The 65,587-nt window shown below is 47.5% G+C and overlaps 1 protein-coding gene across 1 annotated transcript; it reads left to right on the top strand.

Moving 5' to 3' along the window:
* Positions 1–23,072: 23,072 nt before the first annotated feature.
* MEP1B (meprin A subunit beta) lies at positions 23,073–62,826 on the top strand. The gene is made up of 15 exons (XM_074985811.1): positions 23,073–23,135; positions 26,960–26,978; positions 27,153–27,203; positions 27,303–27,346; positions 28,836–28,908; positions 30,122–30,239; positions 36,409–36,587; positions 42,638–42,856; positions 44,762–44,914; positions 45,833–46,048; positions 50,428–50,895; positions 52,594–52,773; positions 54,709–54,856; positions 61,680–61,884; positions 62,733–62,826. Exons 1-15 carry the CDS (start codon positions 23,073–23,075, stop codon positions 62,766–62,768), a joined length of 2,172 nt encoding a protein of 723 aa, XP_074841912.1. The 3' UTR covers positions 62,769–62,826.
* The last annotated feature ends 2,761 nt before the right edge of the window (positions 62,827–65,587 follow it).

The following is a 65,587-nucleotide window of genomic DNA, read 5'->3' as shown; positions in this document are numbered from 1 at the left end:
ACTCTCACCCACTTGCATGCTACCAGCATGATCAGGAATTAACTAGCTAAATTTAGATGTATAATATCATCATTAGCCATGAGACTCATCACCATAACTACAGTATTGTGGATTAAGGGAGTGTACGTCCAGGGTCCTCTGCATGCTGGTGCTGTATGCAACCCAGCAGTGGTACCTCCCCACCCCTTTGGAGGGAGGGGGTTGGGCTGAAGCTGTGGGGAAAAGGGTTCACCAACTCTCCAGGACTGGATGCTGTTCACTGTAGTAACATGCAGTCTGGGAGAGGTGGGAACCTGGAGGAGGGCCAGAAGTGAGGTGCCAGCTGGTGGAGCAGCAAGCAGCTGCTGGGGAGGAGCCTGGTGGGGAGAAGTGCTTTTAAGGGGAAAGTGCTGCTTTTCTGCAGTTGCCCACTGTAAGGCTCCCCTTGCTCAGTCCTCCATGCTGTAAGGGCCATTCATTTCCTGGTGGGTGGGGGCTGGGTGCTGAGGCCTTGTGGGTGCTCTGAGACTGGAGCAGAGTGTGGCCAGACTGGCACTGAGCCAAGGGCAAGTAGCCAGTGGCTGGGATGGGGAGTGGCTGAACCAGCCAGGGAAATGGGCAGGAGGTGGCTGGAGCCCATAGGCATCGCGCACCTGCATAAGGCACCATGAAATTTGGGGTAGTAGGATGCTGCAAATTTCATGGGGCCCTATGTGGCTGCTTGTTTTGCCTATTGGTAGGGATGGCCCTGTTTACATCTCTCACTTCTTGCTTGAGACTACAAAACAAACCAGCAAGCATGTAGTGCTTTAAAGACTGACAAAATAATTCATTAGGTTATGAGCTTTCGTGGGGCAGACTGCAGATTTATGAAGTGAACACTGTGTTAATAACTAGCTTATGTTAGGAAAGTTTTCTTTGTAATGGTAGCTAGAATTTTTTATGAGTGCTAAATTTCAGCAGAATTTGAATATGCCATAGAGGCCACATAAATATATCAAGGAAGGCCATGAGTCTGACCAGGGTTTTTATTTCTAAAGGTGCAGATAATTTTAAATGCGTAGGAAGATGAATTAGATGAGTCTTTTCAACACTAACTTTGATTCTGTTCTGGCACTAGTAGCATCTAGGAGGTATCTGCACATTGTGGGTGCGTCTACACTAGCAAGTACTTCCGAAATCCAGATCGAAAGACCGAGTTCGTTCGAAAGAACCCGCGGAGCATCTACACACACGGTGCTCTTTCGAAACTAATTTTAAAAGAACTCCTCCCATTCTTTCTAAGTCGGTCCTCCCTTCCTGGGATGGCAAAAGCACCCTCCTTTGCAAGATTATTTCGAAAGAGCACATGTGTAGAGGCTCCGCGGTCCACTCTTTCGAAAGAAAGGGTCCTCCATGGCTGTGATCAGGTGGCAGGCGGCAGCGCTGCTCCCAGCACAAGTGGAGCTCTATGGCTCCAGCGTCTGGCTGCGTTTCAGGACGCAGGCTCCCAGAAGCCCTCAGGCAGGAACCTGAGCACATGCAGGCAGCAGGGAGTCCATGCAGCTGCGCAATACACTCCCTGCAACAATGCTCCAGCCAGCCCAGAGCCCTCCTTGGAACCATGGCCAGCACCCCCGACCCCCACCCACCCTAGAGGCCCCCCAAACAAACTGGGGAGCCCTCCCAGGGCGGGAGCCAGAACCCAAGCGCAGGGCCCCCTCCTGGACAGATGCTGCAGTGTGGGACCTTCTTGCCCTCTGGGCAGATGAGGAGGTCCTGCACCAGGCAGGGGGCTGGCGCAGGAATGCAGCGGCGTTCCAGCACCTTGCCACAGGCCCCGCCGGCTGGGGTCACCCCACCTGGACCCCGGACCAGGTGAGATCCAAGGTGAAGGAGCTGCGCCAGGGATACGGTAGGGCTCAGGACACGGCCAGGCGGTCGGGGCAGCACCCACCAGCTACCCCTACTATAAAGACCTGGACTGCCTGCTTGGGCCCAAGGAGGCAGGACTCCCGGCCTTGCTGCTGGACACAACATTCCTGGTGTTGAAGCAGGAGCCCGAGATGGGGACAGAGGAGGACCGTCTTGGACCCACACCCAGCACCAGGTGCCACGGAGGCTGGACACCACCAGTGACGACAGGGGATCAAGCAAGGGGGCTCTTGTCATTGACATCCCAGCCAGGCCAGCCAGCCAGGCCCCATCCACCTGTACCTCACCTGACTTCCTGGAGGGACCCACAAGTAGGTGGCCTGCACACCAGCCACCCTGGGACTGAGGAGGGGGCATCCAGTCTCGCCCAGGGTTGCTACAGCCCCACCACATGCCCGCCACCCCAGGGCCTGTAGACTCCAGACAGCCACGTTTCCCGAGCCCAGATGCGGGGGGGGGGGGGCTGACATGTGGCCCTCAGGACCACAAACTGGCTGGCTGTGGAGGGATGGGGGCGGGGTGCAGCATGGGGCAGCCTGTGCCTTTGGCACCCACGCAGGGAACCTCAGGACATGGGCATCACAGGGCACCTTGTGGGGGGGGCACAAGGTTCAGTGCTCTCCCCTTTTGTCTCCACAGCTCCTGCAGCCAGTGCCCGGACCAGCCCCACCATCAAGGGTGAGGGGGAGCTACCTGGACTGTGTGCTGTCCCTGTGCGGGCCCGCTGCTGGGCCATCCACCAGCTCCACCTGGGTGGGGCTGAAGACACAGGAGAGGCTGCCCACACCACAGCACTACGGGACCTTTCCAGTGTGCTGTGGGAGTGGCTGGACATGGAGCGTCAGGCCTGGGACCGGGTGGCAGCTTGGTTATTATTTATATAAAATGTTTATTTTTGTGTTCTACCCAATGTCCCCTGTGCATGTGTGGTGGGGCGGGTGTGTGTGTGTGCGTGCGTGTGTGTGTGTGTGCGTGTGTGTGTGCAGGATGGTGGTGTGTGTGTGTGTGTGCAGGGTGGAGGGGACCACCATGCGCCCCACTCAAAGGCCTGGCGCAGGGCCTCCCGGATCTGCACCCTGTCCTGCTGGGCCAGGCGGCAGGGGGCTGCTCGTACCTGTGCCCCAGCTGGGCGGCCCACGCCCACATGTAGGGCTCGTTCTTGGCCTCAGCGAGGTTATGCAGGGTACAGCAGTTCCTGACCACTGCCGGGACGTTGGCCAGGCCCACTTCCAGCCTCGTGTGGAGGCACCTGAAGCGCCCTTTGAGGTGGCTGAATGCCTGCTCCATGGTATTGTGGGCCCAGTTCAGCCGCCCATTAAAACAGTCCTGGCTCAGCCGGATGTGCCCCATGAGCCAGGCCTGCAAGGGGTAGGCCGCATCCACCACGATACACGGTGGCATTGTCGTGTCCCCGACAGGCAGCTCCCGCTGGGGGAGAAAGGTCCCCTCAGCCATGCGGTGTCCCAGTCCCGAGTTCCTGAAAACCCTGGCATCATGGGTGCGGCTGGACCAGCCCATGCAGATGTCCTGGAACCGGCCATTGGCATCGACGAGCACCTGCAGGACCACAGAGTGGTAACTCTTCCGATTCACAGAGGCCCTGCGACTGTGCTCCGGGGCCCTGATAGTGATGTGGGTGTTGTCCAGGGCCCTGAAGCAGTTGGGGAAACCCAGCTCCTGGAAGCCCCACAGGGCGTCATCCAGGTCCCCAACACTGATCAGCTGCCGCAGGAGCAACTTGTTGATGGCACGGATGACCTGCGGGGTGGTGAGGGTGTGCGCTCATGAGTGTGGCCTGGGCTGCAAGCTGCACACCCACCCCCCACCACTTCCAACCCCTGTCTGTGGCAGGGGAATGCCCCACCACTCCCCACCACTGTCCCCGGCAGGGGATGCCCAACCACTCCTCAATAGGGCTCCTTGCTGGAGCACCCCCTGCACCCTGGTCCCCGCATGCAGTGTGTGTGTGACCCAGCCATGGCTTACCTCCATGAGGACGGCCCCGACGGTGGCCTTGCCCACCCCGAACTGGTGCCCAGCAGATCGGTAACTGTCCAGGGTGGCCAGCTTCCATAGGGTGATGGCCATCCTTTTCTGTAGGGGGAGCGCCGGCCTCATGCGGGTGTCCCAGTGCTGGAGAGCTGGCGTGAGCCAGTGGCAGAGATCCAGGAATTTCCCCTCGGTCATCCGGAAATTCTGTAGCCATCAGTCATTGCCCCAGTCCTCCAGCACCAGCCGGTCCCATCAGTCGCTGCTTGTAGGGAAGCTCCACAGGCAGCGGGTGACCCGGGGGACCAGCTGGGGACATCGTGCCCTGAGGACAGCCTCCAGGAGGGCGACTAGCAGAGTGGCCACCCAGAGCTGCTGGAGCATAGCGGCCAGGACCGTGGCCAGTGTGCTGGCCACAGCCTCAATGCTGGGTTGCTGCTGCTCATGGTCCATGGGGGCCTAAGATGCCTGCTCCATGTTCTCTCTCTCTCTCTCTCTCTCTCTCTCTCTCTCTCTCTCTCTCTCTCTCTTCTCTGTCTGGAGACAGCCCTGTGGAGGGTGGAGGGGGGGCTTTCAGGGAACAGCAAGCGGCGGGCAGTGGCCCTGGAAGGGCTCATCCACCATGCGACCCTTCCTGTGGCAGTTCCTGCCCCTGGTCTTTCGAAAGAGCACCCTGGTGTGTGTGGACATTCTCTTTCAAAATTGCACTGGGGGCCTTTCGAAAGGCAGGACCAAACCTTCGGTCCCTGCTGGCATGTGTGGACATTCTGTTTTGAAAGAGCATCTTTTGATGTTCTCATTTGAAAGATGTTCTTTCGAAACAGAGCTGTAGTGTAGACGCACCCTGTGTGTGTTTAATGTTAGAAAATCTTGGGTGAAGACTTTTTATCCAGCAGTTTTATGAGGGTGTTTTTTCCCCTGAAAAAAACATTTGTATTCTACCATTAAACCACAGCAAGGCACTAAATATTTGTAGTTGTCTAAAGCCAAAATCAAAACAAAAGCAAAAGAAATAAAAAAAAAAAAAAATCAAAGTGCATGGAATGGTTTCACCTTTGAATTAAAGGTTTGTTTCATTTAGAAATGTTATCCTGTTCCTGGATGTGACATCTCTATTGAAATACTTGACTTCTAAACATGTATTTGCAGTAATAAATTTGTTGTAAATGTTCCAAGTCTACATTGATCGTGTTACTGGTTTTCTATTAGTTAAAGGCTGACACGTCTGTATTTATTTATTTTATTGTGTTTAGCAAAAAGATTAACAGCTTTGTATTCACTACAAGATCCAACCAGGAGAGGTAGTGTTCAACTCCTATTAAATGAAACAGAAAAGAAATTTAAAAAATGCCAGGCCAACTTTAAACATTAAGGAATTTAAAAAGGACGTACAACTCTAGCTTCTTCCCGCCCGTTGGAGGTCACGCTTGAAACTGCAATGGCGATGCACAAATAAGAACCACAAGGAGACGTCTGAGGGTAATGACATATTAGATTATGCAGTTCTGAAGAGAACTGGGCATAAATGAATTTTGTTCAATATAGCATTTGCCTCATAAACTGCAGACTTCAGCCACACACAGCTTATTTGTTAAGGGGAAATCCTCCAGGCAGCCCACAGCCTGAGTGGAGAGGTCAGTGGTCAGACGCTGCCTGTGACCTGCAAGACATTTTGCTTCCTTTGCCTATGCTAGGCCTGCTAGATTCCACGGGTTTCCAAGTGCACAGTTTGTTCCCTGCCAGTATTACTAAAGTGAGGTGTGTGCTTGTCGCACACAAAATTGACTTTAAGAGCCATGCACTTCCTCTGCATCCAATCTCATTACTGCTCTGGTTCAATTGATACTACCTGCAAATTCTAGGTGTGCAAGCACAATTAGCAAAACTACCTTATTCTAAAAGACAGTCTTTGTTATGTCAATCTTGCAGCCCCCTGAGATGAAGGAAGGCCAGCCATGTGGCCCACTCACTAGCCTGGGTTGCCTACTGCTTAACATGGGCATTGCAGGGAGCAATTCTGCAATCGGAATGGGAATGCTTGGGTAGCCCCCAAATTACAATACCTGCTCACACTGACACTCTCCTGAAGCAGGATTGACTGTGCCTTGCCTGCTAACAGCATCAAGGCATTGATAGCACAACCAGGGATTTCTGGGGCATTGAGAAGTCCAAGCTTTTCTCAAGTCATGTCTCCTGCTCTGGCAGCTGGGACAAAAGTGGCAGAACAGCTAATGCTGGCTCTGTTCTGTTGGGAGATGCCCTTTATTGCAATAGTGCTTGGTAGCCAGCATTCACTGTAGGGCTACGCTTGAAACAACTGAAATAAATACAAAGCATTTTTACAGAAAGAGAAAGAGAGAGTCTGGGGGCAGGGAGAATGATGGGGGATAAAATGCTGCACGTCCAAGCTTGTGCCCTGTGCCTATATGTTGAACTTTCATTTAACTATGATTGAGCAGTGGAAGAAAACTGAAAGCTGGTCGCATTAGCACTAGGTAGCCCCAATCATAACTCAGTTCTATGTTTGCTCTAAGCACACCTACCAAAATGCAACCTGCCGGCGAGTTAGGCACAGGAATGCTTATCCTCCCCTAGTTCATAGATTGTGCAAGGCTTAGCTGGGAGGTAGTCATCAGGATGCCTTGAGGCCAGCAGTGATGTGGGTGCTTAAGAGGCAGAAATGTAGAGGCTTAGGGAACTGACTGGTGTTAGGTGACACAAAAGGGTAGGTAGCAGTCAAATGGTGCTTGTTGTGGCTCACAATAGTGCCTATAACCTTTGAGGATCTGGGCCTAAGCAAATAAATTCTTCCAAAAGCCCGAGGTAGAGCAGGACATTGAACCCTGCCCTCTCATATCTCAAGTGGGAACCCTAATCGTTTGGCCATCTTCTCCTGCCAAAATATTGTATAAACATTAATTACTTATTCTTCACCATAATGCCTGCTTTGCCTTGTCCTCTTTGCTGGGGGTGGTGGTGCAGACCCTTACACCGTGTGTGATTAGCACCACTTTCATGAACCAGCTGACCAGGCTTCACATTTTTGGTTTTTTGGAAATAAGCCGTCATCTTTCTGAATGGACCCCATGCCAGACCTGAGCCTAAACATTAATTAATCTGTGTACACTGTTCATGGGGGAAAGAATTCTGTTTGCCATAAGAGCTTTCACTCAAGCTGTGTCTACACTTGCATTCCTCTCGCAAACAAGGCATGCAAATGAAGGAAATCAAAATGCAAATGAGGCACTGATTTACATATCTGGCACCTCATCTGCATAGTATCCTTTTGAAAGAGCTTCTTTCTAAAGAAAAAAAGCAGTGTAAATGGTCTCTTTTGAATATAAACCCCATCTTTGAAAGAATCCTTCTTCCTGAAACAAAATGGGAAGGTTTCTTTCGAAGATGGGGTTTATTTTTGAAAGAGCTGTGTATACACTGCTTTTTTTCTTTCGAAAGGAGAATATGCAAATGGAGTGCCAGATATGTAGATCTGTGCCTCACTTATTATTTCAATTTCCTTCATTTGCATGCCTCTTTCAAAAGAGGAATGCAAGTGTAGCCACAGCTTCGATGTCCTCACATTTTGTGAGTAACATATTGCTTTTGTACATAGTCCCTTATGATGTGACTGGTTTTAGGAAGATAATTTAGATATGTGTGTAAGTGCTCACGTGCTTCTATGTTTATTTTCTCTTGCATGGTCACATTCACCAGTTCCTTGAGTACAGTGGGTTAATTCAATTAAAGTGGGAGTGACTGGCTGAGAATTATTGGCTGCCCTGGCTATTTCTCTGCCAAAATATCAATCCTGTTCCGTAAGCAGGGCGTACCAGGTAGGGGAAGGTTGGTTGTTTACTTTCAAGGATCTGTGCTGATAGAGAGTAATAAAAAGCAGAGCACTTTGCTTTTGGAGAAAGAGATGTTAATGCAGCAAATTATTATAAGCAATAATAGAACTCTTGACATCTGGTAGGTAATTGTGTATAACCACTTAACTGTTTCTTAGTTAGTGATTTGTTTAATTAGCTGGTATATAGGTTTAGTCATGTTTAGTTTTGTCACCTAGGTTGGCAGTCTGCCCATGAGGCACACCAAGAAGCTGCTTGTACTAGGGAAATGATATGTTATTGTGCTGACAGTGACAAAATACATACTGCTGAGAAGATGGAAGTCTGAAGCAAGCCTTACACATACAGACAGGTTGGATTCTGTGTCAAACCCAGCATTCATTAACTTGCTTTGGGTAAATAATTGGAGAAAACCAATTATATGGGACACATGGAAATGCTACAAACTCTACTAAATATGATTCCTTTATTCCACGTGACTTAGTACCCCTTTTCCCACTTCTCAGTGCATTGTGGACTCTTTTTTAGGTTGTTCACCTACCTCGGGGTTGCTCCTTACAGCAACTGCAGTAATGCCAAGTGTGCCATCATGCCATGTCTGTCTGTAGCAGTGGTGGCATGCAAGTCAACCTTCTTTGTGTAGTGGTAGAATGGTTTTGGATGGGTCCTTTTTGCTGGTAAGGCGGCTGGGGAATGGATCCCCTTTGTTTCTTGAGGTAAGCTGGTCTTCCCTGATTGCCAGGTGTGTGTGTGTGTGCGTGTGAAAGAGAGTGAGAGAGATAGAGAGAGAAGGTGTATGTGTATATAGAAAGGGGTTGTCTGAGACAGGTGTATGTATGGGAAGTTTGAGTAGGACAGGAAATAGGTCTCACAAATCACTCCCAATGCCACCTATTTAGACTGGGGACCTGACATCACAAAGGCCTGGTCAACAGTACAGTTAGTCGATATAGGGCACCTTACTTTGACCTAATTGTGTAAACATCTACACTATAATATTTCTCCTGTCATTTTAGCTCACCCACTATGCTGACCTAATAAATCCATCTCGGCAAGAGGCATAGTACTTAGGTCAACATAGTTAGGGCAATGTAATGTCAGTGTGGACTCCGCTGCTTACATTAACTGTAGTGGCTTCCACGAGGTGTCCCACCATAACTGCTCTGGTCACCTTTTGAACTCTGCTGCCTAGCACCCAGGTCCAGGTACACAATTCTCCACTTTTAAAGTCCAGGGATTTTTTAAAAATTCTATTTCCTGTTTGCTCGTCATGAAGAGGAACATAGGAAATGCCCAGTTGACCATTCCTGCTGCATGCAGCAAAGGTATTCCTGCCCGGATTACATTGGAGGCGGTAGATCTCCTGGGTCCAATCCATGTGTAGGAACTTTGACATATATGGCCAGATCACTCTGGACGTGGGGGAGATGGGGCTACAACTAGTATCACCACCTTTGAAATGCAAAAAAACCCCAACCCTTCACATCTCACACAGCAAACCTGCAGCAGCCTTAACCCCCATATGCACGGCAACTTTGCAAACCTCTCTATCCCCTTCTTAACAACTACTTATGGTATCTAGAGAAATACCGTATATAGATACAATAGGTAACATCACACATCTCACTCTTGACCCAAACTCTCGCACACATGCACAGTGTTGCTTACATGTTGGTGAGCAACCAGCTCATATATTTTCAACAGTTTTCATCTGTTATGACTTAAACTGTGGAAGTGGGAACTCTGGAACATCTTTAGCAGGATGCAGAAACTTTTAACATTAGATATCCCAATATACTGTGATAATACTACAGCTCTTTAGACCCTTGTAGAAACGTAGGAGATTAAATTATTTTTCTGACAACTGGCACATCCTGCAAATTCCCAACCAGGCCAGTCAAATACTATTTAGGTAATAATCCTAGCTACAACAAGGACACACAGCAGTGCTGCGTAAAAATTGAGTAATTATACCAGGTGTACCAGAATTCAAGAGGTGCAAAGAGTTGCTGTGGTGTGGAACCAGATATGTCACTTCTAGAAAGAGCTATAAGCTATCCTCAGCAGTGAATGCACATGTACCAATGCTAAGCATCCCATGGATACTTTGGGGGAGCTGAAGTCATAGGCCAACACCTAAGGACAAGGACACGGAACAAGGAAGAGGAGGAGGTGTATGGGAGACAGGAGACCTGGTGTTCCAGCATTATTGCGAGCCAGGACTTATTTTTGACTCTTGAAAAGTTGAACCACTCCCAGCAATCCAGCACTGATGCAGGGGAGGGGACCTCTGGAAAGTACTCCCTTTGCTTCAATATTTCACGGACACTTCTGTTCATATACTTTTGTTTTAATCAGTCTAGAAGAGATAGTGAAATACCAGGTAGAGGTACTGTTTTTATCTGCTCTTCATTCCCCCCATGGAGATAAGCATAAGGTGCCCTGTGAAATAATTTATTTATGTGCATTGGGATATCCCATGAATTTTCCATAGAGACCTCTAGGAAACTTTCCTGGAGATTGTCTGCAATCCTCTGCTGAAGTTTTCTTGGGAGGGGCTGCCTTATTTCTTCTACCATGGTAGGACACTTTCCTTTGCCTGTTAGCAATTACTTCATTAGGCATCATTGCAGCACACAGGCTAGCAGCACATGGCTTTGGTCTGCAGTCAGGTAAGTGCAGGAGCTGTTCGCTTTCAGCCTCAGTTACTCTCACAAGTGAGATATCAGTTGAGTGACCATAAAATCCCTGATTGAACTTCATGGTGAACTCATCTGTGCTCACCTCCCCATGAAGCTCATAGAAAACTGCACTGTGGGACCTCCCTACAGTCTCTCTCCTTGCACACACATTCTTAGTATTTTCCAGAGCACAGCAGTGCCTGAGGCACTGTGCCCCACAGAAGTGTACACACAGGTACAACTACTGCATATACACCATTCTTGTCTCTCACAGCTGGGTATATCCATTTTTGAATTCCCTGTTCCTCTCCCTTTAAAGATACCTTTACCTGTGTGCATAAAGCTTATTTAAGCTCTAAGTCGGTATGTTTGCACGAGTGCAGAATAACAGTTTTATTTATGGCCACTTAATTAATCTTTATTAGTCTCCACCATATGGTGGTTGTAGCTAATGTCCAATTATAAGAGCAATAGTTGCCTTTGCACTGTCGTATTAGCATGCATATAGCACTCATTACAAAGTTCATAGCATGGTTCAAAACAAAAGTGCCAGGCACAGCATACTACAGCAATATATGTGACTCATTCTTAAAATACCCCTTCAAAACCTACCTGAGTTGAATAATTCCCCACTGAGCTCTTCTTATAGCCCTGGCATCTGGATGCTCATAATCAGCCAGCCAGCCAATCCACCTCCACCCTCCAGTCTTGCAGAAACTTCTCTCTCACCCTTTGCTTCACAGATATCATGAAGTGCGCAACAGGCATTGGTGACCATGGGATATTTTCTTCACTGAGGTCTAATCTCACGGGTAGATCATGCCAGCAGCCCTCCAAATGGCCAAAGGCATATTCAGTAGTGACTCTGTACCTGCTGAGACTGTTGTTGCAGCACTTCTTGAAGCTATTGAGGTGACTGATGTATGACTTCGTGAGCCATGGGAGTAAAAGGTAGCAAGGGATAACTGTTGGCATTTCACCATCCCCTGTGGTAATCCTCTGATCTGAAAAAAAAAGTCCCTTTGTGCAATTATCTGCATGGGCCTGTGTTCCTAAAGATGCATGTGTCATACACCTTCTCTGATGTCAGTGACACAACTCCAGCGGCAGCACCATAGAAAATTAACACTTTCTATTGATATACTCCATTGCAAAGTGGTCTGGTGCAAAACCAGGGATGTGTTCACCATCTCTCATGCCCCCCTGCCCCCACAGTACAGAAATCTCTTTTGTTGCAAAACCTTCCACTATTGCCAACAACACATTGCCACATCTGTCCTTCTTAGCAGAATGCAATTAATGGCCTCTCACACTTCTATCAAAGCAACCCACCCCCACACACACACATGGGAGTTACCATCTGTATATAGGTTCCTGACTGGTTGGTCAGCTTCCAGCGCTGCCAGCTTCCAAACAGCAATCACTGCAAACTTCTCCACTGAGAGTTCTGGTCTCATTTTGGGGTTGCTGCTCTAGCAGGCTGGGGCGAGCACCACACACAGTTCCAGGAATGTGATCTTGCACCTCTGAAAGTTTTGCAGCCATTACTCATCATCCCAGTATAATGATGTGATTTCACTAGTGTATTCTTGTTTCTTGGGCCCAGAACCAACAGCCGACTATGTGCAGCTGCTTAGTGAATGCAAACAGCAAATATGAAATGTTTCCTCCCACAGCACACTGCAAGACAGCCACCAAGTCGTTATCATTAGCCTTGCAGCTCAGGAAGTACTGCAGGATCAGGTGTATCGTGCTCCTAATTCTCCATGCAATACTGAAAAGCAGTACATGATCCAGGCTTCTCACAGTGATGGCAGATATGCAGGTTAGCAGGCCTTCTGAAAAACACCATATAATAGGATTGACATGGACTGTTGGGATAGAGAAAACTGTGTGCAGAACTCATGTTGTCAGCCACCTCTGCACAACTTGTTTGCACCAGGGCTTACATATTCTGAGACAATTTACAAGAGTCTCCCCAAGTCTCCCCGCATTTGAGGCTCTTGGCTTCAACTGTTGGGCAAGGTGGCTCTCTGGGGTCTTAAGTCCCATGGTGGGGGCACAGGCCAACATGAATCAAGGCTTCTGTCCCACAGGGACAGTACCAAGACACTTGGAGCTTTGAAGCTACTTACCGGAGCTCCATTAGAGATGGCTCCAGTTGAATTTAAGTCCTGGTTTGTGCCCACTAGATGTCACAAACTCTTCCCAAAACACCTTTCACTATATGGTGTTGAATTGCAAACAGAATGCTCTGCTCTCGGTGTCAATCCAAGTGCTGCTAATGTGGATGCTCATTGGCAATGCAAGTAGCACAGTGTGGACAAGCAACAGCCTTCCAAAGAGCATCGACTTGGTGACTCCTGACAAGATCTTTCTTTGTAGATAGAGGATGACAATCCTCAGGGCTGTCAATTTGGTACCTATACAGGAAACAATAAAGACCTACATCTATAATTATGTGTCAGGATTCTGCCCCTCACTGGATTATGAGAAAAGCATCATGTACCTGAACAGCTAGAAAATATTCCATTATACCTATTATCTACTGCCATCCAGTTTGTCCTCAGCACTGTTGACACTAAGATTTATGGAACATTTTGTTCATTCATGTTCGTTCAGTTTTGAGATCCCATTACACAAAATTGGAACAGTAAATATATAACTCTTATGTCTAATACAGAAAAATTGTAATCATACTTTTGAGGACTCTTGGTCAAACTCGTGGTTACATACTTAGATCCCATCTATTGTAAGCATATGGAACATTTGTTGTAATCTTCAGTCTCTGTGGGATGTGTAATGGCAAATGGTGACCACAGCATATACAAAGTAGTAGAAAGCTTAACTAAAGCTTGCAAGTTACTAAACAGAATCTAGACAGAAGCAGGACTTTGTTCAACGATAACAAAAAGGTAAGGCCAAAATGAATAAATTCAATCCGAGGAAATTTGCAAATGATCCAGCAGGTTAGCATGAGTCAGTTTTCTGACAAATGTAGTTCTCTATGGCTACAGAAAGTCTAGAGAACATTGTTCTCAAAAGCTTGTATTGGCTGTTACACAGATTTCCTATGTGGCTTTAGGAAATTCACCAACATCTCCCTCAGTTTCTCTTTCAGTGAAAGAGTTATGTTAACAAAAATTTCTCTGTGAGAGCCTTGTGAAGTTTCCAAAATTAAGTGCTTAGTATTATTACCCTTATTTTTCATGAGGAAGGGTTGCTTGTAGAATATCCATTAATGAGCTCAATGAACACACAAATGATTTGTAGCAAAGGGGCGTGGCCTCCTCCCAAGACTCTCGGTGGAAGAATCAGGAGGAACCTGGAAGGATTCAAGTGTCTTCCAGGAAGCAAAAAGGTGAGGCCAAAAGAGGAACAGGAAGTATAAGAGGCGAGCCCTGCCGCTAGATTGAGCAATAGTTGCTGGATGAGCCAGACACCTTCCATCTGCTCCTAACCTGGAAAACGGCTGTAGCCCCCTGTGGAGCTGAAGACTGGCCACAAGCTTTTATGGTGGACTTCAGATATTACCAGGAAACTGCTCTGGTATCAGGGCTGTAAGAAGTGCCTGATGGAGAGGAGTTGCTGAGATTGCCACTCAGTGGCTACGTCTACACTACGAGATAAATTCAAATTCATTAATATCAATTTTGTAATGTTGGATTTTATACATTCAAATTTGACTATCCTCACCTCCCCTCATGCTCCTCACCTAGTTGACTTATTGCTGCCACACTCAATCAGCAAACAGCCTGTTGCAGCAGTGAATTGCGGGAACCTATCCCACAGTTTCTTCATCCCTGTTGCATTCTGGGTATGTTCTCTAGTATTTGACATCATCTTCCCACATTGCATATTCCTCATTCCCCTCCCATGTTAAAGCAAATGTCCATTTTTCCAGTTGGAAGGAAGGAAAAGTAGGGCAGGTATCTAAAAGGGTGTCATAAGGCAGAGGGAGGGAACTTGTTCTTCCTTGCCTCTGAGGATAGAACAAGAGGCAATGGACTTAAATTGCAGCAGGGGAGGTTCAAGTTGGACATTAGGAAAAAGTTCCTAACTGTCAGGGTGATCAAACACTGGAACGAATTGCCAAGGGAGGTGGTAGAATCTCCATCACTGGAGATATTTAAGAAGAGGTTAGATAGATGGCTTTCAGGGGTGGTCTAGAAAGTTCTTGGTCCTGCCATGAGAGCAGGGGGCTGTACTTGATGGCCTCTCGAGGTCCCTTCCAGTCCTACTCTTCTATGATTCTATGATTCTATGAAAATGTAAAGGTGTGCATATGTAATGCCTTGTAAACAAAGCCTGATGGGAGCAGGGGAAGCAAGGAGATTTTGTCTATGGTAAACAAGTTGTTGTTGTGAAGTCACAATTTCTGCTATCACCCATTGTAAGAATTGTGGAGTCTCACCAATGCCTGAAATTGTTGTGGGGGTACAGGGCAGTCATCACCGCTGTATAAGATATGGATTGCAGAAGGCTCCCTCCATCTAAACATTGTGAGGTGAAAAGAGAAGGAGAAGTAATAGTAGTAGTAATAGTGTTTGAGCCAGCTGGCTGGAAGCATTTTGGCTATACAGCTGTAAGACTGGTTTGATTAGTTCTCCCCTCACAGTTCAAAGATAGGTCTAAAGATAGGTCTATAATTATTCTGTGAGAATCTACCCTGCTGAATACAGAAGTGCTGTAGCTAGGGTTAGAGCTTAATGCCACTATGTGTGCCTACACTAGCTGGCTAGTTTGAAGTAGCTGGCACAAGGTCAAAATAGCATGTGTTGCATCTACACATCCTGTGCCCTACTTTGATGTTGAAATTGACATTAGGCAGTGAGACGTCGAAACCGCTATTCCTATCCGAAGATGGGAATAGTGCCCTACATTAACGCTCAACGTCAAAGTAGGGCATGTGTAGATGATTCGCATCCTGATACTTCGAAATAGCAGGGTCCTCCATGGCAGCAATCAGCTGAGATGTTGAGATGTGCTGTCCAGCCCCTGCGCACAATAGCCCTTAAAGCACCACAGCCCCGGATTTCCTGTGGCAGGAAGCTGAGAGCGTGCAGGCAACAGCACATGCATGTGCTAGCTCTGCATGCTTTCCAAAGGTCCCAAATATCCCAAATCAGCCATGACATCCAGCCAACCCCCTGAGCGCCCCCAGGGCTCCCTCTCTGAGGGGACCCAGGGCCCCCCAGCAGCCAAATAGGAGGCTAAAAAGTGGCAGGGCCCCTCCTGGTCGGAGGGTGAGCTCTGAGACCTGCTGGGGCTCTGGGATGAAGAGGAGGTGCTCCATATGATGAGGAGCAACTGGCGGAATGCGGATGCTTTTGACTGACTGGCCAAGGGCCTGGCCGCCCTGGGTCACCCTGCCCGCACTCTGGATCATGTCCACAGCAAGGTGAAGGAGGTGTGGCAGTGTTACGCCCAGGCCCAGGACTCGGACAACAAGTCTGGGGCTGCCCCTGCCTCTTGCCCCTATTACAGGGAGCTCAGGGCCATCCTGGGCCCCCAGGACACCTCCTCCCCCCCGGCCATCCTTGACACCATGGCCGACAAGCCCCAGCAGGCCTCAGAGCCGGAGTCCAGCCCAGAGGCCAGCCCTGCACACCGGGGCCCACCCGAGTAGCCAGCCCTCGGGACAGCGGAGGAGGGGTCCAGCAGCGAGGACGGGGGGGGGCTTCTCATAGACCTCCCCTCCTGGAGCACCAGCTGGGTATCTACCCACCAGGGTTCCTCCAACCGTGGCAGTGGATGGTCAGGTATATCCCCCAGAGGGCACACACCCCGGGCCACAGGGCAGTGGCATCAGACATGATTGGGAGCCCCACATACCCCCAGTGGACCCCAACCCCCAACTGCCCAGTCACAGCACGATCCCAAGATGACAGCATGGCCATCAGTGCCTGTCAGCACCAACACCCCTGGACAGCACTGTGCCCTAACCGTGGGGGCTGAGGGACCACACAGTGGGGCTACCCAACAGGGACACCACATCCACCAACAGGGAATGGAGACCCAGCACCGAAGCGGGGATGGGGGCCATGGGTCAAGGGCCAGGGCATAGTACTAACAGCCTTCCCCTCCCATGCTCCCTCTCTGCAGCTGCATTTTCTGAGGCCCCAGGCAGCCAGGCACCCTCCATGGTCCCTGAGAGCCAGCCAGAGATCAGGCACCACCATCGCCAAGGGACACCACCGAGGCCGGGACGGGCACGCTGCTGCTGGACCCAGGGAATGGCCTCCATGGACCCCCAGCTCCTGGCGGCTTTCCAGCAGCTTTCCAGTGGCAGGCGGAGGTGGCCAAGGAGAGGTTGTGATTTGACAGGAAAGAGTCCACCTGGCACTGGGTGGCATGGCAGGAGTTCATGGGAGTCTTCTGGGACATAGCTGGGTCACTCCGGAAGGCCGTTGCCTGGTTCCCACTCCCCATTGCCTCCCCACTGCCCCCCCTGCTTCACCTGCCACCCCGCCTGCCCTGCTTGCCTCCCCACCTGCCCCACCAGCAGCTCTGCCTGCCACCCTGACTGCCAGCCCCCCAAGGCCGGAGTCCACTGTGGCTGAAGACTGGCTGGTGGAGGCATCCCAGCTGAACCTGCCAGTACTCCCAGGCCCCAGCCTGCCACATGGAGCACCATGGACAAGGGGAGGGCCTGCAACCTGTACCTGCCGGTGGTTGCAGCCCTCTACCCCCACCCCAGATTGATGGGACGATGACCAAGCCATCTGCTGCCCCCCCCACCATTTGTATATAGTTGTTCCCCCCCGTTTGTATATTGGTTCCAGTTTTTGTTGTGCACATACCACACAGTTTTACCAGTATTCAATAATTGACTGTTCTATTTTCCAAAGAACATGAGACATGTGCTTGTTGGGGGGATAGTGTGCGGGTGGAGGGGGCGGTGTGTGGGAAGCCTGCCAGGGATGGCCAGGGAGGAGCTCAGGGGTCCCCTGATCAAAATGTGGCCACAGGGCCTCACGGACCCATACCCCCTCATGGTGGGCCTGGTGACTGGGTGCGGCGGCAGGCTGGCTGGGGGAATCCCGTGTTGGCATTGACTGCCCACCCCTGGACTAAGGCCTCCCCCTTACACTCCACAACACTGTGGAGCATGCAGCACGTGCCCACAACCTGGGGGATGTTCTGGAGGCCGATGTCCAGGCAGGCAAGGAGGCACCGCTAGCGGCCCTTCAGGCAGCCAAAGGTCCTCTCCACCACCTGGCGGGTGTGGTTCAGGTGGGCATTGAACTGCTTCTGGCTGGCATTGAGGTGGCCAGCACCCTTACCCCCTCGTGGTGGGCCTGGTGACTGGGTGAGGCAGCTGGCTGGGGGAAGCCCGTGCTGGCGTCAACTGCCCACCCCTGGACGAAGGCCTCCCCCTTGCTCTTGACAATGTTATGGAGCATGCAGCATGCACCCACAACCTGGGGGGATGTTCTGGAGGCTCACATCCAGGCAGCCAAGGACGTACTGCCACTGGCCCTTCAGGAGGCTGAAGGTCCTCTCCACCACCTGGCAGGCGTGGTTCAAGTGACCTTTGAACTGTTCCTGGCTGGCAGTGTGGTGGCCAGTGTACGGGCGCATAAGCCAGGGCTGGAGGGGGTAGGCCACGTCCGCCATGAGGCAGAGGGGCACAGTGGTGTCCCCCAGAGGGATCTCCCTCTGGGGGATGTAAGTCCCCACCTCCAGCTGGTGGCACAGACCCAAGTTCTGGAAGACACGGGCATCAAGTGTATAGCCGGGACAGCCCACGTAGACACCCTGGAAGTGGCCCTGGCTGTCCACCATGGCCTGAAGGACCACGGAGTGGTAGCCCCTCCCATTTATGTATCTTTCCCCGCTGTGGTCCGAGGCATGGATGGGGATGTGGGTCTCATCTAGGGCCCCAAAGCAGTTTGGGAACCCCATGGCAGCAAATCTGGTGACAGCTGTGTCCCCATCTCAGGCAACCCTCTGGAGCAGCAAGGCATTGAGCTCATGGACCGTCTGTGGGAAGGGGACACAAGCGCCCATGAGGGTGTGTAGGGTGCCCCAGGCCCCTCCCCCCACGTCCCCCTTCCAGGCGCCCCCCCCAAGCACCCCCCCACCCATCCCCTCCCTCCCAGGGCATGCCTTTCTCCCCAGCCCCACACCCAGGCCCCCCCTCTGACCCCTCACCCCCCCAGTGGGTGCGTGCTGAGGCCTCCTTACCTCCATGATGAGGGCCCCCACCATGGCCTTTCCCACTCCATACTGGTGTCCCATGGAGTGGTAGCTGTCTGGAGTGGCCAGCTTCCAGACAGCTATTGTGACCCTCTTCTCCATGGGGAGGGTGCGCCATATCCGGGTGTCCTGGTGCTTCAGTGCAGGGGTGATTCACTGGCAGAGCTCCAGGAAGGTCCGCTGGCTTATGCGGAAGTTCCGCAGCCACATGTTGTCATCCAACTCCCACATGAGCTGGTGGGGTAGCTCCAGAGTCGGCAGAGCACCCGGAGGGGGAGGGACAGGGGTGCCTAGTGGTCAGGGGCTTTCCCATCTGCCCCCGGGGAGGGACCCCCTGCCAGGAGCTGCTGGGCAGCCTCCCGTGCAGCACCTAGCAGGGCGCTTGCTCCCTGGGTGACAACCTGGAAGGCTTCCAGGTGCTGCTGCTGCTGTTGCTGAGGGGCCGTGGCTGCTGTGCGTTGGTCTGCGAGAGTATGGTTAGTGCTCTGCAGTCCTCATGCTGTGCAGGCTGGGTGTTTCTGGGAGGGGCCCTTTAAAGGAGTGGCTTGCTGTTGCCCTGGAAGGGCTAGTCCAGCCTGTGACCCCATCCACGGGCTTTCCTGGTCCCTTATTTCGACAGGGAGCGCTTGTGTGTGTGGACGCTCTGCATTTCCTTCTGGGGCGGCTCCTTTCAACGTTCCCTGTCACTACTTTGATATTGAACATCAACGGCACCAGCCCTGGAGGACGTGTAGACGATCCATGTTGAAGTAGCCTATCTCGTTGTTGTTACTTCGAAATAGGCTACTTCGACACAGTGTCCTAGTGTAGACGTAGCCTATGAGCTGAAATCACTGGTAACTGAAACTACAGAGAGCTATAATCACAGGTTTTTGCCTACAGCAAAACCCACAAGACAGCAGTGGGTGACCAGTGGACAGCTTGCAGGAGCGACCAGTGGCCGGCTGGTAGGAGTGACTGGCAGATGGCTGGTAGGAGGAGCAGCAGCTGGCTGGCAGGTGCAATGCGTGGACGGCTGGTAGAAGAAGTAGTGGGTGGCTGGCAGGCATGACCGGCGAATGGTCAGTATGAGGAGCAGCAGGTGGCTGGCAGGAGCGACTGGCGGGTGCCCAGTGGAGCAGCTGGCAGGGGACAAGTAGAATGCTGGACGAGTGCAAAGGTGGCATTGCCTCAGGCTCAGTGAGTGTAGCCAGACAGAGCCCCACCCCCACCTTTGCTATACTCCATCTTGCTTCCCTTAGGTGCTTCAGGCACAAAAGGGTTAAAAGGAACAGCCCAGTCTTGGAATGCCTGAGAGTGCAGATGGGCTTATCTCCTAGCACAAGTCTTTTGATGCTCCGGAGCAAGAGCCAGACTGACCCTGAATCGCCCAAAACCAGACAACAAAGGACAACGGACCAATAGACCGCCAGGGCCTCGGGCTGCCCTTGACTGGTACTGGTGATTAATACGCCCACACTTGGTCCCAGATGGAGGAATCTCCGGCCCATTAAGAAGAAATGCCCCAAATTGTCTCCACTTCACAGGTGTTAACTATGCCCTTGAACTCCCTGTGAGAACCAGCATCACGGGACAATTTAATTCAATTGGCACCCTTTAGATAAGGAAGAAGTGTACATGACACAAGAGGTATAAGAGGAGAGTCTCGCAGACCCCTTTTTGAGCTCCAATTACCTTTGCCTGCCGGACAGGAGGGTCTTTGTCTCCCGAGGTCCCAGGGGATGCCCGTTTCCTTGTAAAAAGACTTCTTCCCAAAGGACTGAGAGACTCTGGCCATGCCACGTTGGTAACGCAGGGGTGAGAATAAGACCTGCTAGGTATTTTATGTTTTGCTTTTGCACACATTTAACAAGCACAGATCTGTGAATTAAAGTGTGTGCTAGCCATTTGTAATCAAAGTATAAACCTTGTAACCATAAGAGCTTAACTCTTTAGTTAAATAAACAAGTAATTGATTAAGTGGTAACCTGACTCCTCCTATTACTGTGCAAACCAAACACAAAACAAAGAGCCCAGCTGCTTTTCAGCTGTAACAGACTGGTCACTGGTGGGAAGTATTGAGAGCCAAGCACTGAGTCATGCTGCCTCCACGGAGCAGACTCTTGGGGCACCCGTCAGCCTTCCTGGCCGCCCACAGTGAAGGGACCTTGTCCTAGCAGTTAAAGACACGGGTGTAGGAGGCTGTCAGTACAACCTGTGGGGCACCCGTCAGCCTTTCTGGCTGCCCACTGTGAAGGGACTCTGTCCTAGCAGTTAAAGACTCGGGTGTTAGGATCCTGTGGCATCCAGCAGCCTGTCCAGGCTGCCTGCTGCGAAGGGACTCTGTCCCTGCAGTTGAAGACTCGGATGAAAACAAGGGCATAGGTGGTATCCCACCCAACCATCAGTTAGCAGTGAGGGAATGCATCAGGGTGATGTGTCAGGGGCTGCCCTGACTGGACAGAGTTGTAAGTGGGGCTGGTGTATGAAGGAAGTTTGTGTGCACACATTGGCTGTTTACAGTATTGGACTGGTATTTGCCTGAGAGGTAGAGGACACGGCTCAATCCATTTGAGGTGGGACAGTTACTTGAGGGTTGGTTATGAACTCTGGGTGTGGTATTTTCCCAAGCTAATGCCATATGACTTTTGTGCCTCTTTCATTAAAAGTTTCTTTTCTACACTCAGACTCCACACTTGCGAGTGGGGAAGCGTTGCTTCTCCGAGGCGCCCAGGGGTGTGTGAATTTCCCAGGCTCCTGGGTGGGGGCTTGAGCGGGTTCTATGTGAGATGGATGAAAAGGAACCCCTAGATCAGGCGTGTCCAACCTGCGGCCCGCGGGCCACATGCAGTCCTGGACAGTTAGTAATGCGGCCCCACAAGATCGTAAACTTTTAACATTATTATGTGATTTATACACATTAACTATATTATATATTTTGTACGCGGCCCAAGACGATCTTCACTCAATGCGGCCCAGGCAAGCCAAAAGGTTGGACACCCATGCCCTAGATGTTGAACCCGGGCCTGGCTGCTGCTGACTCCTTCTGGCAGAAGGGTTGCACAAATATGACCCCACAGCCACAGGCTTCCTGGTCCCGATTTGAGATTCATGGTCTTCATGTTACCTAACTCTGCACACCTGGAGAGCAGCAGCCAGAGCGGAGCACTGAGGGGCGTTGTGGGTTACATACAGGACACCTCTCAAGGCTAATAAATTCTATTTTATGATGTGGCACTTTCACACTGGCCTTTAATTGAACTTTCAAATTTGAACTTGATGCTACACCCAGCAGGTATTGACGATATGATGATAGCGATACCAGTGCTCCCTAAGTCAAGCTAATAGTAGTTACAGCGAAGACAGTCACAGGGTAATATCAAGCTAACTGCCTTAAATTCACATTTATCTCATAGGCTACGTCTACACTAGCCCCAAACTTCGAAATGGCCACGCAAATGGCCATTTCGAAGTTTACTAATGAAACGCTGAAATGCATATTCAGCGCTTCATTAGCACGCGGGCGGCCGCGGCGCTTCGAAATTGAAGCGGCTCGCCGCCACGCGGCTCATCCCGACAGGGCTCCTTTTTGAAAGGACCCCGCCTACTTTGAAGTCCCCTTATTCCATCTGCTCATAAGAATAAGGGGACTTCAAAGCAGGCAGGGTCCTTTCGAAAAGGAGCCCCATTGGGACGAGCCGCACGGCGGTGAGCCACGTCAATTTCGAAGCGCCGTGGCTGCCCACATGCTAATGAAGCGCTGAATATGCATTTCAGCGCTTCATTAGTAAACTTCGAAATGGCCATTTGAGTGGCCATTTCAAAGTTTGGGGCTAGTGTAGACATAGACATAGTGTAGATGTAGCCAGTGTGTAGCCCAAGGAGACAGAAGATGGCCTGTGGATGCAGATATGAACAAAGGGAAATTTTGGAATCAGCCCAGGGGAACCAGACTACCAGCATGTTGCAGCGGGACCCCTGCTAACTCAGAGGTAGGCCACACTGCCAACTGTTAGGGCTTGGACTGGGACATAGTGTAGCTGGGTAAGTCTGTGTTCCCCCTGCCACCCTAACCTTGGGTGGGCAGTACTCCCACTCCACACATTTGAGGGGCTGCCTGCTGAATACCCAATTCTTGTGCCCAATCACCCATAGACTTCTGGTGTGTACTCAGTCAGGTACCAGCTTACCCTAAACTGCTGATTTTCCCTTTGTTTGTCTAGATGGTTTAATAAAAAGTGGCTGTAGCAAAGAGGTGTGGCTTCCCTCGGAGATACACACCCCGGGGGCAGAGGGAGGTCAACCCACCTATAGCCTACAGGTGAAATAAATAGACTTTATGGACTGGATGAGTTAAGATAAAGCTATAAAACAGCTAGATACATATACCAGGGCAAAGTTTCTGAAGTATTAAATATACTTCCTTATTGAGGGAGTTGTCCTGAAATTGAATCCATAGCCTTTTGCAGAGTAAAGCAACATGAATATGTTACCTGTGTCTGTGCTGCTGACTTGGTCTCTTCTTCGGGTTGTCTGTGGTCTGGTAAGAAAACAAAGACAATCTTCATTATATTTTGAAGTGTAATATAGGTTATAACAAGTTTGTGAAAAAAAGATAAACTGCTGTGTGCAGATCCTGCAAATGAGGATTTCTCTCCAATTGTTAAAAACATTCCTGTGTGAAGAGGAACAAAAAATTTTGTTCCCTGATGACTTTCTTATTGATCCTATTTATAATCAGTGTATCTCTGTACGCAGAAGGCCTGATCCTTCACTCCCTACTCAGGCAGAACAGCCACTGATTTTTCTATAGCAATTTTGGTGAAATACATAGGCCAGCTATGGGGTCATGGTAAGTGGCAAAACCTATTCTACTATTTTGAATGCAGATAGTGGTATCAGGTATTTTGTTTAATATAATAACTATGGCACTGAAGCAAATGTCCTCCTGGTCAAACTGGACATACTTTACTTTGGCTGCACACCTGTGGTGAACTATTTTATGATAAGGTACAACAATAGCAACTTTGAAATTGTATATTAATTTATCTTTTTCCAAAACCTGCAAAATTTTCCCACTTCCATGAATAAGACCCAGTGAATTTCGGAAGAATTTGGAGCAAGCACACAATCTGAATTTTTGGGTCAGATAAACACTGGGTGGATGGAAATGGGGTCGGAGTAAACTGCTATTTTGCTGCCAGGAATTGGTACTTTGTCCCATGTTGGTATCACGGGGCAACTCATGGAGCAATGTATTACTTAAGAGGAGTTAAGATGACAGAATCTGACCACCTTATATTTTAATGTATTTAGCATAATTCACATGCCTCTGAGCCTATGTCTACACTACAGCAGAAAGGAGACCTAAGGTACACAATTCCAGTTGCGTGAATAATATAGCAGGAGTCCATGTACCTTAGGCTGAATCACCGTAGGGTCTACACTGCGGGGCATTGGTGGAAGAAACTCTCCCTTTAACTTACCTTTTTCTTCTCATCTGGGGTAGAGTAATGGGGTTGACTGGAGAGTGATCTGTGGTTGATTTAGTGGGTCTTTACTAGACCCCTGCTCAACTGATTGCCACTGGATTGATTTTAGTGTATAGATCCCTACTGTTGTGCAGATTTAGTCAAAGTATTTTCCGAAGTGAAAATGAATAAACCACAAACAATGGGGCAATTATTCAGAAAATAGGAAATAAGTTAAATTTAAAATGTAAATAGTAATTCAGTGGACTACTGGATTCCTCTTTGATGGGCACTTAAGTAGTATCAGCTAGCAATGCACACAATTATTTTTAATTGTGCAATTGTTATAAATAGACAATATTTTACTTGTTTATAAATTACTAGGGCTACGTCTACACTAGCACACTACACTGAAGTAGCCTATTTCGAAGTAAGAATATCGAAATAGGCTACTTCGACACGTATCATCTACACATCCTCTGGGGCTGGTGCCGTCGATGTTCCATGTCGAAGTAGCGACAGGGAACGTTGAAAGGAGCCACCCTGGACGGAGAAGCAAGGCATCCACACACACAAGAGCTCCCCGTCAAAATCAGGGACCAGGAAAGCCTGCAGATGGGGTCACAGGCTGGACTAGCCCTTCCAGGGCAACAGCAAGCTGCACCTTTACAGGGCCCCTCCCAGACACACCCGGCCTGCACAGCATGAGATCTACAGAGCGCTAGCCACACTCTCACGGACCGACGCACAGCAGCCATGGACCCCCAGCAGCAGCTGCACCTGGAAGCCTTGCAGGTAGTCACCCAGGGAGCAAGCACCCTGATAGGTGCTGCACGGGAGGCTGCCCAGCAGCTCCTGGCAGGGAGTCCCTCCCAGGGGACAGATGGGAAAGCCCCTGACCACTGGGCTCCCCTGTCCCTCCCCTGCTGGGTGCTCTGCCAACTCTGGAGCTACCCCACCAGCTCCGAGTGGCCCAGGGGTGTGTGGCTTGTGGGGTATGTACCTGACCGTCCACTGCCACGGTCGAGCGGATGCCCAGCTGGTGCTCTGGGAGGGGAGGTCTATTAGGAGCCTCCCTAACTCATTGCTGGACCCCTCCTCTGCCATCCCAAGGGATGTGGATCGCCTACACATGCCCTACTTCGACATTGAATGTCAAAGTAGGGCACTATTCCCATCTTTGGATAGGAATAGTGATTTCGATGTCTCGCCGCATAACGTCAATTTCAATGTCGAAATAGCGCACGGCGCGTGTAGACACGATGCGTGTGATTTCGACGTTGTGCCAGCTACTTCGAAGTAGCCAGCTAGTGTAGACGCACCCTAGGAGTTGACATTCTGATAAGTTGTATCACTTGTGTTGGCTTTCAGGTTATGGGCAGCTGGATTCAGATCCTGCAGCTGGTGATCTCCTGAGTAATCTTTACTCACACAAGTATTCCACTAAAATAGATAATTTCACTCGGACTTCTTGGATTTCAGAGCTATATATGAGTATTAGGCTCCATCTAGCTGGAAATCACTGACGCCTTCAATAGTGAAGTCATCAATTATTGACAGTTTTCAGTCACTGCTGACCCGGGATGAATTTGAATTGATTACGTGAAGAATAGGAAATAATTTGAAATTTGAATACTCTCCAAATTATTGTTTCTCTTATTAAAAGTATATAAACAGAATATTTATACTCATGAAAGTTTTGATGCATCTGGAAAATCTTATCCATGGACTGGAAAAAAAAAGCTTTGTGATGGATGTGCTTTTTGCATGATGGATTTTGAAGCCCTAAGACTTTGTGATTTATAATCATAGAGATGCTTTACCTTTCCTTAACGGTATTAAAGATATTCAGCACTTTGGATAAAGCTTTTTTTTAAAAACAATTAATAGAAACCATTATTTCAATTTTTGGATAAACCATCATGAAACGGACATACTAATTAAATCATTCTTGGGGGATTAATTTTAGTCATATTAACTACCAAGGCAATTATTAATGAATTCCCTTAATGGTGATTTGATTTGGAAGTATGAGACTTTTGCTGTTTTGGAAATAAATTGGTTCTTGTGTGTATTCAGTCCACCTACAAATTACACTTTTTCAATGTGAGTCTCTGGTCTTTAAATCAATATTCGGGTTTTTTTTTTCATGTTCATCCTTATGTTGCACACATTTACCTCTCTCAGTGAGACTGCTCTGATTTGGCTACTTCGAAGCTGGATGTAAAGTCCACTTAAAACTATAGATAGTCCCCTACTGATTTCAATGGGCTTTGGCTCAGGCTCCTGGAAAGAAAAAATTAAATAAGCCCTGGAAAATGAATAGCATGACAACTATGTGTTCTATGAGCTGGAGCCTGCCATCCCTTACTTGTGTCTGGGTATTCGTTACTCTTGTAAGTGAGGGCTATGTAAGTATTTATAGGATTGAATTCTTCAAAAGCAGATGAAATCTGAGGAGTTTCTTTGGTATCATTCCTACAGTGTATGTGTGTCTGTTAGATATTGGACTATGGATTTTTTTTAAAGGTCGATTGAGGGAAGTGTAGGACATAAGTGCCATAAAACTTTACTAGTTAATAGAGGGCTATTAATATTATAGAACCTGGGAAAATTGGGCTGGAAAGAATCACTTAGCTTAACTAGATGGTAGTCCTACAAAAATGCTACTGGACTGCTTTTTTGTTTTGATAGTATACAGACTAGCACGGTTCTCTCTCTGTTACTATTCATGACAAAGTGCAACTTGATCATAGCCTATTACAATACACTGAAAGCAGCCAGCAGTAAATGCTGTTAGCTGAGTTCAAGCTGCATCTCTAATATTGAAAGAATAATGTTAGTAGCATTTTATTTTAAGCCTCCTGATAATCTCTCTCTTTTTCCCCCTCCCTAGCCTACTCCAGAGTCATTGGGTGAGTTCTGTCATATTTCTATGTGAGTGTGTTGAAGGCAGCCAACAAAAACAGCTGTGCAAACACAGCAGGGACAGAGTTACAATTAATTTTATGTTACTATGTTAATTTTCATACTTCTTAAAGGCAATAGCAAAGACTAATGTCCTACCTCAATTACCTTTTGTTTTTCAGAAATAGATGTAGATGGTGGAGTTGATCAAGATATTTTGGACATCAATGAAGGTAATTTTTAAAAAAATCTTTCTCATACTTTGAAAGTTTCAATTGCAACGGTGAGAGATCACTACAATGTCTGAATGTTAATCACTTGTTACTTTTTAGCTTTAGGACTGAACCTGTTTGAGGGAGATATCAAACATGATGGGGTGAGTTCACATATAAAATGTAAAACGAGAAATGTGTCACTAACTTTGCAACGTAAAGCAGTGCTCATCTGCAAATGCTCAACCCATCCAGCTGGTACTAGCTACAAATGCTTATGTGGCCATAAATTGAAATAAAATAGAAAGAAGGGTTCTTTTGAAGATGGGGTTTATTTTCGAAAGAGCCCTGTCTATGCTGCTTTCGAAAGAATGTCTTCTGAAAATAGATCATGCAAATGAAGCATAAGAAATGTAAATCAGTACATCATTTGCATTTTCATTTCCCTCATTTGCATTCCTCTTTTGAAAGAAGAATGCAAGTGTAGACGTAGCCATGTAGTTTTAAGAGTATTGGCAATAATCTCATGCAGAGAGGCCTGCTTGAGATATCCTTCGTTAAACTGCAAATCTGCGCAATATCTGTCAGCATATGAAACTTCAGACTCTTCCCTGCAAACCTTTCCTCATTATGTGAGTTGCCCAGCTGAAATCTGTTCAAGTTTACATCCTTCATTAGATTATCCCTATAGTATCCCTATTCACCTCCAAAAGTAAAAATTGCCCTATATACTGCACTATATCTCAAAGAATTCCAATGGGAATACCTGGCAATCTGCTTCAGCCTAGTTTCTTTTGAAGTCAATGGCCGCTTTGCCCCCAAATTCAATGGGAGCAGATGATTTTTTAGTCCCTGCTGAATTACTTCTGGGATGCAGGCCAGAAACCCATCTGTATTTGGCACATCAGGTACAGTAAGAGGCGTTTAAGTCAAGGCCACCGGAACAAATTCCTACTCTTATGAAAAGAGTCTTTGGATTGTTAATGTCCAGGCAGAACAGATAATAAAACACAGAAAGTCAGACCCTCATAATCTGCAAGGGACTTCAGGTTTAGCCAACCCTGCTGGGATTTGAAATTCTAGTCTTGGGAAGTCTGTAGCAAAGATGGTGACTTCTTAATGTGCCAGGAGCTGCTCCCCTCAGTGATGCCCCAGGCCCTGCCCCCACTCCATCCTTTCACCCATAATCTCACCACCATTCTGTATCTTGATGCCTCTGCCCTACCCTCACCCCTTTCTGCATCAACCCCTGAATATGCCCCAAGTTCACTCTTTCCCATTCCCTCCCCCCAACGCCACCTGTACCCCATGGAATAATTGATAAGGATTGGACGAGGCCAGGGGCGGGGCAAGAAGGTGCTGATAGGATGGCTGTTGGAAGATGCTCAGCACCCACCATTTTTCCTATGGGTGCTCCAGACCTGGAGCAGCCATGGACTCAGCACCCATGGTCTGTAGTATTTTATACCTAAGGCCTATACCACTGAGTCTTCTTCCTCTGCAATTTTGCTCCTAGATTTATCACCTCCTCACATAAATTAATGAGACATGTTGCTATTTGCAGGTTAGACTACTAAATCTTCTTTTTACCACCTAATCCTAATTTTGTCCCTCACTGAATGTTTTTATATTTATTTTCCTTCTCAACTACAGAAACGAAACTCCATTATTGGCGACAACTATCGGTGGCCTCTTACGATCCCCTATGTCCTTGAGGATAATTTGGGTACAGTATTTGCCTTTGATTATATATAGATAGGTTTATAAATATATAAAAATATATAAAAATAATACATTGCTTTGGTTGAAAAGTTGCACTATGTTTTTTTAAAAAAAGTTTGTTTTTAAAGTCATCTGCCTGAGCTATGACACTGCAGGTGTGTCTACACTTGCATTCTTCTTTCAAAAGAGCTATACAAATAAGGCAAATTGAAAATGCAAATGAGCTGCATATTTGCATATTTGACACCTCATTTGCATACTCTTATTTCAAAAGAGCTTCTTTCAAAAGAAGAAAACCAGTGTAGATGCTCCTCTTTTGAACGTAAACCCCATATTTGAAAGACTTCTTCTTCCCTTTATTTAACGGGAAGAAAGATTCTTTCAAAGATGAGGTTTACTTTTGAAAAAGGAGCATCTACACTGGTTTTCTTCTTTCGAAAGAAGCTCTTTCGAAATAAGAATAAGCAAATGAGGTGTCAAATATGCAAATATGAACCTCCTTTGCATTTTCAATTTACCTCATTTGTATATCCCTTTCGAAAGAGGAATGCAAGTGTACACACACCCTGAGGCTACATCTATGCTATCCCAAAACTTCAAAATGGCCACACAAATTGCCATTTCAAAGTTTACTAATGAAGCACTGAAATACATATTCAGCACCTCATTAGAATGGAACATTAGCTACAGATAGGAATAAGGGGATTTCAAAGTTGCCGGGGTCCTTTAGAAAAGGAGCCCTGCCTGGACAAGCTGTGCGGTGGCGAGCCGCATCAATTTCGAAGTACCGCGGCTGCTAGCATGCTCATGAGGTGCTGAATATGTATTTCAGTGCTTCATTAGTAAACTTCAAAATGGCCATTTGCATGGTCATTTCGAAGTTTTGGGCTAATGTACACACAGCCCATAATCCTTTATTTCCTCTGGGAAATTTTATTCGATCCACTATAGTCAGTAGGAGTTTAGAGCACTCAGCAACTCTCAGGCTCAAGTTTTAGGTACTCATTATCTTCTACTATATGCATAAAAATCATCCATAAAATACATTATATTATGTTTAACTAAAACAAAGGTAGAATACAATTTTCCAGCAGACTTTTTGCTCAATCCCTAGTCAGTCAAAATGCGAAGATTTTAATAGTAGTTTGCTAGAGTGAGTTCTGCAAAAGCTCAGCAAGGACCTATACTGACAACAACACTCTTTGTTTCCCTTACAGAAATGAATGCTAAAGGACTTATTCTTGAAGCATTTGAACGGTATAGCTTAAAAACGTGTATTGACTTCAAACCTTGGGCAGGAGAAAAAAATTACATATCCGTGTTCAAGGGCAGCGGGTAAGAGGAAAACAGGGACAGAGTCTAGAGTCTCATTCCATTTGGATAGATGCCAGGTTTTATGGTCACTAATTAGTATCGTCTCCAAAACCAGAGCACTGAAAAATAATTCCATATCTCAACCTGTTCATTTCTCAGATTTTGCAACCTAGAAACTACATAAGCCCCAAACCTGATATGAACTTGGTAAAAGTTAAGTTTTTTCTTACCCTAAGGGTGTGTCTACACTTGCATTCCTCTTTCGAAAGAGGCACTCAAATGAGGTATAAATTTACATATTCAGCACCTCATTTGCATGTTCTAATTTCAAAAGAGCTTCTTTCGAAAGAAGAAAGCCAGTGTAGATGCTGCTCTTTCAAAACTAAACCCCATCTTCAAAAGAATCCTTCTTCCCATTAAATAAAGGGAAGAAGGATTCTTTCAAAGATGGGTTTACTGTCAAAAGAGCAGCGTCTACACTGGCTTTCTTTTTTCTAAAGAAGCTCTTTTGAAATTAGAATATGCAAATGTGGTGACAAATATGCAAATTTATACCTCTTTTGCATTTTCAATTCACCTCATTTGCATACCTCTTTCGAAAGAGGAATGCAAGTGTAGACACACCCTAAGACCATGTCTACACTAGCCAAAAACTTCAAAATAGCCATGCAAATGGCCATTTCGAAGTTTACTAATGAAGTGCTGAAATACATATTCAGCGCCTCAGTAGCGTGCGGGCGGCCGTGGCACTTTGAAATTGACGCGGCTCACCACAGCATGGCTCGTCCAGACGGGGCTCCTTTTCGAAAGGATGCCGCCTACTTCGAAGTCCCCTTATTCCTATCTGCTCATAGGAATAAGGGGACTTCGAAGTAAGTAGGGTCCTTTCAAAAAGGAGCCCTGTCTGGACAAGCCGCGTGGCGGCGAGCTGCGTCAATTTCAAAGTGCCGTGGCCGCCCGCATGCTAATGAGGCGATGAATATGTATTTCAGCACTTCATTAGTAAAATGGCCATTTCGAAGTTTTTGGCTAGTGTGGACACGGCCTAACTGTTCGCAAACAAACACTCTAGGACCTGTTGAGAGCTGTATAGAACTGAATCCCTAACAGATCATTTTTTCCTTTCATTGTAAATCAAGCTATTTGACCAAATTATTTTTTCTTGTTTGGCCATTGGCCATTATGCAGTTCCATTCTCATACTAAATTTCTCTTATACGTATTTTCCCCCGCAGTGGGAATGCCATAACCCTGGCTGCAGGACTGCAAATGTGCCCAACCATAATAAACAGAATTGCATATGGTCAGTGCTATACCAGGTTGTTTTGAGTCCCACCTGTGCCTGGAAAATAGTGTAAAAATATCACCTGTGGGCTAATTTGTGCTTCTCATATGAATATTTTAGTTTATAGGCCTGTGTACTAATACAGGTTGCATCTTCCTTGTCCGGCACCCTGGGGACCTGCGTCATCCCAAATAAGGAAATTTGCTGGACAAAGGGAGGTCTCCTGCATCTGTCCCCTCACCTGCTGCCAGCTCCACTTCCTCCCCACTAGCCCCCTGCCTCCAGCCCCCGCCCCCCATCTCCAGCCCCAGTGGCCCCAACTGGATCCAGGACATGGCCCCAACTGCTGGCCCCACAGAAGCTGGCTCCTGCCTTGGCCGGGCTGCTTGATGCAGTCCCAGGCCCAGCCTAGTACCAGGGGTGCCAGGTCCCATGGTGGGACATGGCCATGGCTCCACCTGCAGCCCACCTGCTGGACTTGGCGCCAGCGCAGGGGGCACTGGGTCCAGCTGTGGCTGGTTGTGGCCCCAGCCATGGTTCCAGGGGCACCAGCTTCAGACCCTTCTGGGCTGCCAATGCAGCCCCAGTTGGGCTTCTGATGAGGCCCCAGCCCTGGGGACACAGGCCCCACAAGGCTCCCCTGCACAGGGCCGCCATCACCCTGTTGCTGGGCTCCCTTCCAGCAAGGCTACAGCCACTGGACCTCAGCCTAATAGCCTCCCAGCCTGGGTGTCTCTGGTCCAGTAACATCCATGGTCCCGCCTGACTACAGATGTTGCCAGACCAGAGAATCCCAGTTTTGGGAGGTGAAACCTGTAGTGAATCCCCAAGGTGCAATTGTGATCTGAACATTATTGACTACAGCCACAAATGGACTTAAACCCCTAACTCCAAAATACAGATCCTCAAAACTCCTGCTTAGCTGCCACCTAACCATGAAGGTTCCTAAATATCAGCCACTGGATGTGCACCCAGACACCTCAGTCCTGAGACCCAGCTCACACCCAAGCCCTAGCTAGGCATTCATACTAGGCACTGCCCCATCTTTCTTGCCTGTGGGGTCCAATCCAGTAGGCTTGCTGAGATAGGGTGACCATATCTCCCTGTCCCAGGGAGATATGGGGGGTGGGGGCAGCTCCTCCAAGCCCCAGGGAGCCGGGAAGGAGGTGGCAGCTGCCAGCACTCCCTGGGAGCCCTGGAGAAGGGGCAGCTGCCCATGCTCCCCCTGCTTCCCTGAGGCTGGGGGGGGCGGTGCAAATACCAAACAATTTGTCCTGTTTAAAAAAAAGTCGGGATGCCTTTTTGACATCCCAAATATGGGACCATCCCACCCAATAAGGGATGAATGGTCACCCTCTGCTAAGAACATGCCTAGTAGATGGACCTGATAACACTATGGCTGTGTCTACACTGCAAAAATAACTTCAAAGTTGCTTACTTCGAAGCATAACTATGAAGTAAGCAACTTTGAAGTTAAGCATCTACACACACCCTGCATCTAAGTTAAACTTCAAAGTAGGACACTACCCCAGTCCCAGGAATGGAGTGAGGACTTTGAAGTTGGGCCCCAACTTCAAAGTTAACTTTGAAGTAAGGGAAAATGTATGTGGACTCTCTGCTGGCTACTTTGAAGTAGTACCTAAATTCGAAGTTAGTTCCTGGAGTAAGATGCACCCTATAAGTGGTGGTATACTATACACATGATATACGATAAGTGGTGGTAGCACCATTTCCGAGTAGCTTTTAGCCCAAGAGTTAGCACATCCCCCAAGGAGATAAGAGAATCACATTCAAATCCCATTTCTAACTGATGTGGAGTGGGGAGCTGAAGTCAAGTTTCCCACCTCACAGGTAACTGTCCTCACCACTAGGCTATGATGTATTCTGGGATGCTTGTCTCTGTCTCTCCTGTTGAATCTCCTCCACTCTGTGCCAAATACTTAAGTCATTGGCCAGAGAGACAATGATACTGACACTTGGAACTATCCATCCCACCAGGGATGTGTGAGGTCCCAGTCCAAGGCCCTATTCTAATGGCTATTGATACAAAGTGGAACAGGTATTGTTTTATTTCCTTTTCCTCACCAGCTTAAGCTACATGTCAGCTTATGCAGCTCGCCCACTCATTACCTTTAGACCTATCCTCAAGGAACATACCTAATTCTTTTTTAACCCCGTCATAGTTTTGGCCTTCACAGCATCCCCTGGTGGCAAGTTCCACAAGTTGACTCTTCATTGTATGAAAAAGTACTTCCTTTAGTTTGTTTTAGACCTGCTACCTATTAATTTTATTGGGTGACCCCCTACTTCTTAAGTCATGTGAATTGGTAAATAAAACCTTCCTTATTCCTTCATAACTCTCCACTGTCAACTCCACTGTATCATCCTTGTCTATGTGTTTGTGGAGTCTTTCAAGAATTCTAATTAATAAATTGGTGAGGCATAATTTCCCTTTATGAAAGCTGTATTGAACACAATTCTGTTCTTTTTGTCTGATACTGAAGTTAGGTCTGCAATTTTCAGGAATTCCTCTGCAGCCTTTTTAAAAGAAATGTCTTGCATTATCTATCCTCAAATCATCTGGTATAGAAGCTGACTTCAGTGATGGGGTACACGCCACAATTAGTTCAGCAATTTCATATTTGAGTTTCTGCAGAATTCTTGGGTGAATACCAAAGTCTGTCTATCTCTTCAGGAGAGCTTGGTCTAATAAAAGACATTCAATTTATCTCCCTGTTTTTATGGCTACGCAGATGGATTCAATATTCAGGACTGTCCATGCCAACATCTTCCTCAAGTAAATAATTTGCTAAGGAGGGAAAAAAACCCTTAAGTAGAAAAATAATTGGAAGTCCTGAATGTTTCTCTCTTAAAATTTGCCAGGGGAATTACGTTTTTGGAAACAAAATATATGTGGCTCCTCATTTATGGGGTTTTTGCAGGATCAGTAAAATTGCCATCACCTTTTTCTGTCATCAGTGCTATGACATTTTCCAGTTACAGAAATAAACTAGTAGAAACAAAATAAGTTCTGGAAAGTCAAACACGTTAAACTGAATATTAGAGGAAGGGACAATCTGAAGAAGTAACTCCAAATATGTTAAACCAGAATAAATTTCAGAAAAAAAGAAATGTGATATACGTATGGCTAACACATTAGCTGCGTCTACATGTGCACGCTACTTCGAAGTAGCGGCACCAACTTCGAAATAGCGCCCGTTGCGTCTACATGCGTCGGGCGCTATTTCGAAGTTAACTTCGACGTTAGGCGGCGAGACGTCGAAGTCGCTAACCTCATGAGGAGATAGGAATAGCGCCCTACTTCGACGTTCAACGTCGAAGTAGGGACCGTGTAGACGATCCGCGTCCTGCAACGTCGAAATTGCTGGGTCCTCCATGGCGGCCATCAGCTGGGGGGTTGAGAGATGCTCTCTCTCCAGCCCCTGCGGGGCTCTATGGTCACCGTGTGCAGCAGCCCTTAGCCCAGGGCTTCTGGCTGCTGCTGCGGCAGCTGGGGATCTATGCTGCAGGCACAGGGTCTGCAACCAGTTGTCAGCTCTGTGTATCTTGTGTTGTTTAGTGCAACTGTGTCTGGGAGGGGCCCTTTAAGGGAGCAGCTGGCTGTTGAGTCCGCCCTGTGACCCTGTCTGCAGCTGTGCCTGGCATCCCTATTTCGATGTGTGCTACTTTGACGTGTAGACGTTCCCTCGCTGCGCCTATTTCGATGTTGGGCTGAGCAACGTCGAAGTTGAACATCGACGTTGCCGGCCCTGGAGGACGTGTAGACGTTATTCATCGAAATAGACTATTTCGATGTCGCAACATTGAAATAAGCTATTTCGATGTTGGCTGCACGTGTAGACGTAGCCATTATTTCATAAAATTTTTAGCGCTTACATTTAAATGGTATGGCTACATTTACACCGCACCCTTAATTCAAACTAAGATACACAATTTGCACTATGCAAATTGCGTATCCTATTTTGAATTAATTTCAAAACTGGCTATTTTGGCATTTGACACTGTTTACACCATGCCAAATGTTGCAATAAAGGGTGGGCTATTTCGAGGCATCCTTACTCCTCCTGCAACAAGGTGCCTGTCAACTCACAGGGCCAAGGATGGATAGGATTATGGGATTTGCTTCAACACAGAGCTGATTATTGATACTGTACTTTATTAAGCTAACCTAGTTCAAGCTACTACAAATTCTTCACAAGGTACACATTAGCAAGCAAAGCCCAACAGGAACGTTTATGACAGGATAAGAGGTGTTTTGGCATGCTAGTGTCCCTTCTGCCAAGGGAAGTTCCAGTCCCGAAACGCCACCCACCAGGGCCATAGCGGACGCTGCTCCATCTTGTGGAAAAGGCCATGGCATCCCTCGAGGCCAAGAGCCCCCGGTGAAATTCAGCTAGGGGTGGGACCTCACAGTGATTTCATCCTTTAGCTGTTTACTGGGTGTGCATGTACTGGTTCAATGCCACTTTTAATGTTCTTATGGTTGCCCTGGTTACTGGTTTCTTAGGTTCCCAAGTCTAAACACGGGTGTCAGAACTGATGTGGCTATCTGGTGTTTATGTTTGCTGGGTTTAAGGCTGTAACAGGCTGTAACATAGGGATGGGAACTTGGCTGTATTACAGGGATGGGAGTTTCCACTCCTGCTCTCCTGCTGACAAGTTACATGACACTGCCGAAATAGCACACCCCACATTTCAAAACATATTTTGAAATACCAGGCACATTTCATCGATGCAGAGTAGCTATTTCAGGACACCTCGGTATCCCAAAATAGCTCTGCAGTGTAAACATAGCCTATCTGTCAGAGCAGATGGATTAAAAGATTATATGGAAATATCAGCTATGTATTTCTCTAACCCGTCCTGAATTTTATTTCATTATTAGTTGCTGGTCCTATGTAGGGAATCGCCAAGAAGGGAAACAACAGCTCTCAATTGGAGCCAACTGTGACAGAATCGCAACTATTCAACATGAATTTCTTCATGCACTTGGATTCTGGCACGAGCAATCAAGATCTGATCGGGATGATTATGTCTCCATAATATGGGACAGAATTCAGTCAGGTAAATGATTTCTGCTTTATTTATTTTCACTTAGGGCAAGAGAGAAGACTAGTCTATGTAACATCTCATTCTGCTCCAGTAGGCTTTTAAAACTATAAGTCCCTCATGTCAATTCATAATAACTACCCGCACCAAAGAGGTAAATGATAAGGGACTTCTAATTAAGATAATAGACCTCAATCATCATCATCATCACCACCACAATTCCTGGAGGCCTCAATTCAAGAATGGGGCCTCATTGTGCTAGGTACAATGTCCAAAGCAAGGAGCACTTTGGAGCACAGTGAAATAATTTGGTACATTTTAATGTAATTTACAATGACACCACATACTTCTCTAGAAGGCTGTGTCTACACAGCCAGTTTTTTTGGAAAAGCCGGGCCTTTTTCGAAAAAACCAATGCAGCATCTACACACAAAATGCACTCTTTTGATCTGAAATTGAAAGAATGTGGCCCTTTTTCTGGCAGCCCTCTTCCTCTCCCTGTCCCATTCTTTTGAAAAAGCAGAGGCTTTTTTGGATGCTCTGTGTTGAAAGAGTGGATTGATCTTTCAATCCACTTTTTTGTGTGTGGACGCACTCTTTTGACAGAAGGTTTTTTGGAAGATCTCTTACAGAAGAACTTCTTTTGAAGAATCGCTGTAGTATAAACATAGCCAAAGGTTTTGGCATTGATCAAACAACAAACAAAACCCCGGTGCAACCAAATCAAAACTAGCAGCAAGCCACAGAAAATCCTAACAAAACTACAACCCACTGGTACCACCCAGACTAGGACTCTTTTCCTACTAATCAGAGAGGTAGCCGTGTTAGTCTGGATCTTCGAGAACACCAAGAAGTCCTGTGGCACCTGTTAGTCTATAAGGTGCCACAGGACTTCTTGTTTTTCCCAATAAGGTTCTCAACACTTAAACCGTCACCTTGGTAAGAACAGCAGCCATGCAGCATGTGAGCACAACAATCTCAAACTATTACAGACAAGGATAGAAGCTTGTTCTGCAACTGAGGCGCTCTCAGAAATCTTATTGATCTCTCTTTCTTTGATTCACTGTGATAGTCTCTGTTTGTCGCGCAACACTAAGGTTATAGTACTAGATATGAACACTATTCCTTTCTTGACTCAAGAGCCGTGTCTATATTACAAAATCACTTTGAAGTAGAGCGTCTATACACAAAATGCACCCTCCCTTACTTTGAAGTAGGCTTCCCCCCTACTTCAAAGTTAAGTGCCTACACACAATTAGCCCCTACTTTCCAGTAAGGGGCCAGGACATGATGCAGGCGGGGGGGGGGGGGGGTCATATGGCCCACAAGCCCGTCTGGGCTCACAGCCAGCTGACCCTTTAAAGGGCCCCTCCAAACACCCTTACCCTGCAGGTGCTCAAGGCTGCCAGGCTGCAGACAGCAACACAGCACATGCCGGGGACAACAGCCGAGCAACACGCCTGCTCCCACGCTCCCCAAGGATGAGGTCCTGTCCACCATGGCCAGCCTGCTGGCCGAGCTGGTCTCCCTCATCTTCCAGCGGTTCAGCTGGGGCGCCCACCTGGGACCCAGCCTGCAGGCCTGAGCCACAGCACTGGTGCCCCTCCCCCACCCCCGATTCGGCACCAGTGGGCCTTTGCCACCACCAGTGAGTGGTGGGACCAGCTGCTGCTAGAGGACTGGGACGATGAGCAGTGGCTGAAGAACTTCAGAATGACCCGCCAGACATTTGAAGACCTCTGCCACTGGCTTGCCCCAGTCCTCCAGCACTGAGACACACGGATGCAGACAGCAGTCCTGATGCAGAAGAAGGTAGCCATTGCTTTGTAGCAACTGCTCATCCCTGACAGCCTCCGGTCCATTGCCACGAGTCATGACCCTCGGGGACCTGGACACCGCACTCGCTGAGTTCATGGACCTGGGCTTCCCCAGTTGTTTCAGAGCTCTGGACGGGACACATATGGTGATCTGGGCTCCAGACCACAGCGGGGGCACCTACATTAACAGGAAGCTGAACCACTCCATGGTACTGCAGGGCCTGGTGGACGTGAGGGGCCATTTCCTGGATATGCGCATGGGGCGGCTGGGCAGGGCCCATGATGCCCAGGTGTTCTGGAATTCGTGGCTGGGACACCAGAGGCAGGACAGCACATATATCCCACCGTGGGAGCTCCTGCTCAGGGACATCATGATGCTCCCCTGTATTGTGGCCAACAACACGTACCTGCTGCTTCCATGGCTCTTGTGGCCCCATACCAGATGCACCATGCCGGCCCAGGACACCTTTCATGGTTGCCTCAACCTTGCCAGGGGCACAGTCAAGCAGGCATTTGGGAGGCTAAAAGGGAGGTTTTGCAGCCTCCTCAGCAGGCTGGATGTCAGCTTCCTGAACATCCCCTCAGCCATCACTGCCTGTTGTGCCCTCCACAACCTCGTGGAGGGTTAGTAGGAGCTCTTCATCCAGGGCTGGGCCATGGACCTGCGTGCCAGGTATGAGCAGCTGCCTGCTGCTCCATGCCGCTAGGTGCTGAGGGCAGGGGTCAGGGTCCAGGAGGCCTTGTGCCAGGTCTTCATGCAGGGCCTGCCCTGACCCTCCCAGCCACACTCTGCCCCACCAGCTCCCCCCACTCTCCCATCTCTCATACTCCCCCTGCCTCACCACTCTCCCAGTGAGCACTGGGGACACAGGGTTAGGGTGGGAACATTAACTTTAGTATCAGGGGAATAAACTTGTTTTGCAAAACCAAAGAGAACAATGTGTGAAACTATTTACAGTGCACAGGGGGAATGGTCCATCGGATGGTGGTCGGGGCCTAGGTGAAGCAACTGAACTGGGGGGCGGGCCTAGGTGTGGGAAGGCTCAGTCACCCAGAGGTGTGGGGGCCCAGGAGGTGGCTGCCCCTACCACGCCAGGTCTGGGGCCTCCTGTGGGGTTGTGACAGGGCCGGGACCACAGAGAGGTAGGGCTGTGGTGGGGGTGCTGTAGGCTCAGCCTGCTTGAAGTGTGCAGGGGGTGGCCACTAGGGCTGAGCCAGGTGCACCTGCCTTTGCCAGCAGCCACTGAGCCAGCTCCAGGCAGGTGGATGGTGACGGGTCTGCCAGGAGGTGGGCAGCTGCGGGGGGGCAGCTGAGAGGGATGCCAGAGGGGCTGCTGCCAGAGGAGCAGCTGTGGGGGTGGGGTGGCTGTGGGCTGGGCTGGTGAGGGGGCAGGCGATTGGGTGAGGTGGGTGGCCAAGGCCTGGGCCACAGCATCCAGGCTGCCAGCCAGCTGCACCTACACATCCCTCTCCATTGCCAGCCAGTCCTGGAGCACCCCAGGTGTCTCTCACATGACCACCCACTTGGCGGTAGCCTCCTCCTCCCTCCAGCACTGTCTGTGGGAGGCCAGGATGCAATCCATTCCAGTGGGCTGCGGAGCCTTCCTGATGTGGGACCTGTGGAGACAGAAGGGGACAGGGAGATGACTCGTTAGTGCTGTGTCCCAACCCGGGGGAACCAGTGCCCCTGCTCCGCTGGCCCCCATCCTGATCCCATCACCTGATGGCCCGTGAGTTCCGTGGGATCCCACATGCCCAAAGTTTCCCGCCTGGTGAGGGTCAGCCCGTGTCTCCCCCCCCCCGGCCGTCTCCAAGTGTGTGGGCTGTGGGGCTGTTCCGGGTGGGCCCCATCCCCATCCCTGGTGACATCCCACTCATCCTGTATGTACCGGCTGCGATGTCCTGGGGCTTGGGAGAGGCTCGGCTAGAGGAGGCTCAGGTGGGTGTCCTGGAGGGGAAGGCAATGACGAGGGTCCATCGCTGGAGCCCTCATCATTGCCTTCTGTCTTGGTCAGCTACTCCCCATGTGGGGGGAGGCACATGGTGCCAGAGGGGCCTACCTTGTCCTTGCTGTCCCCAGGGTGGGGGGTGGCAGCGGCGATGTCCACCATGTGCTCTGGGGTGGCCGTCTCCCTCAGCCCCAGGAGCCTGTGCAGCTCCTGGTAGTGGGGGCAGTGGACAAGCCATGCCCCTGACTGGCTGGCAGCATCGCGGGCCTTGATGTAGGTCTTGCAGAGTTCTTTTACATTTATCCACACGCTGCTCTTAGTGTGGTCAGGGTGGTCTCAGGCGGCAAAAGGCCTTTTGCCGGGCACCAGTTTGGCAAAGGACCTCCTCCTCCTCCTCCCACAGAGCAAGGAGGTCCTTCAGTTTGTCCTCAGACCAGGCAGGCTGGTGCTTCAAGCAGGAGTGGTCTGAATGGGAGCTCATGCTCTCACTGCTTATGGCATAGTCTCAGCCTGGGGTTGCCAGGGAGCTGGGACCATAGAGCCCTGGCTGGGCTGGCCAGAGTGTCTCTGTCCCCTGGGGGGGAGCACCTCCTTGGTGGATTCCTTACTTTGAAGTAAGGAGTGCAGAGCATCTACACACACTTAACTTTGAAGTTAAACTTTGAAGTAAGCCACTATTCCATTCCCGGGAATGGAGTAGTGACTTTGAAGTTAGTCTCCCTTACTTCAAAGTTAACATCAAAGTAAGTTTGTAGTGTAGACGCAGCCAAGAACACCTACAAAATGCAACATTTAGGCTATGTCTACACTAGCCCCTTTTCAAAAGGGGCATGGTAATGAGCGAGGTCAGAAGATGCTAATGAAGCACTGCCATAAATATGCAGCACCTCATTAGCATAATGGTAGCCGCAGCAATTGGAAAGAGCTGCTTTCGAATTGCTTGCCGCCTGTGTAGACAGGGGCCTTTTGAAAGGATGATACCCCGCCCCCAGTCTTGGAAAGCCAAAACCAAGTAGGAATAAGGGGCTTTCATTGCAGTGCCTCATTAGCATCTTCCGACCTCACTCATCACCACGACCCTTTCAAAAAGAAGCGGGTAGTGTAGATGTAGCCTGAAAGACATAATTATTAGCTCAAATATGGGTTCAACCAAGAGATAGAGGTGCAAGATAATATTGCAAAAATGATTTAATGTAAACTGTGCCTGGTTTTTGGATTATTTTTGCTGACACTTTATTTTAGTAATTGTATAATATTTCCAGAGATAAGATAAACAAAGTATTTTGTCCTATTGGACCAACTTCTGTTGGTGAGAAAGAAAGATGTTAGTCTAATAAAAGATATTACCTCATTCACCTTCTATGTTTAATGTCATGAAACTGATATAACCATGACAACGCTACATATGTTTCCACAAAGTTAGGACATGGCTGCTATTTTTGGACTAATAAAATAATTTAAAACATTTTTAAAATCTAAAACCTTAGCTTCAAACAGATTAATTTAAAACACATCTAGGAAGTCTGTACAGGAACATGTTTTAAGAGCAGCTATAAATGGTTTATTAGGTTACATATTGCTAAGTGAAATAACCAGGCACAAAAAATCAGGGAACCTCAAGCAGAAATAGGAATGCATTGGTACCATTGCATACAGCAGTACTGAGACTGCTACAGTACATGAGTACTATGTCCAGTTCTGGGCTCCCCACCTCAAAAAGGATGCCAGGATATCGGAATGGATTAAGAAAAGAGCTACAGGAATGAGTCAAATCTGGAGAACGTGCCTTACAATGAGAAACAAAATAAATTTAACCTATTTAGGCTACCAAAAAGGAAGTTTAAGAGATAAGCTGTCAATCAAAGCATCTACATGGGGCACGTCTTTCTGATAGGAGAGGACTCTAGCACACACAGTGGCTGAGGGCAGGTGTGGTGTTTAAAGTGGTGGGTGGTGTGTTAGTGTTAATGTTACAGTGAGGGTAAATAATCATTTGAACAGCTTACCTAGGGATGTGCTGAAGTTTTGAAATTAAGGCTGGAAACCAAAAAGGTATTGTATAGTTTAACCAGAAGTTATGGATTTGATGCAGAAATCACTCGGTAAAATTCTATAGTTGGTGTTATGCAGAAGGGCAAACTAAATACCCATAGCTTTTTGCCCTTAAAAACATTTGTCTGAGTCCAAGAACTTTTCAGCTACAGAATTTTCTTAATTTAAATGCAGAAAGCACACGTATGTATTTTAAGGAACTTTTGTATTCTGATTGATCTCTTATATTTCCCCGTTTCTTCATTAGGCAAAGAACACAATTTCAATACATACGATGATAAAAGATCAAGTGCCTTGAATGTTCCTTATGATTACACTTCTGTGATGCACTATAGTAAAACAGCATTCCAGAATGGAACTGAGCCAACTATAGTAACTAAAATACCAGACTTCATGGATGTGATTGGGCAACGAATGGATTTTAGTGATTCTGATCTCCAGAAGCTAAATCGCCTATATAACTGCAGTAAGTTTTTCAAGTTCTCTTGAATCATTGTTGCTTCTCATGTCCATTATATGGAAGAAATAAAGAAAAATTTACCCAGCACAGCTAAAAGAGAAGCTAACAATTTAGAAAAGTGGGTATGTTAACAGCATCAGAAATAACAATGCAAAGAAGGCAGCTAGAAATAACAGAATGCTCCTACAGGAATCCTGCTGTGTAGGAGGCAATGCAAAGTTTCCTCTGCAATTTTATTTGACCTTTAGTTAAAGAACACCTTTACTAGGTAGCTGATTTGTGTTCGTCACTGGGGTGGTTGTTTTCAGACATGCTTTGCTGCACAAACATTTTTGATTCCTCAGCAGTTGCTGAAGGTACTGTAGAAAAATTCGCATTTCTGCTGTATCTATAATCTCTGCACTGGCTGTACCCTTATCTCTCACCTTTTGGGATATATAGAATATGACATCAAATTAGATGGTGGGGTTTATCCAAAGAAAATATGAATTTATTAAATCTCTTCCAAATCCATTCTATATATGTTATGGTGACAGCGTGAAACCAGTATCTCTGCACATAGGCCATGTAATTCAAGAAGATGAAGGAAAACAAGGAAAGGAGAGTTATAGTATATGGTTCCATTATCAAAGGGGATTAAAAATCTGTAATTGTGATTGGGTAGACCAGTTCAGATATGTATACATTGGCGTGCACATCATACCTTTTTTGGTAACATCACCACAGCATCAAGCACATCAAGTATCATGAGACATTATGTTTAAAAAACAGTTGGTTTCAAAACCATTTTACAATAAATATAACCATTAAAAGTCTGCAAGATCTTAGTAAAAATTCCTTTGCTTGCTTAGGTCTCAGTTCAGCAACACAGAAATAACATGCACAATTTTAGGTGCATGAAAGAGTTGAGCTCAGGGGGACTTATATACACGCTTAAAATTTAAGACTGTTCTTAGATACTTTGTTGCTTTGGAGTTATGACGGTCTTCCCCTTACGTCCTGCAGTTCTGTTTCCCCTTACAAACACTTTGTCTTTTCCACACATTTAATTATTTCCTCACCATGTACATGACATTCTATATCCTGTATCCTTTCCTCCAGTTACATACACTCAGGGGGAGAAATTGTCCTATTGAAATCATGTGTTTTGGTATTGATTTCATCAGGACCAGGACTTCAACCAGTATTTTTGCTACCTTAGCTGTACTTTCTGTTACAGTCTGCATAATATTTATTACTAAACTATGTGTTGTACATTCATTAAGTATATCATAGTTTATTTTTATGAGACAGACAAAACTTTCAAAATTTCCATGCATGCAGCTGCAACCACAAGTTTCAAATGCACATAAGTTTGTGTTACTTTTTAAAAATTCCAATTAAATTATGTCTTGCTCAATGCTCTTTAATGTTTCATTCAACTGATATTCCAAAATTAGTAGTCTAACCAAGTCATCAGGGAAATTTTGGTAAAACCAATGCCATGCCTATGATAACCAGAGATGGAAGATCTGAAGGGAAAGGAGAATCCATAGTGATTTTGATTGAATAAGGACTGGAGGATCTGGGCTATCATTTTCATAAACAACTATCTGGTTCACAATATCAGTGCAACACCTAGAGACACAGAAGATGATTAATGGATCTCTCAGGTGCGATAGAATCACTTGATGTTCTCAAGTGCTGGAAAAAGACCCCAAACTTTGCATTAGTCAGTCCCTTTCTAGTCTGCCGTAGCTATAAAAAGGCTCAATCATATGAAGTGTTGAAAATGCAACTGCTATTGACCTAGATGGGGTTGGTGGATGGATGGAATTCCACAGAAGCCTAATGTCTTAATATTCTCTCTGACGCCAGCCTTGTAAGACTAGGATTCAGATGTACCACTTACTTTCTTTTGTTGTCTTGCAGCCTCCTCATTAAGCTTTATGGACATGTGTAGTTTTGAACTTGAGAATGTGTGTGGCATGATTCAAAGTTCAGAAGATAACAGCGACTGGCAGCGTGTGTCTCAGGTATCTGCAGGACCACATACTGATCATACCTGTGTGGGAGACTGCAAAGGTAATGTCTAGCAATTCTTATCTTGTTGGAATTTTTTTGTGCCATGACAGAATTGTGACTTTGACCTTCTTTGGTTTGTATCAGAGGATGAATTTTTAACCAAGCAGCATAAATTATCAGGGATGAATGCCATTTGAGCTATAGACATCTATGGGGGTTGGAAATTCCAGTCTCTTCCCTCTGCTTTCTGGCCTTTGGTATAATAATAAAACAAAAGAACAACACATGATGTTTTAACTAGCTTAAAAAGAGGTTTACAAGCCATGGTAATTCACATATATGAAAACCATAAATTCTTGTTTGTGATTAACTGCTTAGTAGTAATTTTGGAAGGGGTTGGGATTTGAGAATAATTATTTGGGCTGTGCAAACAGTTCATTGGGAATACCAATCGTTTGTTTTGAGCCTGCCAAACAAACATGCAAAGTTTGGGTTCAAAAGCCTGAGCCAACAACTTCAGGCAAGGTATGAAAGCAAATAATTCACCATGTGGAAAAGAGTCATTGGGACAAACAACCTGACTAGTTTTAAGATGGAATTCAATATTTATGAATGGGATTCTATGACAGGATTGCTTGACTTACCTGAGTACTGGACTCAGAGGCCAGGAAGTCCCTTCAAGTCTATGTCCCTAAATGGTTGGATGTTTTTGGAACATGAGTAATAAGAGACAGGAAAATGAGAAAAGCAGCTAACAAATGCCCTCTCCCTAGACTGAGACTCCCAGGCCTTTGGGCTAGGGTTTATACAGGGCCTAACACATGGCCCCAGGCTGGCTGAGCCCTCTAGGTATGATCACAATATTATTTTAAATGTTAATAATATAAATATTACTATATTAATTACAATATTAATATAAATATAACAGGAAAACTGAGGTTTATTTTTTCTTTTGCATTCCCCATGCTCTTTTGACAGGTACTGGGTACTTCATGTATTTTAATACCAGTGCTGGCAGTGTGGGAAACTCAGCTACTCTGGAGAGCCGAATTTTATATCCCAAAAGAGGATTTCAGTGCTTACAATTCTATTATTACAACAGTGGTCATGAAAGTGATTACTTGAACATCTTAGTCAGGGAGTATTCTTCTGACAGCTCCACTAGTGCTTTAAGACTCGCTAAAAGGATAGAAGGTATGAAATAAAGTTGCTTGTTTAAATGTGTGCTTTCTGGTTCAATATATGTTCAATATGCTTAGCGGATTACTGAGAGGGAAAAGCATAGCAAGTGACATTTTTCCTCCATTGCTGATTACCTTTTTAACTCCTGTCCTCTGCAGTTTCATCATTTGTTTTCTTCCTTCTGCAGCGATTCTAGTAGCTGAGGAGATAATACTTTAAGGTAATCTCGGTCAGTTTCTTTTCAGTATCGTAGTTACTTACAACTGACCTGGCCATATCAGTATGGGTCTTTCACCTAAAATAGTTAAAGGGCCACAAGCATGATAAGCAAAATGGCAGGTAGATGTGTCTTCAACAACCAACATGTTGCAGAGCAAATTAATTTTAATAGTTAAGATATTTTAATATTACAAAAGTGGAAAAAATGGAGTGAATTTAAAATATTAACTCAGTGCCCTCGTCTGAGAGACTTTACCAGATTGGAAAAAAAATATTTTCAGACATTTATTTAACAGTATCAGAGGCACAGCCACGTTAGTCTATATCTTTAAAAACAGCAAGCAGTCCTGTGGCACCTTACAGACTAACAGATATTTTGGAGCATGAGCTTTTGTGGGCAAGGATACGAGTGCATCTGATGAAACGGGTCTTTGCCCGCGAAAGTTTATGCTCCAAAATATCTGTTAGTCTATAAGCTGACACAGGACTTCTTGTTATTTAACAGTATTAGGACTCTCTTCACAGAAGTATGTGAATAAGGTATCATAATTTGCTGTTGATGTATATATAGCGTGATATATACCAGGGTGGGCAATCATTTCTGCGGAGGGGTGACTCCACAAATTTTGATACTTGTCATTGGCCAGGTCTGGGCCCCACAGAAGGGTTGGGGCTGGGGGTTACAGAGAATGTGAGTGTGAAAGAGAAACACTTGGTGTGTGAGAGACAAACTTTGACACAGAGCATGTGATGCAGTGTATCTGTGACAATGACTGTGTGTGTGACACAGACTGGGTATGTGTGACAGTGACACAGATTTTGTGTGCTGTCTGCTGCTGGATAAATTTCCGAGAGAAGCCATCTTCTGTCTCTTTAAGGGAAATCTGTCCTGCTCTGTTGTCCTCCCCATTCCCCTGCACCGTACTCCTGGGTCACTTACCATCTATGCTCCAGACTGAAGCAGCTCCACTGTGTGTCACTCCCTCCCTGATCCCTACTCTGACCCCACCTTCTCTTGTCCACATCCTCCAAGCCACTCCCTCTGTACAGCTAGCTAGAGAGTCCTAGGAGCAGCTAGGCTGCAGATGGAATAAGGTAGGGAGGGAGGGGCAGCTGAACACAGGCTGCTGGCGTTAGGTAAACACGCTCCACTAATCAGCTGGGAGGGCCAGAGAGAAATGCTTGGCAGGCCAGATGTACACCCCAGGCTTGATTTAGCCCGTTCCTGATACACCCTGTGTGCTTTCAACTGCAAATATGTTTCAGTGACTTAGGCATCTAATGCCTGTTAGAAATCAGCAGGGTTTAGGCTCTGAAGTCACATGGGCAGTTTTGAAATACTTCCTCAATGTTTCTTTCCTGTTTCTTTCCCTCCTGCTCTTTTTGAAAATGTAGTAATCTTTAAAACTGATTAAATGTCCCCTCTGTCTCCAGGGTTACAGGACCAGTCTACATCAGTGTATTTCTCATATATGGTGTAATGAAAACACATTGAAATCAACACATTTTTTTCCCTTGATTCCTCAGGTTTTGCATCAGGCACAAGATCTTTTGTCATTTTTCATAAGTGAGAGCAGATCTCATTAGGAAAGGCAAAAGATAGTATTTATACATGCAGTAACCAGTTATTCACATGCTCACCCTTTTAGTAGCATTAGTAGTAAGCCTCTACATTTTGGAGCATAGGCCATTGATGACCATTCACCAGCATCCCCTGTGCTGGGTGATATTTTTCAGTTCTGACCAGGTGTATCCTGTCTTTTTAGTGTCTGCCTTCAGGTCTCTATGCCAGGTGGTTTAGATTAAACAATAATAATAATAATAATAATGAAGTGTGGCTCCTCTTTATGGCAAAGGCTTGGCCTAAACTTAAGTTAGTCAGTACAGCTGTCCTGGCCACAGGTGTGAAAAATATCACACAGCCATGGACAGTGGCCAATATAACCCCACCATTCTACATACAGGTATGTTGAGGAAAGAATAGTAGTGTCTAATTATTTGGGGAAGGCGGTGGTATTCCCACACTAATAGAAAAAAACATAACAATGTTGTCTGCGACTACAGGATTATGCCAGCATAGCTAAAATGCCATTGCTGTGTGGGTGTAGACTGCAAAGTGTAGATGTAGCCTAACTCTAATTAGGCCTGTTTGCTTACAGGGTCTTCCCTATAGCAAATCTCAAGTCCTCTAGCCTTTTCTTGATGTGTGTTTGATTGTCCCCTGAACCTCACCTGCTGGTGCTTTTGCCATCCCTGTACACTCTCATATTCCTCTCAGACAAACAAGTATCAGGGCTTCTCAGGATCTAATGTAGAACTCAGGTTAATTTAAAGCAGTGGTTCTCAAACGTTTTGGCCCGAGGCCCACTCCACTCAATGCAAGCCTTTTCTCAGGCCACAAGCCAAACATTCACGATGACAAATGATGACGCTGATCTTTAAATACCCTAATCACTAACTTATTCATATTAGCCTTCTGGAGCGTAAAATGTAGCTATGCAGCTGTAACATAAAAACAGAGTGCAAGGCTGGAGGCACACTTTGGGAACCACTGATTTAAAGGGAATCCTGAATCTCACTAAATCTATCCTGACAGCAAGTTCTCCCTCGCTGTACTTCAGCCTACTTCTTGAAATCTGTCACATGGATATTTGGTTGGTACCTGTCTGTCTGTAGTGCATAGTGGATAAATCAATTATTACAAATATTTAAATCCAATTTAAAAATCAAATTAAGCACAGAGCTTTTTAAAATAAACCCAGTTAAAATTAAATTTTAAATTAATAAACTGTGTTAAGCCCTAAATTTATTATCTATCATTTAAATTAGATACAAAATAACTTTAAGCAGTACCCATTTGCTGTCAAGTTTAAAAGAAAGTCAAACCACTGAACTGGTGTAAGTCATTGACTATGTATCTAGAATCAGAGTTTGCTGACGTACTAAACCAGCTTGTGATAGCAGTAGTCTCTTCTGCAGCTGCAACAAATACTTTTTTTCAGTTTATTCAAATAGTTCAGTTTAATAATTAATTAATTCAGAGTTAATAAACCAGTTGGGAACTGAGCAAATAGGTGTGAAAGGATGGGATCTGCTAATTCCAAAATCGTACAGAGCGTGGTGATAGGAAATAATTCAGTCAATTCACTCAATACAGATAATATTTCCTGCTCTTAATAAATCAGTTTTCAGTACCAAACATTTCATAAACTCTTTTTCTTATGTAGCTAAATTATTTAAGGTAATTTTATTTCATAAAAAAATAAAAGTTCCTTGTATGCATTTTAACTGTTTTGAATTTCCATACAATAGAGCTTGACATAAATCACAAGTAAAAGTTAATCTAGTAATCAAGAAATAGATAATTTCTTATTTTATAATAGAAAAAATATAAAATTAAAGAATCTGAATATATGTTAATTCAGATACAAACCTGCTTAAATGTACTGATATAGTGTGCTTTCTTGGTTGGCAATAAAAAGCACGAAACTTAGTACAAAAGCTATATTTAGTTGCAAATCAACATGTTATAATAATCGCTAATCAAAGATAATCAGGTTTTCTTTAGGAAATTAAAAAATATAGGTGTAAAACATAAATAAAATATATTTCAATCGAGATTTCCTGCTTGCTGATTTACATCCTGATTAAAATTGGTAATTAAACAGTTTTGATTTAAAAATCAATCCATCCTTTTCTTTTCTGGAACAATCTGTAGCTGTTCATGAGGTGTGTCTTGGCAATGGTGGTGGTGAGACGTGGATTGTTTTGTTCGGGGAGGAAGGGGTTGTTACAGAGGTACTAGGTAGTATTTTGCGCAAGACCAGTTATCATAACATTTGGATTAACTCACTGCCAAATTCTTCTGAAAAATACATAATCAAGAAAAATAGATCTCTAAGAATTATACATTTTCCCCCCACTGTTAAATTCAGTAAATGTTCTGCATGTTAAAAAACTAAACATACCTTCGAAAATTAGAAGGGGAAAGAGTGTACTCCTGCACCCGATTGTTAATTTAAACAAAAGCAGTACTGGTAAGAGAGACTGACGTCATCTCAACTCTAATGGAATCAATACATTTTTGTATAATCTTGTCATGAGTCCTGAATACTGCACAGTATTTCATTGCCCTGTTTGCCATCTTGGAAAACCCCACAATTCTTTTTCAGGTTCACATCTGGATTATTGGCAGCTTTACCATGTTCCTTTGAAGGCCACAAGGAAATTCAGAATTGTATTTGAAGGTGTAAAAGGAAATGGATCATCGAATGGAGGCCTCTCTGTTGATGATATTAACCTTTCAGAAACCCAGTGTCCCCATCATGTCTGGCATATAAGAAATTTCACGCATCTCCTCAATACAAGCCCTGCAGGGACACAGGGAAAAATATACAGTCCACCATTTTACTCTGATAAAGGCTACGCTTTTCAGGTTGGCTTGTATGTAAATGGTACTAGTGATAATCCATTTAACTTGGCGATGTATTTGTACTTAATCTCTGGAGTAAATGACGATCGTCTGCAGTGGCCTTGTGTATGGCAACAAGCCACTATGGAGCTGTTGGATCAAAATCCCGATATTCGTCAACGCATGTCAAACCAAAGAAGTGTAACAACAGATCTATCTGTAGTAACAGGTTAGTTAAAAATGGTGACTGCATTGTCTCATTACACAACACATTGTCTTGCTCTTGGTAAAAACAGAACAAAAAGTCAATGGGTCAAATTCTCTCCTGCTACAAGTAAGTGTAGCTCCTTTGTTTTCAGTGGAGTTTCACTTATTTACATCTGTAAGGAATGTAGTGCAATGGCAGGAAGCAGTGACATAGTGGAACTGTATGTCCCAGAGCAGGATGGGATAACTGGACTGAGCAGGGGCCTTGGGCATCCTTTCTGAAGATTCATTTCATCTAAGCAATACAATAGCTTTCACATCTGCTCAAGAGAAGGTGGCTTTGCAGCCCTCTTGAAAATAGATAGGCAGAGGTAACCAGCTATGCGACATGCATGAGTTAATACAAGATAAGCGTGCCATCATTACCCAGAGCCCATGATGAATGGAGCATTGGTGTCAAACCTAATCTTCACTGGACAAAGGACTCATAATTAAAATTCAATAACCTGCAGCTGGAGGGGGTGAGAGGGAAAAGAAGGATTAGTGATAGCTCCCAACCATTTTAAAGGGAGAAAATTCAGTGAAAAGGTAAAGACTGAAAACAGAAGTGAGTAAGAATTTCTATGGGGAGGTAAATTATAGAATTTTATTTTAATGTACATTCGATACATCCCTGAGACATTTCCTTTATTTCCCTGTAATGAGGTCTTTTCTACAGTCACCGGTATCACAATCTTTAAATTCTTGATTTGCATGGAGCTTTGCATCCAGCTGTGTGGACTCCCAGACTTTAGCAATGCTAGGGTCCAGAAGGCACCAGAAATTGCCTAGAAATCACAATATATTTTTAAATACCACTGCTCTGTGATTCACAGAAACTCTTAACTTCCTCAAGAGGGAAGTGGAAAGTAGTTGACAAATATTCTAGAATGGCAGGGTGGGTACCCCTTTTAATAAACACTATACATGATTTCCTGTTGACAGTCATTTGATTACCCTGTATAGTCTATTCCCTGACATTTAGCTCCCTTCCATCCTACACCTGAACATACTGGTCAGCTCACTTCGTCCTCTGTATCCCTGCGTATACAGCCCACTCTCCTCTTTTCATTTGGCCATTCATATCCTGCCGGCAGCTTACATCTCCAAGGACAGCTCTTGATTCTTCTCCTCCTAGGTAGTGAAAGCCCCTACTACATGCAGCTAAGCTGATTCCTTAAGCATGTTGCCAGCTACTCCCACAAGTGTTTGGTCCCTTCTTTGCAATGTCAAGCTGTCAAGTCTGGAGGAAGAGACAGCAATTTGTGACTAGCTAGTTCTCCACAGACTACCAGCAAATTCTTTGTTATTGAGACCCACCAAACAGCTGTATTTGAAAAAAAATGTGCTCCCAATTTTCCTTCTGATTTTGTTCCAAAAATATTCCACAGCAGATCTTTTGTATGACACAGAATTGGCCTCAGGTTCTTCTTCTCCCACACCAGGATAAAAATCTATTTAACAAGTCATCAGGAGTCTTCCTTGATATAGCCGCCTGAGCGACACATCACACTTGAGTAGATTTTGAGGGCTGGAGTGTGTGGAGGAGGGAGAAACAGCAATTTATATAATCCTACAAGCAATATAGCCATTGCTTCTCCTTTTCTAAGCTTTGAGTAACTTTGTGTTTTCATATTCAGGACATGTGCGCAGACACAAAATATATCTTTTCACTCTCCAGGTTTTTCATCATATTTTTGGGACAGGCCAGACAAAGTGGGCTCTCCTTCTAATTTCACCAATGGGACTCAATTCATGAGAGGGCCAGGAAGGGGCACTAGTGTATTTCTAACTCATCAAAGGCTTAGAAGTCGCAACTTCATCAAAGATGATGGTGTTTACATTCTTTTGTCAATGCAAGGTATGGAAACATTGATGGTAGCACTATGAAGTAATTCTTTATAATGTCATAAGTGTACAGTATGAGGTTTTTAGTACCACATAATGCCAAACTCCTTGTAGCCAGACAGAATCCCCCTGCTCTAGTCCATCTTGCCTGCCCCTCTCAGGTGCCTCAGAGCACACAGCACAAAGAAACAGCACAGTCTTGGAATGTTTTGAGAGCACAGATGCGCTAATCTCAAACACTGTCCGGTGCCTCACAAACACAGATGTGCTATGTCAGCATGACCCTGGACTGAAGAATACAGACAAGAGGCCTAACGGTCTAGCCAATGGCCTCGGGGCTTCAAGCTGCCCTTGGCTGGTATTGATAACTGATCCTCCCACACTTTTGTCCCAGAAGGGGGATTTTACTGCCCGTGTGAAAGTTTGCCCCGTTTCTATAAATTTAGTTACCTCTGTCTTACAAGTGTAACTGCCTTGTAAGCGCTGGCGTCACAAAGACGAACCAGTACAATTGGTACCTTTTAGATAAGGAAGACTATACATATCCCAAGGGGGTATAAAGAGGGCCCAGCAGCCTACTCTAGCCAAGCTCCAATTACCTACACCTGCCAGTCAGGTAAGGTTATTGCCTCCCGAGGATCCAGGGGATGCTTTCCTCATATCTGTTCTTCCCAAGGGATTCAGTGAACGACGTTGGCTAAGCCGGAGTCGAAGGACACGGGTGAGAATTATACCTGCAATGTTTTTTTTGTGCACATTTAATAGTAAGAGCTCTTTAGTCTGAGGTGTCTGGTCCTCAAATGGGTAACTTTCTCTAATTGACGTGTCATTTGTATCATCCTACTATAGTAGCTAAGCAAATAGAGCAATAACAGTGTAACCATTCAGATTTTATCTAACTTTTCCTGCAACTGCAATCATTAAGACTTTATACAATTCTGTAACCATTAAGATTTTCATTTCTCCTTTGTAATAAATAGTAACCATGTTTAAGCTTCAGCCTGACTCCTTCTAGTTGCTGTAACTCGGCCAAACACAAACAAAGAACCTTAGCCGGTTTGGCTATATTCAGCCTGGTCAGTGGTAAGGTGCAGTAAAAGCTGGGCACTGAGTCATGCTGCCTCCATGGAGCAGACTCTTGGGGCATCCGTCAGCCTCCCGGGCTGCCCACTGTGAAAGGACAGTCTGTCTTAGCAGTCAAAGTCTTGGGTGGAATAAGCTCTCTGCACCAATCTCGGGGGCACCCATCAGCCACCCTGGCCACTGCGAAGGGGTAGTCTGTCCTAGCAGTCAACTACTCGGGTGAATCTCAGGGGCATCCATTGGCCATCTTGGCTGTCTGCTGCAAAGGGACGGGCCATCCTAGTAGCTAAAGACTCGGCTGTAAAATAGGCTCACAGACCACTCATTACCTGGCCATCGGCTAACACTCCTACAAACATAGCTGCACATGATTAACGTTATTCATGAGTAGTCCTGAGAGTCATGTGTTTAAAGTTAGTCATGTGCTTGACTAAATATTGCTATTATAGTTATATTCATTTTATAATCACCTTCCTAGCTTGTTAGTGGGTTAAAAATCTAACTACATCAGATGTTATGCTGTTTCAGTACAAAATTTCTTAGCGAGACCACTTCTGGGCTCTCACCTGTTTCTGAATAGAAACAGCAAAACATGGCATAGGAATTCCATGGTGCTGAAAGGTATAAATATTAGTTATTTATTTATACCAGCTAAAAATTGCTTTGGATATATTAGATCCAGTATATTATCGCTGTTTATCGTTAGAATATTTTGTGTTATGCATTCACATTTTCATGCTGACAAATGTTGTGCCCATTTGCAGAAAATCTGAGTTGTAAAAAGCAAGGTAATAGAAAGTTCTGATAGCTGGCCCATTGGAAAAACAGCATGGACTGAAAACCTGATGCTCTTTTTTTTCTTTAGACATATCCCATCTGATATCAACTCAGCCAAACTTTACAACAACAAGCCCCACAACAGTTCTAGTCACAACTCCTCCAAATTCCTGTGGAAATTATACCTGTGAAAATGGGGGTGTCTGCAGTGTTGTTAAGAAAAAACCTGTGTGCAGGTAACTGACTTAATTTAATCTCATGATCAATGTTGTGATAAAAACATGTAACAGAATTTGTCATTTAAGAAAATTAACCAGATTTGTTGCCCTTGAAGAAGAATGGCAGATTTTAATAAATTAAAGTGAATTTCCAACATCACGGCTACGTCTACACGTGAAGCCTACATCGAAATAGCTTATTTCGATGTAGCGACATCGAAATAGGCTATTTCGATGAATAACGTCTACACGTCCTCCAGGGCCGGCAACGTCGATGTTCAAGTTCGACGTTGCGCAGCACAACATCGAAATAGGAGCAGCGAGGGAACGTCTACACGCCAAAGTAGCACACATCGAAATAGGGATGCCAGGCACAGCTGCAGACAGGGTCACAGGGCGGACTAGCGCTTCCGGGGCAACAGCTAGCCGCTCCCTTAAAGGGCCCCTCCCAGACACACAGCCTGCACAGCACGCGGTCTGAGGAGCCATAGGCACACAGACCCCGGGCGACACAGGCATGGACCCCCAGCAGCAGCAGCAGCAGCAGCAGCAGCAGCAGCAGCAGCAGCAGCAGCAGCAGCCAGAGGTCCACCCAGCCCTCCTGGCAGGAGCAGGGCTTGCCCTGCTCCATGCCATGCGGGAGGCAGCTGAGCACCTCCTTGCTACACCGGAGGAGGAGCTGCCCCCAGGGCAGCAGGGCTCAACCCCCAACCCTGCAGCACCCTGCCCCCACCCCCTGCCTCACACGCTGGCGGCTGTGGAGCTACCCCACCAGCACCGACTGGTGGGAGCGGCTGGTGCTTGGGGAGTGGGACGATGACCGCTGGCTCAGGAACTTCAGGATGAGCCGGCAGACATTTATGGAGCTGTGCCAGTGGCTCACCCCCGCACTCAGGCACCAGGACACCACCATGCAGCGTGCCCTCACAGTGGAGAAACGGGTCGGCATCGCTGTCTGGAAGCTGGCCACTCCCGACAGCTACCGATCCGTGGGACAGCAGTTTGGTGTCGGCAAGGCCACCGTCGGGGCTGTCCTCATGGAGGTAAGAGAACCCACGGGGGAAGGGCAGGGCAGGGGAGGGGGGCCCAGGCAGAGGAGGGCAGGGGAGGGGAGGGGAGGCCAGGGCAGGGCAGAGGAGGGGAGGGGAGGGGAGGGCAGGGGAGGGCAGGGCAGAGCAGGGCAGAGGAGGGGAGGGCAGGGCAGGGCCACGCACACCCTGCTCACCCCTCATTGGTGCTGTCCCATGTGCTTTCCCTGCAGGTTGTGCGTGCCATCAATGCCATGCTCCTGAACAGGCTCATGAGGCTGGGGGACCCAGATGCCACCATCGCAGCCTTTGCCACCCTGGGCTTCCCCAATTGCTTCAGGGCTCTGGATGGGACTCACATCCCCATCTGCGCCCCGCATCACAGTGGAGGAGGCTACATGAATTGCAAGGGCTACCATTCTGTGGTCCTCCAGGCCTTGGTGGACAGCCAGGGCCGTTTCCAGGACATTTATGTGGGCTGGCCTGGCAGCACCCACGACGCCCGGGTTTTCTGGAACTCGGGCCTGTGCCGCTGGCTGGAGGCGGGGACCTACATCCCCCAGCAGGAGATCCCTCTGGGGGACACCACCATGCCCCTCTGCGTCATCGCAGATGCGGCATACCCCCTCCGGCCCTGGCTCATGCACCCATACACGGGCCATCTCTCCGCTAGCCAGGAGCACTTCAACCAGTGCCTGAACCACGCGCGCCAGGTGGTGGAGCGCTCATTTGGCCGCCTGAAGGGACGCTGGAGATGTCTCCTGACCCGCCTGGATGCGGGCCCCAACAACATCCCCCTGATTGTGGGTGCCTGCTGCGCCCTGCACAATTTGGTGGAGAGCAAGGGGGAGGCCTTTTTCCAGGGCTGGGCTGTGGAGGCCGGCAGGGCCAACGTGCAGCCACCCGCTGCCCCCAGTCGGCAGGTGGACCCCGAAGGGACCCGGGTCCGGGAGGCCCTGCGGGCCCACTTCGATGATGAGGCCGCGGGGTGAACTCTGCCAGGCCCCCCACTGCCCGCCCCTTCCTCCACCACACTCCCTGCCCCAACGCCCACACCACCATGGAGCACCCAACCGCACCCCCCTCCCACTTTTCCTGGACAAATGACAGCACGCACTTGTGGCTGAACTTAAACTGCTTTTTCTTTTAGAACTTTTTTTTTTAACTATAAATATAAAACAAGAACAAACTATATGCAACATGTGTGGAACCAAAGTAATATGTACAAATAAAACAATAGTAATAAAAAAGTGTGCTCAGTAATAAAAAGAAAACCAGGGAGGATAAAGGGGAGAACTATTTACATGGGGGGGACGGGGCAAACAGGGGGCACAAAATAATAAGTTCCAACTATATACGGGGGTGGGGCCACGTCCCGGGCCCCTTGCCCCTAAAGTCCGGCACTGGGCGTGGGCGGCCGGGAGCCCCGCCGCGGCCGCAGCCCTGTCCGGGGCTGGCTGGGGGCGGGGCGGACCGGAAGATATGCCCGGCGAGTCTCAGCTGGCTCCAGGGGTCCCTCGGCGCTCCGGCCCTCGGCGGTGGGTGGCGGGGTGACGGCGGATGGGACGGCGACGGGCGGAGCAGCTGGTGGTGAGGCGAGTGGAGCAGGCACGTCGGGCGCTGCGGCGGCCGGCGCGGCATGGGGGGGCCAGGTAGTCCACCAGGTGGTTGAAAGTCTCCATGTAGGCCCCCCATGCCTCTTGGCGCCAGGCCAGTGCCCACTCCTGCAGCTGCAGGTGCTGCTCCGCGACCTCCAGCTGCCGACGGTGGATGGCCAGCAGCTGGGGGTCCGTTGCCGTCGGCTGGTGGTGGCACGGGGTCCGCCGTCTAGCCCGCCGTGGGGCCGGTCAGTCCTCGGCCGAGGGGCTTGCCTGGAGCGATGGCCCCGGAGGGCTCTCCGGGACCACTGATGCCTCGCCGGCGCTCTCTTCCGGTCCTTCTGATGGTGCAGGTGCGGGACACAGGAGAGGAGCAGGGGAAGAAGAATGGAGACAGGCGTTAGTGTGGGCCCCGAGCCGTGGCCTTTGTCTCCCCAGCCCTGTGCTGCAGGCTCCCCATCCCCATCCCCGGGAGATGCTGCTGTGATGGATGGGGTTCAGGGGTCCCCCTGCACTGCACCCCGTCCCCTGGTGGGAGCAACTCTCACTTCACTCCGCAGGGTCTGACAGGAGAGGTTTCTTAGGCCACCGATGCCCAGTTTCTCCCAGGAGTGACAGCACCAGCTGTCAGAAGAGACAGTCCTTCCAACCTGTCCTGGGGAGAAGACCCCAAGGAGTGCCCCTCTGGGATGCAGCTTTCCCCCCTCCTCAGGCTGGCTGCCTTCCAGCTCTCCCTTCCCCTAGTCTCTACCTGTGGCGCCCCCCCCCCCAATTCCAAGCCAGCTCGGCTCCTCCCTCCTCTTTGTTCAGGGCAGAGGTGTCACCTGCCAGCTGTAGCCCCAGGATCATCCTTTGCCCCTGGGAGCTATTCGGCTCTTGTTGCTCAGATGTAGCCTGAGTTTCCCTTTTGCACTCCCCCCACTCCATCACATGCTGCTGCTGCTGCTGTTGCTGCTGCTGCTGCTGCGGGGTGTCCCACCCCCTCCTCCTGGGGGCCCCTCGAGGTTCCGCTCCCCCCTGCCCCGGGGATGGGGCATGGAACTGTCGTGCGGGGTGGGGTGGGGGGCAGGGGCTGATGCACTGCTGTGAGGGACATGGCCCTGCTGTCCTTGGGGCCATGGCCATGTGAGCATGTGGGGGGCCCTGGACACATATCTATTACCCCCCACCCCTCAAGCCCAGGGGTGTACACCAGATGGGGGTACATACCTGTCGATCCACTCCCACGGTCCGGAGATCCCCGGGGGGCGGAGGCTCGGCTGCTGCTCTGGGATGGCAGGAGGAGGATCTGCAGCCTGGATTCTGCGGAGGAGGAGCCCCCCTCGTCGTCCTCCTCCTCCTCCTCCTCCTGCCGCGATGTCCCGGGGGTGGGCTCCGGGCGGGGCCCCCGGGGTGCGGGGCTTACCTCCGGGGCGGACTCCGGCTGCAGGGCCTGCTGGGGCTCGTCGGCCGAAGTGTCAAGGGTGGCCGGAGGGGAGGAGGTGTGCCGGGGCCCCAGGATGTCCCTGAGCTCCCTGTAAAAGGGGCAAGTGACGGGGGCAGCCCCAGATCGGCCGGCCGCATCCCGGGCCCGGGAGTAACCCTGCCGCAGCTCCTTCACCTTACTCCTGACGTGATCGGGAGTGCGGGCAGGGTGACCCCGGGCAGCCAGGCTGTCGGCCAGCCGAGCAAACGCATCTACGTTCCGCCTCTTGCTCCCCATTACCTGGAGCACCTCCTCCTCGCTCCAGAGCCCCAGCAGGTCCCGCAGCTCGGCCTCCGTTCAGGAGGGGCCCCGCTGCCGCTTGCCAGCCTGGCTGCCCGCCTGGCTGGGCTGCCTGCCCTGGCTCCCCTTGGGGGGCGTCCGCTGGGGGGGCTGCCGGGCAGCCATGGCAGGTGCTGGCCCTGTTCTGGGTGGCTGAGGGACATGCAGGCCGGCCGCGTGTCTGGGCTGCCGCCTGCATGTTCCCTCAGCTTCCTGCACAGGAAGGGAGGGGGAGGGGACCTTTAAGGGGCCGCTCCACGCAGCCACCATTCAGCTGAGGGGCTGGAGAGAGCGTCTCTCAACCCCTCAGCTGATGGCCGCCATGGAAGACCCCGCAATTTCGACATTGCGGGATGTGCAACGACTACATGGTCCCTACTTCGATGTTGAATGTCGAAGTAGGGTGCTATTCCTATCCCCTCATGGGGTTAGCGACTTCGACGTCTCGCCGCCTAACGTCGAAGTTAGTGCCGCTACTTCGAAGTAGCGTGCACGTGTAGACACGGCTCACAGATCCAGGAGACTAAATGTGTGGCCAGCTGTTCCCAGCCTCAGCCTTTTAGCATTTTAGAGTATTCTGTTTTTAACCAATATTTATTTTTAATCTGTTGTGATTAAGTATTCCCTCCCCTCATCCTAATCTGAGAGTTAAATATCAATAGAGCTGGTACAGAAGTTATATGTAATGTCAAAGGAGAAGTACATCTTGATTATTTTGAAAGAAGAGGTAGCTTTGATTATGGCTCTGAGTTTCAACAGTGTAACAATTTACCTTTGAAATTAAAGGGGACATAGTTTGATGTCTGAAATAGGTATGTGCCCTCAAGGAAGTGATTCGCAGCATGTGTGGAATGTATTAGAGCTAAGCAAAGTGGAGCTATTTACATATGCAACCTGATTGGTTAATAGTGTTCTTAAACTAAGTATCATCATGCTTTTAATTGGTTAGTATTACAGCAAAGTCATGCCAATGCTTGCACACCTTGCATTCTAATGGTCAGGTACATTAAACTTTATATTTATGCCCTGGTTAAGCAAAATGTCATCAAGGTCAATGCCCTGCATGAGAGCTCATAGTTCTACGTACGTGGATCTTTTTCTAAGACTGTTAGCATAATTTAATAGACAGGGGGTTTAAAGGGGTCAGACAGCCACCAACTGCAGCCTACGGGGTTTGCAGAAGGAATGGGCGGGGGGTAAACTCAGGAGTATTATAAATTTAAAGTAATATTTTTCAGTAAAGACCGCAGAAGCCTCTGCTCCCTGTGCCAGCAGTTACGTGTTCTGGGCATAACAGCAGCCGTAGCAGAGGAGAAAAAAGCAGTTCTTCAGAACAAAAGGCATTTTCTCCTTTTTGGAGGCACGATGCAGCTCTGTTTGAGTCTTATCAGTTTCTTTTTCAGAGGGGACGGGAAAAGGGGCCGTGCAGAAGTTGCGTCAGCATAAGGAAAATCTCCAGGGACAGCCCTACACCAACATGCCTCCCCACTTGTGGGAGAAGAGGCCTGGACAAAGAAAGAAGCCATGATGGGAGCATCTTGAGATGAGCCAGTCCCAGAATGGGGATACTGCAGTGGTCAAGCTACCTTTGCTTCCCTGTCCTCAGCTCCTATGCCAAACAGACCTGGTCAGACCTGAGAATTTGGGCCAGAGTTCTCCCCCCCAGTTTTCTTTAAAAATGTATGAAATTGATTGATAATGAGAGAGAGGAGTGGTGGGCCCAGGAAAAGGAGGGTTATTCGAGCATGCTAATTTAGTTTCTTTGAATTGTGAGGGTGGTGTAAGGTATCTAAATGGTTCTACCAGGTGGTTGGTTGAGTCACTTTTGTTGATAATTCTTTGTTCCCATCCACACACTTTGCTTTAAGTGATTAGGTGAAGGAGACAGAAGTGGAACAGAGAGGTGAACATGGCGGGTGCATAACTGTAAAAGGCCAGTACTACGAATTAGCAGTAACACTGGCAAACCAAACAACAGCCCTGCTTAGCAGCAGCATCCGTGTCCAGGACTAGAAAATTGATTTTGCATTACATGAATGCTGTCAGGTCAAGAGGGGAGCTGAACATCAGCAGCAATGGGGAGAGGTCCAAGGAAACTATTTTCTGCATGGGTGTTGATGTCCCAGACACATGGGGGCTTTTTACAGAGCAACATACAACCAAGTCAACTGCTAAAGTAATCGGAATGATCAGCCAGTCTGACCTTTAGACTTTCCCTAGAGGGTTGTCAGCCAAAGTGACTCCCTCTGGAACAGGAAGAGAGCTCCTCAGGATTGTGAAGGGAAACAGCAGCAAGGTGGCAGCTCAAGTAGTGTGCATATACTGGTGGGACTACCCCATATAGTAACTCAATTTCCCACATACATTGCATCCCAAAGGTTTAGTGTATGCTAATAACGAACCAACAGTTTACAGAACTGTATCTTTTTTACTTTTTATGTTGAATAGGTGTCACTCCTTTTTTTTAATAGATGTCCAGCAGGTGATGACTGGTGGTATATGGGAAAGAAGTGTGAGAAGAGAGGCTCAAGAAAAGAAAATATTATCATAATTGTTTCTTCAACAGTAGCTGTATTTGTTGTTATGCTACTTGTCACTGCTACAAGCATATGTTGCATGAGAAAGAAATACCACCAAAAAATGATAAAAGACAAAGCAGCATGGATTCTAGAAAATGTAAGTATTGTCTCCTCAGTTAAAAGATTCGGGTGTGTTTCAAAACAAGGGTTTGGGGTTTTTTTTTTTGCAAAATAATTGAGTGCTGAGTACATGATTTAGTATTTTGAAAAAGTGAATTTAAACCAGTGCTTATTTTGTGCTGAGTACCAGCACCTTGGCAGCCCTAGCTGCTGGATTGGCTGGGGTTGAGGGGCTCAGTATAGGCTTCTTTTTCTTTTACAAAGAAAGGAACGGATTCAAATGAACTGGCGCTGAACAGACAAGGAAAAAGGTTGTCCAAGACATTCAGGCTAGATACATAAAAAAGATGAAATAAAGAGGACAAGCATCTCTGACCAGTGGCCATTCTTTTTGCAAAGAAAAGTATTTTTTGTATAACATGTAAAAGCAAAATAAAATAATAATAAAATAATAATATGAAAGTACAGAACGGGTTAAAACTGTTCTAAATCTAGTCAGCAAATGAGGTAGCTTCACACTGAGTCTTGAATAAAACGAGGTTTCTGTGAATCTTCTTGAGGCCAAGAATTATATGTAATCATAAACCTAGAAAATTTTTATTCTAACTTGATCAAAATGAAATACAGAAAGTATTAAGAACTGGCTAATTCCAGCATCAACAGCAAGGCACAAGAGTGCCATATAAAGGTAGAAAAAGCCCTATAATTCAGTGTAAGACAAGTCATCCACCAGCATAGTGACAAAGATTCACTTTCCTATAAAATTGATCATCACTCAGATTATGTTGTTTATTATTATTTCTGAAAATAGTTGTTTGTGTTCCTAGAGTCATTTAAGTTCTGGCATTTCACTTAGTTGTAAGATGCATTTTCTTCATTTAACAGAATGCATATCAGAGACACAGAATGAATAACATCTGAGACCCAAAAGCTATGACAGAGATCGATGTTTGAAGTCATCTGGATGCCTCAATCACACAATTATTTTTTACAGGTATCTTTCATTCTAGCTTTGCTGCCAAAATCAGAGTGAAGAATAAAAAATAAAGTATCATCTTAGATAAAGTCTGTGAACCAAAACCAATAAAGTGTCTGAAATTGATAGGGGTATGGCTTCTACTCATTGCAGATAGAAGTGTGTCTTTGTGTGAGATATCTGACATTTGCATTATGTCTCCCATGAACATGAAGAAGATGCACAGAACAGACTAGCTTTTAAAAAAAACAAATCTGTTTAAGACTCATCAGGCTGCCTAGATGATTTATTTATCCATAATGACAGTTAGACACTGTCACTGTGCTGCTGGTAGCGCATCTTGACATACAAAACCAAGTAAACATACACTTACTACGTGCTCCTGATGCCTTTTTATCAACTCATTCATGAGACATTGCTGAAAGCTGCTTATTTTTATGTACAAAACATTCAAAACAAGACTATCTTCAAAGGACTGAGTACATAACTGTAGCTAAACACTAACACTACATCTAAACTACAGTGATCTGTCAACAGTAGTTACTGCTGGACGATATCTTCCTACAAAACTTCTGCCAACGGATCATGTCCGCACAGAAAAGCAGATCACTCGGTCAACAGAGAGGGGCGAGACTGCCCAGCTGCTCTCTTGACAGGACAGGCCCTGGAACCCTGTCACACAGGGTCTCATGGTCAGCAATCGCTTCTGGGAGTAGTGGCCAGGCACACCGTTTAAGCCACCCCCTCCCTCTCGACCCACGTTCCCCACCCATACTGAGGTTACGTCTACACTACAAGACAAAGCTGAATTTATTAAAATCGATTTTATAATGCAGGTTGTGTTTAATTCGATGTTGAGTAGCCTCACCTCCTACAGGCGCCCAACATATTCGCCACATCGCTTCCACACTGAAATCACCAAATGGCGACTGTTGCAGCAGCACATTGTAGGACCCTCGCCCACTGTTTCCTCAGCCCTGAATTCCGAGCCAGGTGCAGCAGCAGCCCTGGTCAGTTTCCCGGCACCGGCTGGTAGTGAGGAGCTGGAAGTCAGGTGCAGCAGCGCTGTCTGTTTCCTGGCTCTCTCAGCTTGGGGGACCTGGGAAACTGACAGCGCAGCAGCCCTGGTCAATTTCCTGGCTCCCGCTAGTAGCAGGGATCTGGGAGCCAGGTGCAGCACACAGGGCTGTGGAATACATACAGGACATGTGTGGCAGCTAATAAATTCAATTTTAAGATGTGGCACTTCCACACTGGCCTTTAAAATCGACCTTCTGAATTCAAGCTTGACGCTAAACCCATCAGGTCACTGTGAGCTTGTAATCTCGACATTAGTGCTCCCAAAAATTGAGCTAATGGTATTTACAGTGAAACCAGTCACCTGGTAATACCGAGCTAACTGCCTTACATTTGACTGTATCTCATAGTGCAGATGCAGCCAGAGGCTTGCCTACCTTGATGAAGAACTGCATAGCTACTGCAGGGCTTTCTTTGAGATGTTGCATTTTCCAGTTAGCCGTGATGCCAGAGCAGCCCCCAGAGGCCTTGCTCAGACCCCACACAGGCACTGCAGCTTCTGCTGCACCTCATCCTGGCTGCCCTCCTCTTCCTCTGGGGGATGAGCCTGGTAATGACTTTGAGGTGCATGCCATGGCTGCTGTACAGGCCCACCTGTTCTCGTCCCCTTGAGTGATCAGGCGGGTCTGGAGGTACACCATCAGTTCTGACTGGTGGGACCCCCTTGTGACAGGACACTGGGGAAAATCAGCAGTGCCTCCAGCATTTCAGAACAAGAAATGACACCTTCCTGGCGCTCTGCACCCGGCTTGTCCCTGCCCTCCTCACACATGACACTCAGCTGTGGCTTGCCATTCCCCCGGGCAAAGTGGTTCACCATCACCCTATGGAAGCTGGACACTCCAAACAGCTACCACTCTGTCAGGAACCACTTCGGCATGGGAAAGTCCACCATCAGAGCTATCCTCATGCAGGTAAGGTATTCTCTGGCTGCAGGCCCTGTGGGGAGGAATGGCAGCATGTGCTACCAAAGGGGGACTCTTGGGAAGCAGGGTCAGGGGGTGTGAGGTGGGTGGCGGGGAAGCCCTATCCCTGGGGGACCATTCCATCCCACCCTTGCACAGGTCCACTGTGGTCGGCGGGGGAGCAGCCTAGAGGGTGGACTCCCAGAGAGCTTGTGGGGTGGGGGTAGGATGGGAGGGGACAGGGGAGTCCCCCAGGGCCCAGTGGCTCCTTTGCTCAGTCCCGCACATATATGTTCATTCCCCTCCCTTTGCAGGTCATGACAGCCTTCAACACCCTCCTGCTCTGGAGGGTCATCCACCTGGCAGACCTTGATGCAGTCAAGGCTGGCTTCGCCACCCAGGGGTTTCCCAATGGCCTTGGGGAGATGGATGGGACCACAGCGTGGCCTGGTTCACGAACTGGAAGGGATACCACTCCATTGTGCTGCAGGCCCTGGTCAGCTACCGGGAAGGGTTCCGAGATGTTTATGTCAGGTGGTCAGGCTGGGCACATGACATGCGGGTGTGCTGCAACTCTACCCTGTGCCAGAAGATGGAGGTGGGCACCTTATGTCCCCCGCCAGAAGCTGGTGGTCAGAGACATGACCAGGCCATTGTACATGGTGGGAGATGCGACGTGCTCCCTTATGCCCAGGCTCATGAGGTCACACACCAGCCCCCTGGACCCAATCCAGGACCTGTTTAATGCCCACCTCAGCTAGCCATGGAACCAGCTGGCGTGT

The sequence above is a fragment of the Carettochelys insculpta genome, chromosome 2 (assembly GCF_033958435.1).
Source record: "Carettochelys insculpta isolate YL-2023 chromosome 2, ASM3395843v1, whole genome shotgun sequence".
Classification (NCBI taxonomy): Eukaryota; Metazoa; Chordata; order Testudines; family Carettochelyidae; genus Carettochelys; species Carettochelys insculpta.
The sequence above is the reverse complement of the archived record's forward strand: the minus strand, read 5'-3'. Positions and strand labels throughout refer to the sequence as shown.

Bases quoted from the DNA above. Each gene is read 5' to 3' on its own strand.
- MEP1B (XM_074985811.1), top strand. From the start codon at position 23,073: ATGAATATGTTACCTGTGTCTGTGCTGCTGACTTGGTCTCTTCTTCGG. The intron at 27,347-28,835 runs GTGAGTTCACAT...TCTCAACTACAG, and splicing joins GAGATATCAAACATGATGGG to AAACGAAACTCCATTATTGG. The intron at 42,857-44,761 runs GTAAGTTTTTCA...GTTGTCTTGCAG, and splicing joins AAATCGCCTATATAACTGCA to CCTCCTCATTAAGCTTTATG.